The 70,722-nt window shown below is 47.8% G+C and overlaps 1 protein-coding gene and 1 non-coding gene across 3 annotated transcripts; both read right to left on the minus strand.

Moving 5' to 3' along the window:
• Window positions 1–966: 966 nt before the first annotated feature.
• On the minus strand, window positions 967–1,073 carry LOC114700434. The gene has a single exon (XR_003735678.1). It is a non-coding gene; the product is annotated as a U6 spliceosomal RNA (small nuclear RNA).
• Window positions 1,074–42,059: 40,986 nt separating this feature from the next.
• Pdlim4 (PDZ and LIM domain 4) lies at window positions 42,060–56,148 on the minus strand. Of its 2 annotated transcripts, XM_028879990.1 has the most exons (7): window positions 55,971–56,148; window positions 50,861–51,012; window positions 47,181–47,259; window positions 43,242–43,423; window positions 42,891–43,054; window positions 42,486–42,603; window positions 42,060–42,369 (listed from the first exon to the last, which is right to left on the minus strand). In XM_028879990.1, the coding sequence occupies exons 1-7, from the start codon at window positions 56,061–56,063 to the stop codon at window positions 42,165–42,167; spliced, it is 993 nt and encodes a 330-aa protein (XP_028735823.1). In that variant the 5' UTR covers window positions 56,064–56,148; the 3' UTR covers window positions 42,060–42,164. The 2 variants fall into 2 exon arrangements, with proteins under 2 accessions (XP_028735823.1, XP_028735824.1); XM_028879991.2 differs by lacking the exon at window positions 42,486–42,603 and having other exon boundaries at window positions 42,200–42,369; window positions 55,971–56,139.
• Between the last annotated feature and the right edge of the window lie 14,574 nt (window positions 56,149–70,722).

The raw sequence follows: 70,722 nt of genomic DNA on the forward strand, positions 1-70,722 counted from the left end.
GTGCTCTGTGTTCTTTGGGACACTTTATCCCAGGTGAAACCCTAAGACTGGCGGGCAGGGAAAGCGGCCTGTTTCTCTCAGAGTGGCACCTCTTCATGAGGAACTTGCCGAGTGTGGGCAGGCCTTTGTGTGGTTTTGGCCTCTCTCTGTCTCTGTCTGTCTGTCTCTGTCTGTCTGTCTCTCTCTCTGTCTCTCCCTCTCTATCTGTGCGTGTGTCTCTGTGTCTCTGTCTCTCCCTCCCTCTCTCTCTGTGTCTCTGTTTCTGTGTGTCTCTGTCTCTGTCTGTCTCTCTCTGTATCTCCCTCCCTCTCTGTCTCTGTATTTCTGTCTCTCCCTGTCTCTCCCTCTCTCTCTTTCTGTGTCTCTGTCCCTCTCTCTTTGCTTGGCTTGCTTTCCAGCTTGGCTTCCTCTTCTTGCATAGAACCTGTGGCCCAGAAATAAGCAGGGCAAACAGCAATCAAAGCCCTGGGATTCTGGACCTAATGGCTGGTGGACAGAGCTGGCCCTGTTTGCAGAGGGGCTGGGTGGAGAAAGGATGGCAGCCTCTGACTTCCTGGCTGCATTCACTGGGATTTTAGCCTCTGCGACCCAGAGCTCAGGGGATGCAGGGATGAGGTGGGGCAGGCGTTGGTGGCCTTTCTTGACGGAACACTATGAGTCACAGGGAGTAAGAACCCTGTTTTCTTGGCTGTATCATCTCTGTGTCAGGGTGTGGGGGAGAAGATGGCTGTGACTTAGCTTTTCTTTTTTGTTTTGAGAGAGTTAGTTAGTTAGTTAGTTAGTTAGTTAGTTTGCAACAGTTTCATCAGGAAGCAGACCTGTGGTATATATCACACTGCTGTTGGAAAGTCTGAGAATCTTTTCATTTCCTTACTGATTTGTAAATTTTCTTTGGAATGGAGAAATACCTCTTTTCCAAAATGACCAAATGATTTTTTTCCTTTATGAAAGTTGGTTTGTCTTTTTTAAAATATGGAACACTTCATGAATTTGCATGTCATCCTTGTTCAGGGGCCACACTAATCTTCTCCGTATCATTCCAAATTTAGTAAGTGTGCTGCCAAAGTGAGCGTGTCTTTGTCTTCTTAAATTGTAAGAGTTCTTTTCACATTCTGAATACAAGTCCTTTGTCACATATGTTTTTACATAAATGTTTATTTTAAAGAGAGAGAGTGAGGTGTGTGTGTGTGTGTGTGTGTGTGTGTGTGTGTGTGTGTGTGTGCCTGGAAGAGGGCATCAGATCTCCAGGAGCTGGAGTTACAGATGGTTGTGAGCTGCCTGACATGGGTTCTGGGAAGCAAACTCAGGTCCTCTGTAAGAGCAGTATTTGCTTTTAATAAATCAGCCGTGTTCCCGCCCTCCTCTGTCACATACTTGATTTGCAAACACTTTGCTTCAGGTTTTTTTGGTTTTTGTTTTTTGCCTTCTTGTCTATTTACTTATTCTACTCATATTTTTTCTTTCCTCCTCCCCCTCCTCCTCCTCTTCCCTGGTTTTTAGGGACAGGGCTTCTCTGTGTAGTTCTGGCCATCCTGGAACTCACTTCATAGACCAGACTAGTCTTGAACTCAGAGATCGCCTGCCTGTGCCTCCCAAGAGCTGGGATTGAAGGCGTGTGCCACCACCCCATTCCTATGTTTCTTTATAAACAACTGAGACAAGAGACTGCTGGAACGAATAATGTTCTCAGAGTCTTCCTTCCTTAAATTGGGTTACAGGAAAAGCTGCCATAGGTGGAGAGGAGCCAGCGGGGAGTTCTGCGGTTCCCGAGGCTGGGTCACAACTAAAAGCATGTTTGGGGCTGGAGCTCTAACTCAGTGTGAGAGCACTCACTTAGTATGCAAGAGGCCTGGGGTTCCACCACCACCACCACCACCACCACCACCCAAAACTGCCCGTGTAACAGTGTAACGCAATCTATGAGATTAACTTGTATCCAGGCTCTTCTATGCCACAGTGAAGAGCAGACTGGAAAGCCCTGGCCCGGAGAGGAGCTGTCTTAGAGGAAAAGATTAATTTCACAGTTCTGGTTAACTTATCTCACCATCACATCTGCCTGTGCAGACGAATAACTCATACTCGAGCTTTTGTTTTCTCCTCTGAGGCAAGCGCTCATGTATCCCAGGCTCGCCTCCAACTAGCCATGCCGCAGAACTCCTTGAACTCCTCACCGTCCTGCCTCTCCCGCCAAATGCTGGGGTTACAGGTCTGACCCACAGACCCAGTTCAGGCAATGTCAGGGATCAAACCCAGAGTAAGCCCTCTAACGTGCCAGCTACACCCCAGCCTCCTGGGCAGGCTTTTGCTTAATCCTTTCTGTAAATTACAATATTGCTACAGACGAGGTGGGCATAAGCTGAGACTTTTCCCCTGTTGGGTCCAAAACTGTAAAGAAAAACCATTCTTTTCCTGATTCAGGTCTTCCATTTGGGGTTAGAGCAATGGGCACGGGGAATGGGGTACGGGTAACAGCTGTGAGCTGAAAGTCTGAGAAGCAAGGTGGGGTTGGGAGAGGGAGCTGTGGAGAGGAGAAGAGGCCCTAGGGGACCTGACTCCATCCCTCTATTTGGGGACAGGGTCTACCATGGCCCATCCAGGCCCTACTCTGGGGCTATGAACAAATAGACTGGATCCGTACCAGCGGCTGCTCAGAGGAAAACCCCTCAAAGGTGTCAGTATGAGGCTGGCCCCAGGCACAGTGATTTATTTAGTTATTTATTCTGAGAAAAGATCTCTTTGTGTAGCCCAGGCTGGCCTCAAATTTGGGACCCTCTTGCTTCTGCTTCCTGAGTTCCGGGATTGCGGGCATGGGCTGCGACATCTGCCCGCGCTCTTATCTTGCAAGCATTGAGCAGGAATCGCCAGCCTGGGCTACCCATACTTCCTGTGAGAGTGAAGTGGGTTGGGAATCTGTGGTATAATAGGAGTAAACCCATCCTTTCTTCACATGCCTCCTCGTCCCCCCAATTCCCTCTACACTGACTAAGTCACAAATAGAGACAGATTCTTGTCTTTTTTGGAGCTCTGGAGACATGCATCAGGTACCAACACAGCCCTTACATGTAGGAAAACAGCCAGCCACAGGAAGGACGGCCGTGCTGCCCGAGACCCGTGGCACTTGCCAGGGCCTCTCGCCCAGCTTGCCTGATTTCTGTCGCCATGCCACCTTAGGCTCTGTCTATATGGGTTCTGCTACCCACGGGGAGGGTGAACAAAGTCTGTTTATCCGGAGGCTTGGCAGCAGGGGCAGGTGAAAGAGCCTGAGAACAAAGGTGCATTCTGACATCCCAGAGCCAGTTGTCAGAGGAACACAGCCACAAGGCGACCAAGTAGCTGGTAAACAGGGAAGCACACACAAGCCAGAGCCAGGGGCAGTCTCCAGTCTTCCTCCATCTGTTTCCCGGCATGCTTTCTGAAGGCAGATTGAAAATCAAGTTTGCCTGGGGTGGAGTGGGGGTGCTGGCTGGCACGCTGTCTTTGGAACTATGAGGATACATCTGAGTGCCGAGGGGTTTAGTTAATATTCAAGCCATCTTGACAGCCAAGCTGCCAACCCGATGCCATGGGGCCCACTTTTTTAGTCTAATTACTCAAGAGAGGGCACAGTGTTTCACCCTGGCCACAAGCAGTATCCCAGGGTGAGCCATCCTGGCAGGAATGAAGATAATCTAAAGGGACGCCTGTTCCCTCCTCTTTGTCCAGCAGACTACTGAAACAGTGGACTTGAAGAAACTGTAATTTTCCTAGGAGTTCCTGGGAGAAGGAAAAGGCTGGGATGCTGGTGCCAGCCAGAGGGCCTATTTGTCTTCTGGAAATAAATAAATTTCACTTTGCAGGAGGGACTGGAGTCCAGACAGTGAAGATGGGCAGGACCACACCTCGACCAGGACTCCTTAGCTGAGCAGAGCTCTTGCCCTCCATTTAAACCTGAGCCTCATGTCAGGACCCCGGTGGTGGACTTTTGAGCTGTCACAGGACTTCTGGTTCCTCTTTCTAATGTGGCTTCACTGAATAATCCCTTTTCCTGCTTTTCATCAGTACTGGTTTGTATACTTGTTTATTGGGATGAGCGGCTGAGCACAGCTTGTTAGGACTGCTGGGGCCCAGGCTGACTGTACAACTCCAGTAACCAGGGTAGAGTGAAGCAAACTGTCCGTTCCTCCAGGTCTGTCCCTTGGCCAGGCCCACATAGATCCCAGTGGAAATAGTCTGTATTTAGTTCTGCTGTTGGAGTGGCCCTTAGTCAGTGTCCCTATTCCCTTCCCACCCTCAGAACCTCTCTGTGAGTTTGGAATGGGGCCCCACGTTCCTCTGAGAACTCGGCCCACCTTGGGGCTATGAGTGAGACCAGTGTCTGGATCCCAGGAAGGGTGACACAAAGCTGGTACCTCTCGGGGCACACGCCGTTTGCAGCAGGTTCTATCTGAGGGAATGGTCACACCCTCAGTTATCTCATCCCCAGACTCCCAGGGCTATAGCCAGCTGCAGAAGAGGACAGATGCGGCTAGGGTGGGACAGCAGCCCCTTCTTGGGCTACTGAAGGGCCTTTTGAGCAGGCTGGCCCTCAGGACCCAGGCCTCCTTCGAGGCCTCTGAAGCACAAAGCCTAGGAGAATCCGGGTCTGGTTCACATGAAGCTTTCTAGGTGTTTCCAGTTTGTGGACTAAGGTCAAGGATACCTAATGGTGTTCTGTGAAGAAAGAAGCCATGCAAGAGCCAGCTCATGCCCAGGCCCTGTCCTTGCCTGCCCTCCTTGCTCCTTCAGCCTCAGGGCAGGAGGCATCTGAGTTTACTCAGGCATAGGCACTGAAGGACTAAATCATGACCCTAGAGATAAAGGTATGACCACCATGGTAGGTCTCAGTGAAAATCACCCATCATCACACGATTGTTTAGGGTGCTCAGGGCCCCTCCTTCCCCAACAGAAGCCCCTTATCCCAAGTCCCACACATTCCTGCGCCTCTCTGTTCCTGCACTAATACCACCCTGTGGGTAACTTATCTACTAGATAGGATAGACACCCCTTTTCCAGGGTGATCAGAGACCCTTCTAGCCCAGAGTCCAGAGACAGAAAACCCTCACTTTGTATTTTTACAGTCTTTTCCTTAAAGTGAAAAATATTTAAATAATTAAGGTGAAAAGCTGGAGCTACAGAATATTAAGGACACTATTAGACATAACTGATTGAATGAAATAAAAAAGTATGAGCCCATGCATACATGAATAAACACACACAGAAATAAATGGCTATGGAGGGGAACCTTTATTTCTAGAATCACCTCAAATCACCACTAGGCAAAGACTACAGTATTAGTCATCTCAGTCAAGGTCTGGAAATCTGTGCTAAACTCAGTGGGTAAAAATTTGTATTATCTTCAAGCATCTCCCTTCAAATGTATATTAACTCTGAAAGAGAAAAATACTAAAATAATAGTGGAAAAATCCAGCAGACACCAACTTAACCAAATGATTGGTGTTCATATCACTGGTAATTCAGACAGCGTCAGCATGTGCCTGGTCATATACCTGGTTTGAGGCTGGGAAAATATATCACTTCTGTTGTATTCTTACCCCAAACTGCATAGTGCAATCTGATCGTGAGAAAAATTACACAAACCCAAGTTGAGGGGCATTCATTAAAACAACACCCAAAACACATCATGGTCACAAAAGATCAGGAAAAGTAGAAAAATTGTCTCACACTGGAGACTGAGACATGGCAGCTAAATGTAATGGAATGGTGGACTGGATCAGAACACAGTACACTAGTGGCACTTTGACCAGTGTTAATTTCCTGATTTTGATAAATGCATTATGGGTAATTTAAATGGATAACAGAAGGTCTGGGTGTGGTGGCATATGTCTGCAATCCCAGCATGGAGGGCCAGAGTCAAGAAGAGCCCAACCTGGATGATGCAGTGAGTTCCAGGCCAGGCTGAGCTATAGAGTGATACCTTGTCTGAGAAAAACAATAAATACATTGCTAAGGCCAGAGGAAGCGAGCTGAAGGGTCTATGTAAATGTTCTATACTATTTTAATAACTTTTCTTTGAATCAGAAGTTATTTCAAAATGAGGGTAAGAAATCTGATTCTTAGTAACTCCACAGGCTGAATGGCTGGTACCTCACACACAGCCCCTAAGGGAGGAAATCATCTTATCTGTGGATGCACCCCGAGATAGGCATATACATGGGAGTCACAGTCCAGACATGAGAGTCCTATCTCCTGGCGTCTATGGAAGGCATTTCTCTGGACTCTTGGCTGACCCTGTCCTTCTGTGGAGGGGTCCAGGGACAGTTTGGATGGCCCTTTCTCTTGTGGAGGATATCAGGGTGCTAGAGTACAAGGCTGAGGCACATTCCGAGGACAGTCCTTCTACCCTTGCCAGCTAGGATGTAGGGACCTGTCAGAGGTCCTGGCTCAGCCTGTAAGGATGAGGTCATTTTGTTCCACTGTCACTAAGTCTGCATGGGCTCTGGCACATGGCTTGTTCTCAGAGGCCTGGCCCTGCATCTTTGGCGACCGGGGTACGGCCGTCACCTTTTCTATCTGCCACAACCCAAGCCTTGGAGAAAGCTCCCCAAATGCCCACAATGCCCAGCCAGAGGTGCAGGCAAGAGGGTGGCCGGGGTCTGTCTTAGTGCTATTCACTACTCACCTATGATGCCATTTTGCTGGTATCACAAGTGATAGAGTCCATCTACAGGGGGCCACCTCTCTGTAGGTGGACACCGTTCATCTACTCTTTAAGAAATTGTATAAAGAAGGCCGGAGAGACAGCTTAGTGTGAAAGAACACTGGCTGTGTAAGCATGAGGATCTGATTGAAGACCCCAGCACCCATGTTTTAAAAAATGCTGGGAACGGCTGTGTGTGCCCGGAACCCATTAAGCAACAATAACCCACAATCATCTCGTATCCCACCCCCCTCTTTCTTTCTGCCTCCTCCCATCTCTGTCTCTCTCAGGTTTTGAGACAGAGTCTTTGCATTCCAGGCTGACCTCGATCCTCCTGCCTCAGCCCCCCTCAGTGCTATTCCAGGCCTGTGTGATCACGTCCGCCTGTGCTTTACCTTAAGTCTTGTAAGTGAAGTGATGCGTTTGTGTGACCAGCCCGTTTCATTAAGCATGGTGTTGTCCCCAGTCATTCATAGAGCCTGTGCCCACAACTTGCTTTCTCTTCCAGTGAGATCAAACTCTGATGTTCATATATACAACACTTTATGTATCCATTCAAGCCGTTGATGGAAATCAGGGTGCATTCATCTTTTGGCTTCTTGAGAACAATGTTGCTATGAACATGGATGTGTAGGTAATTTGTAATATTTATCCATTGTGAATGTGCACACGGGAGAGCGCAGGTGTCTGAGCTGGAGTTACAGGCAGTTGTAAGCCTCCTGACTTGGATGCTGGCATCTGAACAGTGGTCCTCTGCAAGGGCAGTATGTGTTCTTACACTGAGCCATCTCCCAGCCTAACAAGTAACTCTTTGAGACCCTGTTTCAATTCTGTTGGTGTTTATTGTTTGGGTGGGAGCTCCACCTCAACCCCTGGCACCCTGGCATCCATATACCCAAAGAGTCTGGAATGTTCTGGTGGAATATCCACCTCAACTCCCCTCCCCTATCTCTTTCCCCAAACCTGCCAAACACAGCTCCTTCCCCCAGAGAGGTTCAAGACCACTTCCACAGGGTATTTAAGCTGCATTCCAGAAAACAGATATGTGGTTTTCCGGTCTCTCGTCCCCGTCTCCTCTCTGAAGGGCCGGAGAATCACCCGGGAACACTTTACCCATTAAACCTGGGCTTTTTCTAATTCAGTCTGATTCGGTCTGATTTGGATTGCTCAGTCGGCGGAGAGGCCTATTGGTGTGCAAAAACTTATCATTTACCTAGAAGTGCAAAGGGTTGATTGTATGGGAATTCTATTCTCCTTCTTCTTCTTCCTCTTCTTCTTCTTCTTCTTCTTCTTCTTCTTCTTCTTATTATTATTATTATTATTATTATTATTAGTATTAGTATTATTAGTATTATTATTATTATTATTTGACACAGGGTCTCAGGTATCACAGGCTGCTCTGAGACTCATTATGTAACCAAGGAGGACTTTGGGTTTCGTTTCCATTTCCTACGTGCTGGGATTACAGGCATGCACCACACCCAGTTTATTCTATTTTTGTTTTTTTTGAAGGACACTAACACTCTTCTCACAGCAACCGTGTCATTGTACCTTCTGCCACGGTTCGGGTTTGGTTTTGTTTGGGGACAGGGTTTCGTGCTGTGTCCCACATCGGCTTGGAACTCATAGCAATCCTTCTGCCTCGGCTGCTTGGGTGCTGGGATAGAGGCTGGATCTTAAATGTTTCTCTAAAGATATTTGTTGAAGGCTTGGCCCCCAGCCTGAAGCTGCTGTGGGTTGGTGGGGCTCTTGAAGGGGTGAGGCCCACTGGAAGGAAGCTAGGTCTTTGGAAGGGGACTTGGGGACCCTGGTGTCTTTTCCACGAGGAAAGTTGCTTCCCTCTGGCACACACTCTCCACCGGGATGCGCTGTCTCTCTACAGGCTCCAGGCTCCAAAAGTAACAGGGCCAATTGGACCTGGGCTTGAACTTTGTCTCTTTGCAAACTGCTTGTGTCGGGTATCTGTTGCAGAAACTGTAACTGAGTGACATTCTCCCCAGTAACACACGGGCATTCCATCCTCCCCACATTCTCCGCAATACTTTGTTTCTGTTGTGGTTAGCTGTCACCCAGACTCTGAGCTCCTGCGCCCTCTGGAGAGACAGACCCACCCCACACTACTCACCCTGCTTCTTGCCTCCTTTCCTTCTCTTTCCAGCCACCAGTGCCCTTTGCCTTTCGACCTCACCATCCAAAAAAAAAAAAAAAAAAAAAAAAAAAAAGCAAGCAAGAGAAAGAGGCTGCGAAGCAAAGCAAGTGTGTGCGACTTGTGCCCAGAGGCCCCTGGGGACAGCGTGGTGGGGCACCTATGGACTCAGGAGCTGGTAGTTCTCCACCCCCCACCACCATATCCTCAGGAGGACAGGAGCCGCGTTAGACCAGTTGTCTGTGAAGGTTGCAGCTAGTGGGTCCAACCTCTAACTTAGATGCAGGGAATAATCCCAGAACTGAAGGATGAGCTGGCTCTCAGTCTTAGATACCCCAGGGCCAGGCACAGCTGGAGAGGCATGGCAGGCCACACGAGGACCAAAGATAGGCAGGGTGCTAATGTGAGGGACCCAGAGGGGGGCCGCAGGCTCATCTACTCCCCATGAGCCCTGCATCCTCCCCAGCCGCCACTCTTGACTGAGCATTCTCTTGCAGAAGTGACTTCCACAGTTTTCTCCCAATCTTGCTTTCCATAGCAGCTAGATTAGACTCTAAGAACACAGACAGTGTTGGGAGAGTTGGTATATATCTATAAGTCTCTGTATCTAGGAGGCAGAGGCAAGAGGATCACTGTGAGTTCAAAGCCAGCTTGGGTTATGCAGTGAGTTACAGACTAGAGAAGCCCATATCCTGTGACATTGTCTTAAAAGAAGAAAATGAAAGCACAAATCTTAGGCTTGCTATTTTTACGGTCCTCAAAATATAGTCAGCTCTTCAGAATACCACAAGCTGGCCCTAGAGGCAGCTCTAGCCTCTTCTCCTCCTCTGAGCTCCATTTACCCAATCTACAGGGCTCCCATTCCCAGAACTGGCCACTTCTTTGCTGAACAGGACCATCCCTTATCTCCAGATTTGCCTCACGTTTACATCTCCTGCTTGCAGTATCTCCAGATCTATTCCACGAAGAGAAGGGAGTTTATTTACCCAACGTCACACATAAAACAAGCCATGATTTGAATTTTGGCTTCTGAAGTCCAACACTAAGTAGGGTTGAAGTGAACTTTCCCAACAACACAGCTGGTATGGCCCACAGGCATCTGAGCTCTGCAGGTGGGACCCACACCCAGACACAGTTTTTGATGACTGCTACATGGTGCTGAGGGAAAGAGATAAAGAAGCAGGCGAGGCTCCTGTCAGTTGTCCACCTCCCATCCCCTTGGGAGGAACATAGTTTTCTTGTTGTTGTTGTTGTTTTTAACCCCCCTGGGAGAAAGAGGGAACAGAGGCAGCATTGGAAGGTGGGAAAGCAGGACATCCTACCAGTCTGATCAATAGCAGGAAATTGGTTCTTAGGGATGCTCTTTTCAGAAAGACTGTGTGTCTTGACCTAATAATTTCGCCTGGCCCTTAGCAAATGTGCAGCAGCAAACACAGAGAGGGAGTAGGTCCACATCCAGATTCTGTGACTTAGGGAATCCCTTCCCAGACTACTTAGAGGTCCCCGCTGGAGCTCCTGCCCACCAGCTGACACTTCCCACAGGAGAACGGCTCCTCCACCAGTACCCAAATGCCAGGTTCTACTTTTGGCTACTTGCATCCAACCGATGCCAAGGGACAGCCGCCTCCTTTTGGAGAAATTGGGGCCTCCACACAGAGGCCCTTCTCTGTCTCAAGATCCTTCATGTGTCATAGTTGAACTCAACAGACCACCACATCCCTTTTCTCCTCGTGGCAAGGAAACATCTGACTGTATACCAAGACAGTACGGGGCTTGGCCTGCCCAGGGAAGCACTGAGGCTCTTGGGAAACTCTAAGCGTTGTGAAACACGGAAAGGAAAAGGCAGTTGATGACAACACTCTTTTCCATCCCCTCCATGGCACACAGAAATTCATCAGCTCTGAGCCTGTGCTGAGAACGCACTCAAAACCCCATTCTGTGCCTGGCACATTTGAGACGGAGTGTGACATTGACCCAGGCACAATTGTTGGGGGCACCGATGCGGTGGAGTCTCCATTCCCAGTGACTATCTTTAGCATGGCGCTGTCACCTACCTCGGTCACGATGGTGGCCAGGAAGACATCCTTGCTGTACTCCCAGCCATCCAGGCAGCTTTCCTGCTCCAGCTGCTCCAGGTCCACGTCCACTCCAGGCTCCAGCCCCAGCGCAGAGAAGTTGGCGATGGCGGCCAGTCGGTAGCGGCGGCATTTCTGGGGCACCTGTCGCCCGTCCTTCGTCTCCAACGGGATACTGTGGTTGCGCCACGCGCTGCTCAGGTTCACGGTGTCAGGCACAAGGCAACGGTGCTCCGGGGTCCCCGCCAGGAACACGACTGACATACCATTGAAGCCATTGGGGATGATGCTGGCGCTGAGGAGGAAGAAGATGAGGCGCTGGAAGGGTCCCCACTCGCCCAGGAAGGCGGTCACCTCATCGTAGTCCCGCATGCTTCCTGCCTCTCCTTTACAACTTGCACGAGGGGGTAATAGGAGAATCTGGCGATCGAGGAGCCCGGCGGGGGGCCTTCCCGGGGTGGCTGCGTGCAAATGCGCTGCGGGTGCCGCAAAGCTCCCAGGGGCTGGTGCTGAGCTCAGGGAAGCCCAGTCCTTGGAACCACACCCCCGGTGCGAGCGAGGCACCTGGAGGCTAGTGCGCTCCAGCGATCGGGGCGGTGCTCCCGGGTCGGCTCCGCCTCCTGCTCGGTTCCCGGCACCCAGCGGCCTTCCAAGCTGGGCCTCCCGCTTGGGATCCGCTGCTGTGTAACGCGCGTGCAGCGAGCCCGGAGCTCCAGATTTCTCAGCCACACGTGGGAGGGCGAGCGACAGGGAGGAGCTGCGTCCGGAGAGCAAGGTCTCTAGGGGGTTGACCCTGGCTTCAATGTCCGCGTCCTGCCAGGCCTAGCCCGGGGCAGGAGTCCGTTGTTCCACTCTCCCAGTCTGGAGTCTGAGCTCAGGCGGGCGGACCCGACAGTTAATTCAAGTCAGCGTTCGCAAGAGACCTCTGTGGGTGACCCACGACAGCGTGGGAGCTCACTTATGTGCCTTAGCATGGCTCTAGTCCGTCACCAGACAGCGGGGGGCGGAGAAGCGTCATTGGAACAGCAGGATCCTCACCTTGAAAAGCGGCAACAGTGGCTCGGGAGCCTGCGAGGGATGTGCGAGGTCATGCTGAGTCAGAGACGCGCCCTGAACTAAAAAGGCTGGGTCACAGGCATCTGAGTTGTCCCTGTGTCCTCTTGAAGATTCCCTGGGGCCTCTACAGGAGACACCAGAGAGACGAGACGCCGCTGGCCCACTGCGGGAGCATAGCAATGGAGTCACATTCTCACCACGTCTGGGCTCTGGTGTTTGTCCTTTTGCACCCTTCAGGCGCCCAGGGCTCTTTATTGGGGCAAGGCGCCAAAGCCTTTTTGGACAGAAAGGCCTTCTATTTGCAGAAAGGCCCATTCCCTGTCCAGGAACCGAGGGAGGGAGGAACAGAGAGAGGACAAACTAGTGAGATTTGGCTCTCAGATCTGGCAAAGGAGGGCCGAGACTGCCTTTTTCCCTCTCCGCTCAGTATCCGCAGCTAAGGCCCTGGGAACACCGTGTCCTAGCCTACGCTGGAGCCTGTGTCCTGGGATCCATGGGGCTGGTGATACTGACAGGCTGAGGAACCCATCTCTTCGCACAAACCGGCTTGTTTCTCCAGACCCTCTGCGAGAAACGCCGGGGGAATTCTGTTTGTTCCTCTTGTTTGGTTTTGGTAGCCTCCACCAGTCTGAGCCCTACGACTAGGCTGGCTTCCCACCCCTTACAACCTCAGTTTCCTTTCCTGTCCTTTAAGACCATGTGCCTAATGTGCCAGGACAACTCTGGTTTATGCCTTTTATTTTTATTTATTTGTTTGTTTGAGACAGGATCTCTGTATGTAGCCATGGCTGTCCTAGAACTCCCTATGTAGAACCCGACTGGCCTCAACTCACAGAGATCTGCCTGCCTCTGCTCCCAAGTGCTAGGATTAAAGGTGTGTGACTCTATGCCTGGCTTGGTTTGTGCTTTTTAACCCAGCGAAATTACTAAGAGGTTTTCTGTACTTTTGAAATATCTTTTGAGTGGAATGTTATTGTTAGAATCTTACTTAGATTCTTACTTCTTTTACCTCAAACTACTAAAAAACACAAGCAGAGACAAGCACTTACATGAAGCATTATTTTTGAGTAATGATCCCTAAGAACAAAAGCAAAGGACTGAGGAAAATAAGCAATGAAGAAAATGAAGTCCCCACAAGACCATGAAGTTGAGCTGATCCTTGACAGTGTGCAGGGTCAGTGCCCAGCTGTGGAGAGGAGCCCTCTTGAAGCCTGAGGTTGATGAATTAGCAGGCCCGTCCATCTCAAAATTTTGATACTATGGTCAAGCATGGTAGTATAGACCTATAGTCCTAGCACTGGGTAGGCTAGAGCAGGAAGATTGTGAGTTCCAGGCCAACCTGAGCTGTGGTAAGATGCCATGTCAAAAAGACATTTTGATATTATTTTTATTTTATAACATGAAATATATCATTAAAAATTAATACTAATATTAACCAGCTACATATTAAATATTAGTTGGTTGACATTAAAATAGTAATACTATTAAAACATTATTAACATGTACCCCCATGCCTGACTGATGCAATGCTAGGCACCAGACATTGGCTAGGGTTTTGTGGGTGCTGGGCAATCACTCCACTAACTGAGTAGACACAGATCTTGCTAAGATGCCCAGGCAGTTCTTAAACTCCTCTGGGCCTGAGGGATCTGCCCGCTCCAGCCTTGCACTGAGTCAACTCGTTGCTTACTGCATTTCTTAGTGTCCCTTATGTATTTCACCAGCAGGCAGCAAGTGCCTCGCCCTTTTAGTCGTCTCGGTTTCATATTTCATATCACCCTCCTTGCTATGGAGAATGGAGTTTGGTCCCTCTGAGGGAAGAAGCGGGCATTCTATTGTAGTTCCGCCTCCATCAGGCCACTCCTCCGCACTTCCAGACTGGATGCGAGAGCCCGAACAGGTGTCAATCAACTCAGCTGTTTGCCAGTTGTTGACAGGGTCTGTAAATCAGCCTGTTTTCCCTCTAATCAAAATGATCAAAACTGAGTATAGTTTAGCGTGTTAGAAGGATTCCCTTCACCATTCTTCAGGGTCCCCTGAAGAAGATGTGTGGCAGTGACTTTTGGCTAGTATCAACACAGGACGCTAACACGTGGGAGTCAGGGCTGAGGATTTTGCCCCCATCAGCTGGTTGCAGAGAGCTACCTCATGGGGCTACAGGTGTGAGCTGAGGGAGAAATGCTGGTATGGCTGAGGTAGTGTCTGCCGTGGCTGGCATACAAGCACATGCCCGTCTGACCTGCTGAGACGTGACCTGGAACCTACCACTTCTGATCTATGATGGACTGCTGATCAGCCTGCTAATACAACTTAGAATCTGACAATGTCCAGCTCCTGTCTGAACTACACACACCTTCGGGAGCACATTGCCTGGTTCCCAGTGCTCATTGGTGCATCAAGGTGGACTTGGATGGAATCATTTCTCTGGTCTGTTGGCAGTGCCCTCTCTGGTGAATAGATAATTTTTGATATTTTCCCAGGAAAACTGCATGATATCTTCTCACCAGGATGGACTGACCCTTCTGAAGCAGTGAGTCAAAAATAAATCCTCCCCCTCTTTATTATATCAGGTGTTCTGTTAGAGTGATGGGAATGCTAAAACAAAACTCTGTGACCTGTCGTTCCCTTAAAACTCTGCCTCCCATGATCGTCCTGATGCAATTGAATTCCAGCATGATTGTTCTTTTGGAGATCAGGTATTCAACCATAGCCATAGTTAATAAAGGACACTGAGTTCTTTCATGTTGGTATTAATTCTACCTAACATGGCTTCACTTCTGATTTAAAATAAATTGGCCAGAAATGCTGGAATAAGTTTTGGGGTTTCATTTGGTCCTCAAACTAATATTTTTGAGACCAAGGGATCTGTCATAGAAAAGGTTTCCTGAGCAATATATTATAGACCTTTTCTGCTTTCATATCTGTTGTTGTGCTACAATACTCCAACAAAAATCAACTTAGGAGAGAAAGGCATTTATTTCAGCTTACAGCTTCAGGTTAAAGTCTCTCATTGTGGAGAAGTCAAGGCAGAAACTTCAAACAACTAATCATAGCCACAGTCAAGACCAGAGAGAAATGAATGGATGCATACTCACTTGGGCTCAGCTCAATTTTCCCACTCTTCTGTTTGTGTACTGTGAAGGTGTGTCACTCAGATTGGTTTAATAAAAAGCTGAACAGCTGATAGCTAGGCAGGATTTGGGGGCAGAGAGGACACTGGGAAGAAGGGCAGAAATGCAGAGCAAGCAGAATGGACAGGATGGAGATAAAGTAATAAAGTCAAAAGAAGGCTTGGAGTGGACATAGTTAATAGCCCGGTGACCTTTGCACCAGATCTTCCCCAGACCCTTATCATGAGCTTATCAATCTATAAAACCTATCTTTATGGAAGATGTCACATGAACTTTTCAAAGAGTTTTGATATAGCCGTGTCTTAGGCTTTATTGTGCACATCGATTGAATTAATTACCACCAGGAAAATTTTCATCAAATTGTGCCATGCTTAAATACATCAGCACCAGCTACTTAGTCATGTTGAACTGGGCTACCGCCTTGCCTCCCGTGGATCATTACACTGCTGGCTGTGTAATGTGCTTGCTCTGCCACACACCCACGCAATGAGGTACTTCTTTGCTACAGGCCCAAAGCAGTAGGCCAATCAATACGGACTGGATCCTGCAAACTATGAGCAAATCATCTCAGATGTTTTGCTACAGTGATGGAAAGCTGTCTGTCACATCTCTCTATTCCCTAGACTTTGCAATCACATTTAGAATACCTTAGAAACTTTTTATTGGGAGTCATTGCACCTGTTTGTCTAAGAACTTCATTTATCACCTAGTTCTCCTGTTTAATTGGAGCTTATTAGTTACTTTATGCCACCGTGACCAAACGCCTCTCTGAAGTAGCTTAAGAGAGGTTTATTTTTGCCAAGCAGTGACGGTGCATGCCTTTAAGAGGCAGGCAGATCTCTGAGTTCAAGGGCACCCTGATTTGCAGAGTAAGTTCCAGGACAGCCAAGGCTAAATAGAGATACCTTGTCTTTAGAAACACACACACACACACACACACACAGAGAGAGAGAGAGAGAGAGAGAGAGAGAGAGAGAGAGAGAGAGAGAGAGAGAGAGAGAGAGAGGGAGGGAGAGAGAGAGAGATATTTATTTTCATTCAGAAGTCAGGGCATACAGTTGCTGTGGAATGATCATTTTGTATACTATGAAGATTTGTCATTCAGATTGGTTTAATAAAAAGATGACTGGCCAGTAGCTAGACAGCAGAAAGTATAGGCGGGACAGCCAGACACAGAGGAGGCTGGGAAGAAGGAGGACAGAGTTAGAGGAGCCTCAAGCAGACACAGGGAGAAGCAAGATGAGCATGCTGTACTGAGAAAAGGTACCAAGCCATGTGGCAGAGCATAGATAAGAAATATGGGTTAATTTAAATTAACCCTGAAGCCCAACATGACAGAGAACTAATGGGTCTTCATGAAAAAATCTACCCTTCAGATGCCAATGGAGATTGAGAGCCCAATATGGCCAGCTTTGGCAAGCATTAATGTAAGCCTAGGAACTGTAGCCATGAGATTGGATTCTCCAGAAGAGTTGCCAGCTAAAGTCATGCTAGGATGAAGAAAAATAGGCCTTGGCGATTTGTGTTACTAGAGTTGTATCCATGCCAGTAGATGTCCACACACTCCAGAAGAGAATTTGACATTGCTGCTGCCGCTGTTGCTGTTATAACAATGGCGCACACTGCTGCTACTGTTTCTGGGATTACCATTTCATAATTGCTTAATGCAGCTAGCACAGTGGAGACCCTGGCAACAAAAGTAGCTACCACAGTTAGTTAATCTTTCATTCTATTGGGCATGATAAATTTAATTCAGTAGTTATGTACATCTCGATTGGCTTTGAAAATTATAAATTTATAAACTCAAGTTCCAGCTGCTTTTGGGATACTATCTTACAAGGACTCCAATGTACGGTATGGCTCGTTAAGGAAGGAAATGGCTCAGTTACCTTTAGCCTACTGGCTGTGGGTGAGATAGGACCTCTGTTGGTCTTTTCTGTATCGAACACACAGATTGCAAGCCCAGTGCCACTTTGAGATCTTTGGCAGCAATTAACTATGCAGCTCACACACGATTGAGCCTGTATGATAATGAGTATTCAGAGACAGGTAATGCCTGGGGGGCGCTCACCAACCTAAGACAGAGCACCTGTGTGGCCTGGGCAGGCGTCTCCATGATGGGTAAGGTGACCTGCTGACGTCCCACACAACTCAAGTCAGAAGCTCATTTTTTAATAAAAGGGGGACCTGCAGGGCCCTGGCCCCGGTTTTGGGTAACTTGCTTGTGGACCTTGACCTTGATATCCTCCCTATGCTAGTTCCCTGCCAGATTCCACCCTCCTGAATGCTTAAGGGAAGTTCCTTGTCTGTGTATCCTGAATAATGGACGTTAACAGCTTAGATGCAAGATTGTAAAACATCAGTAGCGAACTTCTGCCCTCCAGGGTCCTCCCATTGTGCTGTAAGCCTGTATTTAAGACCTTCTAACCCCTTCAAGAAATGACATTCGACATTTAAAATTAAATATATATATATGAATGAATACTTCGAATGTAATCTATGAATACCACAAATGTGATTAATATCATGAGTGTAATTAAAAACAAAAACAAAAACAAAAACAAAAAAAAAAAGTGTGCACCACTACTGCCTGGCAAGATTTATTTATTTATTTAGATTTTTTGAGACAGGGTTTCTCTGTGTAGCTTTGGCGCTTGTCCTGGAACTCACTCTGTAGACCAGGCTGGCCTCAAATTCACAGAGATCCACCTGGCTCTGCCTCCTGAGTGCTGGGATGAAAGGTGTGTGCGCCGCCGCCTCCACCACCCAGCTAATATTTAGTTTTTAATAATAAAAAATGTAATAAAAAATGGAGCTGTAATACTTTACAGCTTTTGTGTTTGTTTTGGCTGTTGCTTGCCTTGTGGTTCTGAGGATTGAATCCAGGGCCACTCTGCCACTGAACTACACCCCAGTCCTGCACAAGAACTCTTACAGTATATACCTTGCAATTATGTGCCTTTGTTGTTTGGAAATATGAATGTGTTATATATCCTACTCTTAATCAGCAAAGTGCTGAGCACATTTTTTGTTAAGCATAATTACAGTTAGAAAAGGTATTCTGTGATGATATTTTAATTGTGCTGAAATGTGATTTGTATGTTAATAAATAAAGTTTGCCTGGAGATCAGAGGTCACATAGCCATAAAAAAAAAGAAATATGGGTTAATTTAAATCTAAGAGTTAGCTAGTAACAAGCCTGAGCTATTGCCAGAGCATTTATAAGTAATATTAAGACTCTGAGTGGTTATTTGAGAGTGGCTGTGGGCACAGGAAAATGCCACAAACAATCTATTGTGGCAGGAAGCCATGCTGTCAGGAGTGTGAGCAGTGGGAAGCCATGCTGTTAGGAGTGTGAGCAGTGGGGAGCCATGCTGACAGGAGTGTGAACAGTGGGATGCCATGCTGTCAGGAGTGTGAGGTAGTGGGATGCCATGCTGTCAGGAATGTGAGGTAGTGGGATGCCATGCTGTCAGGAGTGTGGGCAGTGGGATGCCATGCTGTCAGGAGTGTGAGCAGTGGGATGCCATGCTGTCAGGAGTGTGAGCAGTGGGAAGCCATGCTGTCAGGAGTGTGAGGCAGTGAGGAGCCATGCTGTCAGGAGTGTGAGCAGTGGGAAGCCATGCTGTCAGGAGTGTGAGCAGTGGGAAGCCATGCTGTCAGGAGTGTGGGCAGTGGGATGCCATGCTGTCAGGAGTGTGAGCAGTGGGGAGCCATGCTGTCAGGAGTGTGAGCAGTGGGATGCCATGCTGTCAGGAGTGTGAGCAGTGGGAAGCCATGCTGTCAGGAGTGTGAGCAGTGGGAAGCCATGCTGTCAGGAGTGTGGGCAGTGGGATGCCATGCTGTCAGGAGTGTGAGCAGTGGGGAGCCATGCTGTCAGGAGTGTGAGCAGTGGGGAGCCATGCTGTCAGGAGTGTGAGCAGTGGGAAGCCATGCTGTCAGGAGTGTGGGCAGTGGGATGCCATGCTGTCAGGAGTGTGAGGTAGTGGGAAGCCATGCTGTCAGGAGTGTGAGCAGTGGGGAGCCATGCTGTCAGGAGTGTGAGCAGTGGGAAGCCATCCTGTCAGGAGTGTGAGCTGTGGGATGCCATGCTGTCAGGAGTGTGAGCAGTGGGAAGCCATGCTGTCAGGAGTGTGAGCAGTGGGAAGCAGAAAGCCAGATGGAAATGAGATTAGGCTAGAGACCTCAGAGGAACTCTCCCAGGGACCCACCTCCACTATGACTCCTGCCTCAAGGTTTTCAAAACCTCCCCAGGCAGCACCACCAGGAGTCCATATGTTCAAGCATGTGAGCCTGTGAGGGGACAGTTCTCATGCAAATAATAACAGAGAACATGACATGTTTCCTGCTCTATTGTGGACACCGGCCCCTACTCCACTCCACATTACTCAAGAGGGCTAGTTCTCTCCCACTCCCTACCCCAACCCCCGTACCCACCCCCACCAAAGTTGCTGTGGTGAAAAGCCACAGATCCCTTATGGGAAGTGACTTGGAAAAATCACTGTTGTGTACACTCTTGGCTTCACTGACTAGTTCTTCCAGAAAGATGCTTGGCTTTGCCTTAAAGCAATAGGTTCTGGGTCAGGGAACTGGCCTAGATCTGGGAGACTGGCCAGTAACTGCCAGGTGCCACTTGGTCACCTGCTGGTTCACTGAACTCCTAGGCACACCATGGTCTAGAAGCTATAGCCACAGATGACTCTGTGGTCATATAACTGCTTCTGTCTACTGACCACACCCTCCAGAATCTCACAAAGGCTGCCTGCAGGTCGTATCTGCTTGGGTATGGTGGATCCTTTCCTTCCAGGCAGTTGTGTAGAGCAATGGTTCTCAACCTTCCTAATGCTGTGACCCTTTAATACAGTTCCTCATGTTGTGGTGAGCCCCAACCATAAAATTATTTTCATTGCTACCTCATCACTGTATTTTTGCTACTGTTATGAATCATAATGTAAATAGCTGTGTTTTCTGATGGTCTTAGGTGGACCCTGTGAAAAGATCATTCGACCCCAAGAGGGTCCAGACCCCACAGGTCAAGAACCTCTGTACTTGAGGCTCTTGTGATCCAGGTAGCAGAGTAGCAGGGCTGAGGGTCTTGGAAGTCGGATGGAAAGGGTGGTCTGTAACCTTCAGCTGCTTTGCCGTCAGAGATGGCCTTTTGTGTCTAGAACAACAGAGACCTGGCACCGCAGCTCAGTGCTCCGCAGTTTTCTGCCTCTTTAATGAAAAGGCAAGTCGTAGCAATTGTCCTCAAACAAGGTGGCCAACCCCACCACACAGGAACTAATGCTTTGGAGAAATAAGCCACTATCCTTTTCAGGGATCCAGCAACTGCACCAACACACCAGTTGCCTGCCCTCTCTTGTTCATGAACATATCCATCAAGTGGCTTATTTTTGTCTGGCAGACTGAATGCAGGGTCACTCAGTGGAGACCTCTTGAGTTTATTATCAACCTGTAAGCTCCTGCCCTTGGCTTCCATCAGTCTGTAAGCTGAAATAAACACTTTCCTCCCCAAGTTGTTTTTTGGGTCATGGTGCTTATCGCAGTGACAGAAGCCGGACTGGAACGGGTATTTCACCGATTCTTGAGATGCTTCTGCCTTCTCCTTGGAGGCCTTTGAGTCCTTTTCAGCCAACAAGTTTAAAACTGTGTCTATGTCTCTGTCCGAGGTCTCCTTAGACTGGCTTTCATTCTGTATTTTGTCTACATATGATAACAGGTCCATCTTTCAGACTGAATTGTCTTCAGTTCTTGCTCAAGATTTCTCTGAAATGTGTAGGGAGAATTCTTCTTGAAATGTATTTTTAATTTATTTTTTGAGAATTTTATACATGTATACAATGTATTTTAACCATATCCACTCCCCTACCCTCTTCCAATTCCTCCCAGACCCCTCACCATATTCCCCCCAACCTTACGTCTTCCTTTTATCTTTTTAACAACTCACTGAGTCCAGGTAGTGCTCTCTCTATGCTCCTGGACATAGAGCCATCCATTGGAAGCCTAGGTAACCTACCAGCAGTCACATCCCCGAAGAAAACTCACACACACACACCCCCCCTCAGGAGCCATCCAATGCCAGTAGCTCCCCACCTAGCGGGAGGGCTTTGTGAGCCCCGCCTCCATCTGTGCTGGACTGTCAACTGGCTTGATCTAGTATGGAGGCAACCACAGTGTGTGAGTGAGCAGCGATCTTTTCATTTCCAGAAGACACTGTTTGGCAACTGTCCTCCTTCAACATCTGGTTCTTACAACCTTTCTGCCCTCTTCTCCTCCGTGTTCCCTGAGCTCGATCGGAGAGAGTGTGATGTGTTCTTTATGGGGAGAATTTGAATCCTTCGGGAGTGCAGTCCTGTAGTGGCTCAGATCCTCCCACTTGAAGGCAAATAACTCAGAGTCCTGTGGGACACAGGAGCCCTTTAAATCCAGGACAGTGCTGTACTTAACCCCAGGAAGATTTGCCAATAAAGCATAGAGATTAGAAAAAATAGGATGAATATTTTATATAATTTCATTTATCACCCACAGACCCTATATCTTCCCATCCCTGGTTTCTTAACCAGTAAGATGGAACTAGTATTGGAAAACCTGATGAAGCATGTTGAGCCTTACTTTAAAGATTTATTTACTTCTATTTTTTGTGTGTGTGAATGTTTTGCTTGCATGCATGCCTGTGCACCATGTGCATGTCTGGTGCCCATGGTGACCTGAAGAAGGCATCAGACTCTCTAGAACTGGAGTTACAGATGTTCTGAGCTGCCATGTGGGTGCTGGGAACAGAACCTGGTCCTCTGCAAGAGCAGCCAGTTTTTTGTTTGTTTGTTTTGCTTTGCTTTTTGTTGAGACAGGGTTTCCCTGTGTAACATCCCTGGCTGTCCTGGAATTCACTCTGTAGACCAGGCTGGCCTCAAACACACAGAGAGCTCACAAAGAGCACACAAAGCTCACAGAGAGCTGCCTGCCTCTGCCTCCTGAGTGCTGGAATTAAAGTCGTGCACCACCACTGTCAGGTGTGGTTTCACGTTTTAAGAAGCGTTTAGCTGTTAGCTTGTTCCAAGGTAATTTCTATGCTGATAGTTTGTCCCGCTCACCCTTGTCCTCAGGCATCATGTAATTGAGTTAAGACATTTTCAGAGGTAAGCTTCAGGATCTGGTGGTGTTTCATGGAGCAACACCAGAAGCTCCATGGCATGACTCTGGGGGAGATGGTGAGTTGCCCCGGGTTTGGTTCATACCCCTCTTGTGTTGTTTGTTTGTTTGTTTTGTTTGTTTGTTTATTTATTTATTTATTTATTTATTTATTTATTTATTTATTTATTTATGTTGACTTGACACAAGCTAGAGTCATCAGGGAAGAGGGAGCTTCAGTTGAGAAAATGCCTCCATCAGATTGGTTTGCGTGTGTGTGTGTGTGTGTGTGTGTGTGTGCGCGCGCGCGCGCGCGCACATTAATGATTGATGTGTGAAGGTCCAGACTGCTGTGATCAGTGCCACCTCTGGGCAGGTGGTCCTGGGTCATATAAGAAAGCAGACTGAGCACACCATGGGGGGCAAGCCAGTAAGCAGCATTTCTCCATGGTCCTGCTTTATTTAGTTCCTGCCCTGCTTCAGTTATTGCCTTGGCTTCCCTAAATGATGGGCTGTGATCTGGATGGAACTTGGCGATGGGTAAATATTCCCTTTCTTGCCTTGGAATTGGTCCTGTAGTTAGTGATGTTGTCAGGAAGAGGGGTCCATAGGTTTAGGGGAGAATCTTAGTACAGCTTCTCTGGGAGATGCCTTTGGTAAAAGAGAGAAAAGAGCTTGGGGTGGCAGAGGCAGAGGCTGATCCTTTACTCAGCAGACACCCAAGGAACAGTGGAGGTCACATCTCTCCTGACCCATGGAGGTAGAGTGAGTCATACTCAATAGGGCCTTCAAACACTGGGAGGGTGTTTCTCTTTTTAATCAAAGGTTTGTCCTTCATTTTGCTTAATTTTCATTTCTGTTGAAGATATTTATTTTGATATGAGACCATAAATACACATAGGAAATTTCACCCCATTTTTCTTGAACAATAATTTTATTTGCAAGATAGTATTATCATTTGAAAACCTAGTTTCAAAACTTCAGTCCTGAACGTCTATTTTTAGTAGCCTAACCAACAATGGAACCCACCCTAGTGGACTCCCCTCTGGGTGGATACCTGCTGCCCATCTCAGCTACTTAATGGAAAAAAAGAGAAACTGATAGAAGAAATCACACACACACACACACACACACACACACACACACACACACACACACACACAGAGAGAGAGAGAGAGAGAGAGAGAGAGAGAGAGAACAAATGCCACAATTCTTTGCATAGCTACAACATTTTCATTAATATTTTAGAACTATGAAATTACATACTCATAATTGGGCTTTTCTTTAAAAAATATGTATAGTGGTTTGAATGAGAATGGTCCTAAAGGCTCATATGCTTGAACACTTGGTCCTCAGTTGGTGGAACTGTTTGGGAAGGATTAGGAGGTATGGCTTTTTTGGAAGATCTGTATCATGGAGTGGGTCTCTGAGGCTTCAAAAGCCACCCACCATCCCTAGCACACCCTCTGCCTCCTGCCTGAATTTTGAGATGGGAGCTCTCAGCTGTTCCTGCCACCATGCCTTTGCTTCACCGACATGGACTCTGACCCTCTGATACCATAAGCCCAATTAAACACTACCTTCTAAGTTGCTTTGGTCATAGTATTTTTTTTCATAGCAATAGAAAAGCAACTAATACAATACAGCTGTGTGTATTTTTCTTGAAAAATATAACCCATAAAACCAAGAAATAGAATCCACAAACCTCACACTTCCCGTGGATCCTCCTTTAACAGATAAAAATACTTCCTGAATAGTCCAACCTTGGCTCAGAAGGTTTGCTAGAACAAAGAAAAATCTTTCTTCATTGTGTCGACCTCTCCTGAGGCTTTCTTTATTCAGGGTTCCCTGATCGGCCTCTAATCAGGACTGGGACACCTTTTACTCTCCTGAACCATAGGCACGAGCCTGCAGGCAGTCCAGTGTCCCGGTGGAGAGGCAGGCTCAGAGTGCTGTTCTGACCACTCTGCCTCTTTTCTATCCCTCCATCAAGATGCTGCTATGTGACTCAGGTGTCACTTTCTGGCTTGAGGACACCTGAGTGAATACTCTGAGGAGCCACCAAATTCATGGAGGAACACCATGGCCATGCAGGAGCACTGAGTCGGGGCCTCATGTTGCCCTCCCTGGCTTGGGACTCATTTCCAGCAGTGTAGAAGGGCTCCTCTCGGAGATGCCCCCTTTGCTCATGACCTCTTTAGTTGGGAGCAGGAAAACGAGTCTATGAGCCTTGAAGAGGTAATGTCACATCTGGGTTGCCAATTTTGTTCACATTCTGTTGACTCTGAAGTAGAGTAAGCATGGTTAGGAGTCAACCATGGAAGGGTTCATCACCTGCAGCAGGCAGAAGTTAATTCCCCAGGAATGCCCTCCTGAGCTCTGGGAGTTGCCAGCATTTTATTCAGAGAGTCTGCTCATAGTCATGTAGGGAAGCACTGGGGGACAGGGTCATTTCCAAGCATGCTCAAAGAAGGGAAGATGGAAGAGCCTGGCATGGTGACACATTCCTATAATCCCAGGCTATATATATATAGTGAGTTCCAGGCCAGCCTGGGCTAAGTAATGAGATCCTTTTTTTTTTTCCCCAGAGATGAGGACTGAACCCAGGACCTTGCACTTGCTAGGCAAGCACTCTACCACTGAGCTAAATCTCCAACCCCAAGATCCTTTTAAAAAAAAAAATAAAAAATTATCATTTTATGTGTATGTGTGTTCTACCTGCATATATATGTCTGCTACTATGTGAGTGCTCACAAAGGCCAGAAGAAGGCACTGAATCCCCTGGAACTACAGACAATTGTGAACAGCTGTGTGGGTGCTGGGAATCAAACCTAGGTTCTCTGGAAGAGCAGCCAGTGCTCTTAACCACTGCTCTGAGCCATCTTTCCAGCCCAAGATTCTGTCTTAAAAAAAAAGAAGCAAGGCTGGTGAGATAGTTTGCTGTGGGATGATGCTTTTGTACACTGGTTTAGTAAAACACTGATTGGCCAGTAGCCAGGCAGGAAGTATAGGCGGGATAAGCAGACAAGGAGAATTCTGGGAAGAGGAAGGCTGAGTCAGGAGATGCCAGCCCGCCATCCAGGGAGCAGCATGTCAGGGCACACAGGTAAAGCCATGGAAAATGTGGTGACATATAGACATATAGACAGAAAACAGGCTGAGTTTAAATGTAAGAGCTAGTCAGTAGTTAGCCTGAGCTAATGGCCAAGCAATTTTAATTGATATAAGCCTCTGTGTGTTGACTTGTTGGACTGGCGGGTGAGAGAGACTTGTCCTGACCGTGGGCCAGGCAGGACACAGGAAAACTTTCAGCTACAATTGCTAAGTAGTTAAGAGCACTTGTTGCTTCTGCAGAGGACCCAGGTTTGGTTTCCAGCCTGGTTCATGGCCATCCAGAACTTCAGTTCCAGGGGATCTGACGCCCTCTTCTTATCTCCATGGGCACCAGGCACACACATACATGCAGTTACATAAAAATAATTAATAAATCTTTTTTTAAAAAAAAAAAAACTGGGTCTGAAGAGATGGCTCATAGGTTAAGAGCACTGGCTGCTCTTCTAGAGGACCTGGGTTCAATTCCTGGCACCCACATGGTAGCTCACAACTGTCTATAACTTCAGTTCCAGGGGATCCAATACTCTTATACAGACATACATGTAGTCAAAACATCAATTATATAAAATAAAAATAAGAAAAAAGTACTTAGTTTGCAACAAAAATGGTGGACAGGCAAAACTCACACAGCACATGATGTCAATAGCCAGTGGTTAGTGTACTCTTGTGAGACACCTTGACAGTTCTCTCTCTCTCTCTCTCTCTCTCTCTCTCTCTCTCTCTCTCTCTCTCTCTCTCTCTCTCTCTCTGAGACACGGTTCCTCTGTGCAGTTTTGGTGCTTGTCCTGGATCTTGCTCTGTAGACCAGGCTGGCCTCGAACTCACAGAGATCCGGCTGCCTCTGCCTCCCGAGTGCTGGGACTAAAGTTGTGCACCACCGCTGCCTGGCCTCGGTCATCTCTTCTAGCGTCATCTCAATACTACTTGTGTAACAATTCCCCTGCCTAGAGGAGGCCATCAGTGAAACACAAAACATATCCTCAGAGACTTCTTTCCAAAAAAGAGTTTAGCTGTAACTGAAGAAAAGAATGTTTTAAAAGAGCATTGGCACTGTGTGTGTGTGTGTGTGTGTGTGTGTGTGTGTGTGTGTGTGTGTGTATACCTGCCTCATTTAGCTACTGGCACTCCGCGTGTTGATTAACTGTGCCCATCCAGTCTCTGATATTGTATGAGAGCCAAGGCTAAGATCGTCCCTAAACAGAAATCTCTCCATGGAAGATGTAACAGGTTCTGGCAATCAGAACCTGTGAGCCTGGGAGTGGGCAAAGCCAAGTTGTCTCTCAGCAGCTCCAGGGACCACTGGGGAGCTAGGAGAGGCCATTTTAGTGGGTATCATGACCCGGCCCTGAGAGCCCAGCTCATCAAGTGGGCTCATTCATTTCAGAGATGCTGATCAGATGCTGTGGGCACCAGCCTTGTCCTCACTAATGGGGTGCTATAGCTTGGATCTTGACTATCCCCTGAAGATTTACATCTTAAAGTCTTGGTCTCCAGTCCTGGCTCTATTAGGAGATTGTAAAACCTTTAGGAGGTGGGCCTAGCAGAAGGAAGTTAAGTCACTGGGCACATACATTTGAAGGGGACCCCATTTCTCTGTTTTCTTTCTTTCTTTTTTTATTTTATTTTACAATACCATTCAGTTCTACATATCAGCCACAGGTTCCCCTATTCTCCCCCCTTCCACACCCTCCCCTTACCCCAGCCTACCCCATTCCCACCTCCTCCAGGGCAAATCCTCCCCCGAGGACTGTGATCAACCTGGTAGACTCAGTCCAGGCAGGTCCAGTCCCTTCCTCCCAGACTGAGCCAAGTGTCCCTGCATAAGCTCCAGGTTTCAAGCAGCCAACTCATGCAATGAGCACAGGACCCGGTACCACTGCCTAGTTGCCTCCCAAACTGATCAAGCCAATCAACTGTTTCACCTATTCAGAGGGCCTGATCCAGTTGGGGGCCCTCAGCCTTTGGTTCATAGTTCATGTGTTTCCATTCATTTGGCTATTTTTTTTCAATAATTGAGTAAAACCGAAATTTATTATAAGCCACAGTTGTTCTAGGGACCTCCATGCTATATATATATAGCCTCTATGGTTCTATGGGCTGTGGTCTGATTGTTCTTTATTTTATATCTAGGATCCACTTATGAGTGAGTACATACCATGACTGTCTTTCTGGGTTTGGGTTACCTCACTCAGAATGATTTTTTTCTAGTTCCATCCATTTGCCTGCAAATTTCATGCTTTCATTGTTTTTCTCTGCTGAGTAGTACTCCATTGTGTATATGTACCACATTTTCTCCATCCATTCTTCCGTTGATGGGCATCTAGGTTGTTTCCAGGCTCTGGCTATTACAAATAGAGCTGCTATGAACATAGCTGAGCATGTATCTTTATGGTATGAATCAGCATTCCTTGGGTATATGCCCAAGAGTGGGATGGCTGGGTCTTGAGGTAGTTCGATTCCTAATTTTCTGAGAAACCGCCATATTGATTTCCACAGTGGTTGTACAAGTTTACATTCCCACCAACAGTGGAGGAGTGATCCCTTTGCTCCACATCCTCTCCAACACTGGCTGTCATTGGTGATTTTGATTGTAGCCATTCTGACAGGTGTAAAGTGGTATCTCAGAGTCGTTTTGATTTGCATTTCTCTGATGATTAAGGATGTTGAGCATTTCTTTAAATGTCTTTCAGCCATTTGTAGTTCTTGTTTTGTGAATTCTCTGTTTAGCTCTTTAGCCCATTTTTTTTAATTGGATTGTTCAGTATTTTGATGTCTAGTTTCTTGAGTTCTTTATATACTATGGAGATCAATCCTCTGTCAGATGTGGGGTTGGTGAAGATCTTTTCCCATTCTGTTGGCTGTCTTTTTGTCTTATTGACTGTGTCTTTTGCCCTGCAAAAGCTTCTCAATTTCGAGAGGTCCCATTTATTAATTGTTGTGCTCAGGGTCTGTGCTGTTGGTGTTTTATTTAGGAAATGGTCTCCGGTGCCAATGCGTTCAAGAGTGCTTCCTACTTCCTTTTCTATTAAGTTTAGTGTAACTGGATTTATGTTCAGGTCTTTGATCCACTTGGACTTGAGTTTTGTGCATGGTGACAGATATGGATCTATTTGTAATCTTTTACATATTGACATCCAGTTATGCCAGCACCATTTGTTGAAGATACTTTCTTTTTTCCATTGTATAGTTTTGGCTCCTTTGTCAAAAACCAGGTGTTCATATGTGCATGGATTAATGTCAGGGTCTTCAATTCGATTCTATTGGTCCGTATGTTGGTTTTTATACCATACCAAGCTGTTTTTATTACTATAGCTCTATAGTAGAGTTTGAGGTCAGGGATGGTGATGCCTCCAAGGGTTGCTTTATCGTATAGGATTCTTTTAGCTATCCTGGGTCTTTTGTTTTTCCATATGAAGTTGAGTATTTTTCTTTCCAAGTCTGTGAAGAATTGCATTGGGATTTTGATGGGGATTGCATTGAATCTGTAGATTGCATTTGGTAAGATTGCCATTTTTACTATGTTAATCTTACCTATCCATGAGCATGGGAGATCCTTCCATTTTCTGATATCTTCTTCAATTTCTTTTTTTTTTTTTATGAAGGTTCACCAAAGTCATTTAATCTGTCAGTTTCTCATTCATTTTTATGTCTTAATAATATTCTATTGTATGAATAAGCCTCATTTTATTTCTCTCCAGTATTTGATAGCTATTTGAGTTGTTTTAACTTTTTTACTATTAGCAACACACTGCTGTAAACCTTCATGTACATGTTTCATAGGTGCACATTTTCAGTAGTTTGAGGTTATATTCCTAAGGGTAGAATTGTTGAGTAACAGAGTAACAATGTTTTGCATTTTGACCAACCACCAAACTGTTTTGCCAAAGTGGCACACCATTTTACAATCTCACCAAATCCTTGTTTTTAAGGCTCTGATTTTTGTACAAAAGCATTCAATCATTCTGTCAGACCAAACCAGGAAAAGTAAGCTATAGTTCAGAGCTGTTCTATTCCATTTACTATGCAAAGCCAATCTTGGCGTTTGCAACTCTCAGCCCTTTTGAGTATTCTTGCAGTGTTCACCTTTTCCTCCACCACTTTTTTTTTCTTCTTTTTTTCTGGTTTATTTCTATCTATTACAAATGTATAAAAAAATCCTCCATCAACGCTGCTGATAGCAGCAGAACCTTGAGAAATATACCTTTGGTTTGCCTCAGAAAAGGAACACATATTGTACTGTAAAGTTTATAAAATTGGCGCAAAACATTGTGATAATGTTACAATACCAGTTTTAAGAGTTCAGTGACTAATGGGGAGCCGATGGGATACATGCAGAACTGTGAAAGCGATCTCACTTAGCCAGCTGTACACGTAGACTGTAAATCTACATTCAGATCATTTCTGAACTAAGACTATCATCTCAGTTTATCTGTTGAGGTCAACCAGGAAACCCTAGAATATACCTTGATTTTTTCAAAAAAACAAAATAGGGGGAGGGGTTTCTTCAGCATTTCAGTCCACGAGTAACAGTATCCTAACAGGCAAAGTGTTCTCTCACTCTCAACATAGAATGAACTGCTACTGGAGGTCAACTTGGGCTTTAATTTGCATTAGCACTTACATGCATAGTAGTCCAAGTTGTTGACCTCATGACTTTAAACAGTAACTCTAAAAAAGTAAAATGGCCCTTCTTGGAAGACTAAAGAAAGACATCCAGTCACAGATGTAAAAAGTCTCATCAAAACAATATACCCTTTTATGAATTATGCCTCAATTAAAAAAAAAAGTAGCCCCAAATAAGAAGCAGCTCTGAAAAGAAAATATAACATAAGATATTTGAAAAAACAAGGTGAATACAGGCTCAAAAGTAATTAAGATACATTTTCTTAAGGCTATCTAGAATTAGGCTTTAAAGAATTCTACCATTTCAAATTTACCACTAGTTACTAGATACCTATTTACAAACAAGATGTTCACCTTTTTTGTTCCTTTATCAAGAGAAAAATCTACCTTAAGACTATGAGGGTGGTGATGGGGAGGGACTAGAAAACAAGATTCAAACAATCCCATGCAAATATCACATTTTTCAAATGGAAGAACTCCAAACTGCACTAGAAGTTCCAATCACTAAGACACTTTCCATTGAAATGATTTAAGTACAACTACATGGCACCAAGGTTTAGGCCTAATATAGGCCTGACAACCAAGTCCTTGTTTTCTGGAAGAAAGGCCTCAAAAGTCCCACTCAATTCCACATAACAATACTTCAAAGATCAATTAGGTTTTCCTTTCCTTAATATTTTTGTTTTTGACTTCTAATCTTAAAGACTAGATTAAAACTTAGCTCATTTCCCAGAAGGCATTGCTTCCCTTTGCTCTATGAAAGAGTCCACCAAGACCTCTTCCTCAAAACCATCTAGCCCCCAGCCTCCAGCCTGTGCTTGTGATGCATCTTTCTCAACATCCTGAAAAGGTAATGTAGGTAAAATATGCTCATAAACATTAAAACTAGTTGTTAGAAAGACGTAACTAGCTTTATAATTTAAGTTTTAAAGCATAAATACTTGCAGCTTAATCTGCACTGACAATGATTGTCGAAGCCTAGAATTCAACATTTACAAATTCTCATTCACACACACACAAAACACACTATTATCACACAACTTGTGTCTTGAGAGAAACTTCTGCTTTTTAAATCTTTGGCCTCCCAGTCAATCCCAAGTTCAACCAACTTTTCCGAGTTCTGGTAGTTACCTGGACCACTGAGGCATTCCCACAAGACTTCTTCTCTTTTTGAAACATCCTTTTTCTATAGATATTAGGATAGCTACACCAGCTTGTTTCTTCTGTGGTGTATGTTGGTGTGGGATTATCTATTGCTTGATTTTTCATGGATGTGTTTAGCTTCTTTGGGTTGTATTTTCCCTTCTAGTGCTTTCTGTAGGGCTGGGTTTGTAGACAGGTATTGATTAAATCTGGTTTTATCCTGGAATATTTTGTTTACTCCACCTATGGTGATTAAGAGTTTTGCTGGGTATAATAGTCTGGGTTGGCATCCGTGGTCTCTTAGTGTCTGCATGAGATTTGTCCATGATCTTCTAGCTTTCATAGTCTCTATTGAGTAGTCTGGTGTTATTCTGATGGGTTTACCTTTATATGTTACTTGGTCTTTTTCCTTTGCGGCTCTTAATATTTTTTCTTTGTTCTGTGTGTTTAGTGTTTTGATTATTATGTGGCGAGGGGACTTTTTTTTTTTGGATCCAGCCTATTCGGTGTTCTGTAAGCTTCTTGTATCTTCATAGGTATTTCTTTCTTTAGGTTAGGAAAGTTTTCTTCTATGATTTTGTTGAATATATTTTCTGTGCTTTTGAGTTGGTATTCTTCTCCTTCTTCTATCCCTATTATTCTTAGGTTTGGTCTTTTCATGGTGTCCCAAATTTCCTGGACATTTTGTGTTACAACTTTTTTGTCTTTAGTGTTTTCTTTGACTGATGAATCTATTTTCTCTATCGTGTCTTCAGTGTCAGAGATTCTCTGTTCCATCTCTTGCAATCGGTTGGTTATGCTTGTTTCTGTAGTTCCTGTTCGTTTAGTCAGGATTTCTATTTCCAGCATTCCCTCAGCATGTGTTTTCTTTATTGTCTCAAATTCATTTTTCAGATCTTGGAACGTTTCTTTCATCTGTTTAATTGCTTTTTCTTGGCTTTCTTTGATTTCTTCCCATTTTTTGTTTGTTTTTCCTTCCATTTCTTTAAGGGAGTTTTTTATTTCCTCTTTAATGGAGTTTTTCATTTCCTCTTTAAGGGAAGTTTTTATTTCCTCTTTAAGGTTTGAATTTCTTTCTTTAGAGATTTAAAGTTCTTATCAAAAAGGTCCTTCACTTGTTTAGTTAGTGTTATCCCAAGGTATTTTATATTATTTGTGGCTATTGTAAAGAGTGATGTTTCTCTGACTTCTTTCTCAGCCCTTTTATCATTTGTGTATAGGAGGGCTACTGATTTTTTTGAGTTGATCTTGTATCTTGCCACTTTACTGAAGGAGTTTATCAGCTGTAGGAGTTCCCTGGTAGAGTTTTTGGGGTCACTTATGTATACTATCATATCATCTGCAAATAGTGAAAGTTTGACTTCTTCCTTGCCAATTTGTATCCCTTTGATCTCCTTTTGTTGTCTTATTGCTCTAGCTAGAACTTCTAGTACTATACTGAATAAATATGGGGAGAGTGGACAGCCTTGTCTTGTTCCTGAATTTAGTGGTATCGCTTTGAGTTTCTCTCCATTTAATTTGATGTTTGCTGTTGGCTTGCTATAAATTGCTTTTATTATGTTTAGAAATGTTCCTTGTACTCCTGATCTTTCTAAGACCTTTATCATGAAGGGGTGTTGGATTTTGTCAAAGGCTTTTTCAGCATCTAAGGAGATGATCATGTGGTTTTTTTCTTTCAGTTTGTTTATATGGTGTATTACATTGACTGATTTTCATATGTTGAACCGTCCTTGCATCCCTGGGATGAATCCTACTTGGTCGTGATGGATGATTGTTTTGATGTATTCTTGGATTCGGTTTGCCAATATTTTGTTGAGTATTTTTGCATCAATGTTCATGAGGGAGACTGGTCTGTAGTTCTCTTTCTTTTTGCATCTTTGTGTGGTTTGGGTATCAGGATAATTGTAGCCTCATAAAAGTGTTTGGTAATGTTCCTTCTGTTTCTATTGTGTGGAACACTTTGAAGAGTATTGGTATTAGTTCTTCTTTGAAAGTCTGGTAGAATTCTGCACTGAAACCATCTGGTCCTGGGCTTTTTTTGGTTGGGAGACTTTTGATGACTGTTTCTATTTCTTTAGGGGTTATTGGTCTATTTAAATGGTTTATCTGGTCTTGATTTAATTTTGGTATGTGGTATTTATCCAGAAAATTGTCCATTTCTTCCTGGTTTTCCATTTTTGTGGAGTACAGGTTTTTGAAGTATGATCTGATGATTCTCTGGATTTCCTCGTTGTCTGTTGTTATGTCTCCCTTTTCATTTCTGATTTTGTTAATTTGTGTGCTCTCTCTTTGCCTTTTGATTAATTTGCCAGGGGGTTTGTCTATCTTGTTGATTTTTTCAAAGAACCAACTCTTTGTTTCATTGATTTTTTTTGTATTGTTCTCTTGTTTTCTATTTTGTTGATTTCAGCCCTCAATTTGATTATTTCCTGGCGTCTATTTCTCCTGGGTGAGTTTGTTTCTTTTTGTTCTAGAGCTTTCAGTTGTGCTGTTAATTCATTGGTATGGGATTGCTCCATCTTCTTTATGTGTGCATTTAGAGCTATGAATTTTCCTCTTAGCACTGCTTTCATAGTGTCCCATAAGTTTGGGTATGTTGTACTTTCATTATCATTGAATTCTAGGAAATCTTTCATTTCTTTCTTTATTTCTTCCTTGACCCATTGATGTTTCAGGTGGGCATGATTCAGTTTCCATGAGTTTGTAGGTTTTCTATAATTTTTGTTGTTGTTGAGGTCTAACTTTAAGGCATGGTGGTCTGATAAGATACAGGAGGTTATTTTAATTTTTTTGTATCTGTTGAGATTTGTTTTGTGGCCAAGCATGTGGTCAATTTTTGAGAAGGTTCCATGGGGTGCTGAGACGAAGGTATATTCTTTTGTGTTAGGATGGAATGTTCTGTAGATATCTATTAAGTCCATTTGAGTCATAACATCTGTTAGGTCCTTTATTTCTTTGTTAAGTTTCAGTCTGGTAGATCTGTCATTTTGTGAGAGTGGTGTGTTAAAATCTCCCACTACTAATGTGTGGGGTTTGATGTGCGTTTTAAACTTTAGTAGTGTTTCTTTTATGAATATGGGTGCTTTTGTATTTGGGGCATAAATGTTTAAAATGGAGACTTCATCTTGGTGGATTTTTCCTGTGATAAATATGTAATGTCCATCCTGATCTCTTTTGATTGATTTTAGTTTTAAGTCTATTTTATTAGATATTAGGATAGCTACACCAGCTTGTTTCTTAGGTCCATTTGCTTGGAAATCCTTTTCCCAGCCCTTTACTCGGAGGTAGTGTCTGTCTTTGAAGTTAAGGTGTGTTTCTTGTATGCAGCAGATGGATGGGTCCTGTTTTCTTATCCATTCTGTTAGCCTGTGTCTTTTTATAGGTGAGTTGAGACCATTGATATTGATGGATATTAATGACCAGTGATTGTTAATTCCTGTTATTTTTTGTGGTTGTGTTGTGTTGTCCTTCTTTGGTGTATGTTGGTGTGGGATTATCTACTGCTTGATTTTTCATGGATGTGTTTAGCTTCTCTGGGTTGGATTTTCCCTTCTAGTGCTTTCTGTAGGTTTGTGGACAGGTATTGATTAAATCTGGTTTTATCCTGGAATATTTTGTTTACTCCGCCTATGGTGATTGAGAATTTTGCTGGGTATAATAATCTGGGTTGGCATCCGTGGTCTCTTAGTGTCTGCATGAGATTTGTCCATGATCTTCTAGCTTTCATAGTCTCTATTGAGTAGTCTGGTGTTATTCTGATGGGTTTGCCTTTATATGTTACTTGGTCTTTTTCCTTTGCGGCTCTTAATATTTTTTCTTTGTTCTGTGTGTTTAGTGTTTTGATTATTATGTGGCGAGGGGACTTTTTTTTGGATCCAACCTATTCGGTGTTCTGTAAGCTTCTTGTATCTTCATAGGTTTTCTTTCTTTAGGTTAGGAAAGTTTTCTTCTATGATTTTGTTGAATATATTTTCTGTGCTTTTGAGTTGGTATTCTTCTCCTTCTTCTATCCCTATTATTCTTAGGTTTGGCCTTTTCATGGTGTCCCAAATTTCCTGGACGTTTTGTGTTATGACTTTTTTGTCTTTAGTGTTTTCTTTGACTGACGAATCTATTTTCTCTATCGTGTCTTCAGTGTCAGAGATTCTCTGTTCCATCTCTTGCAATCGGTTGGTTATGCTTGTTTCTGTAGTTCCTGTTCGTTTAGTCAGGATTTCTATTTCCAGCATTCCCTCAGCATGTGTTTTCTTTATTGTCTCAAATTCATTTTTCAGATCTTGGAACGTTTCTTTCATCTGTTTAATTGCTTTTTCTTGGCTTTCTTTGATTTCTTCCCATTTTTTGTTTGTTTTTCCTTCCATTTCTTTAAGGGAGTTTTTTATTTCCTCTTTAATGGAGTTTTTCATTTCCTCTTTAAGGGAAGTTTTTATTTCCTCTTTAAGGAAAGTTTTTATTTCCTCTTTAAGAGAAGTTTTTATTTCCTCTTTAATGGAGTTTTTCATTTCCTCTTTAAGGAAAGTTTTTATTTCCTCTTTGAGGAATGTTTTATTTCTTCTTTAAGGGCCTCTATCATCTTCTTAAAGTCATTTTTAGGGTTGATTTCTTCTGTTTCTTCTGTCTTGGTATGTTCAGGTCTTGCAGGTGTAGAATCACTACATTCTGATGTTGCCATATCGGTCTTTATGTTGTTGCCTGTAGTTTTGCACTGGTGTCTATTCATCTCTTCCTCTGTGCGGTGCAGGTGGTGTCTGTGTCTGAGAGTGCCTCTCTTGTTCTAATTTTTAGTCTTGGTTTAGTAGGAGTTCTTGGTTAAATTGGTGCTATTGGGCTATTTCTTCAGGGGCAGCTGATCTCAGTCGGTGAAGTATATATACTTATGATTCTGGTGATCTGGTTTGGTGGCTGGGCAGCGCCTTCTTCTGTGTTCCCAGGTCACGTTTTGTTCATTCATCAACTTCTCAGCTGATCTGTTTCTTCAGACTTCAAACTGTAGGCATCTGAATCCTTTCCCAGATGGGTTTTCAGCTGAGTTCACCTCCAAGTTGTTGGGTTTCGCAGGATCAGCAGCTGGGCCCTGGGTTGTCCTCAGACGGAGTGTTCAGATTCGTTCTGGTTCCATCCCACGGAGATAGCTTCTTCCCCGGGTGTTGGGGTTAGAGGCATCCCTGTTCCAAGCTGTGTCTGCTTGTCTCTGTGGCCAGGCCTGTCTGCCTCTGTGGGCCGCCGCTGGGCCTGTATGACTCTGCCGGCTACTGCTGGGCCTGAATGTCCCTGTTGGCAGCCGCCGCCACTGGGCCCGTCTACCTCTGCGGGCTGCCGCCACCCGCCTACCTGCGTCTGCTTGTCTCTGCCGCTCGTCCTGTCTCTCTGTTTTCTTTTTTGTCCTGGACATCATAAGGTGAACAGACATCCTGCATCATTTCCGTGATCTGTGATGCTGCCACAGGCCCAGCACAGTAGAGCCAACCAACCATGGATGGAAACGATGAACCAAAAGAAACCTTTTCTACTTTTATGTTCCTATCTCCAGTGTTTTGTCATGGCAACTGAATGCTGACTGCTACAAACGTTCACTTTGACTCAGGCCTAGCTTCCACTGGTGTATATTCCAGGTGGGTTGAGGGTCTAGGTGTGTTGAGTGAGCGAGCGAGGCTGTACTCTGGGCTGTTCTGGGGATCTTGCCAATCAGAGACCGATCATGAAGCAGCCTGGTCAGCCACTAGGCTGTTGGTGGAACAAGCAGCACTCTTTAGGGAGGAACCGTGCAACCACCCTGGTTTTCCTTGCTGCTGAGATTAGCTAGGGAGTGTGGGACCTGGCAAGTCCATCAGCCCTTCTGAGCTCATCCATAAGGCAGGGATCATCGCACTTCCTTTCAGGCTGATGCAGGGAATAAAGACAGATAAGAACATTTAAACAGAGCTAGCTGGCAGGAAGACCTGGACACATCAGCCTCATTATAGTTATCATTCAGTGTAATTCCTTCCTCTGGGTCTGTGGCTGGGTGCTGGCTTCCCATGTGCCTACAGGTGAGGCACACCCCAGAAAGCAGCAGTGTCTGCCCATCCACTGCTGCTTCTGTCCTAAAGAAGCTGGTGCTTGGACTGAGTCCCTCCGAGCCTCTGTCTCTGAGTGCCTGGGGTGACAGACATACGCAGACCTGGCTAGTGAGTGGGGTTTTTGAGTGTATGTGGCTGAGGACAATCCTGGTCCCTGTAGGAACCATAGAGGCCTCAGCCTTACAGCCCCAAATGGGTCCAGGCCAGACACCAGTGCGGATGGAGTCTAATTTTGTTGGAGATCCAGACACAGCTCTCCACAGTGGCAATAGGACATAGGACAGCCCTCACTTAATACAGATGCCTCTTGACTACCCTCCAACATGTTTACAGGCTCTGCTTCCATGAAGTAAGGAGTTGGAGGGAGCTGGGTGTGGTGGTACATGACTGTGACCCCAGCACTGGACTCGGGAGGATCAGAAGTTCAAGGTCAGCCTTGACTACACAGCAGGTCTTGTTGCAGGATGCTAGCACACAGAAGTATCTGGGCCCTTCCTGCCCTGGCCCTTTGGTTCTCAGGGAGTCAGGGGAGGGGTAAGAAAGCTTTTGTCATTCGGAGAAGCAGAAGGCAAGGTTGTGTTTCAAATTCCCAAGATCAAGGAAGCATGGGCGAGTCTGTAGTGGGGCTTGATGCTGAGCACAGATTGGCATCACTGGAGTTCTAAGGGCGTGAGCAGGGGGTAGGAGGGCTGACCTCACCCGGCTTTGTGAGCAGGGGTTGGGGTTTTAGGCTTTGTCTGTGAGCGGTGGGGACCCGTGAAAGATTTAACAGAGAAGTAACACAGCACTGTCACTTTCAAATGTCCCTTTCCTCTTACATGGGGAAATGACTGAGGACAGGCCTGCAGACAGGGAGGCCAGGCTGTCTCAAAGCCTGGGCAGGACATGGAGAGGACTTGGACAAGCACAGCTTCAGAGGTGGAGGGAGGCGGCCTAGTTAGGAATTCGCAGGGATGGAGGCCGTCATGCTTCCTGCTTCTACCTTTACCCCTTCCAGAAGAGTCTCCCCACTGCAGCCAGAGCCATCCTGGTTAAACCCAAGTCCAGATTATGCCAGCTCTTGGCTCCCTGTCTCAGGGTCCATGCCAAAATCCTTGCCAAGGTCTACGAGATCGACACAGGTATCCTATCCACCCCCACATCGCCCTGACTCACCTGCTAGTCACCCCCCCCCACACACACACCTGTCCAGACACCTCCCACTGTTCTTAGAAGGCTCCTTCTGCCTGTCCTGGGCTAGCCAGCAGGTGCTCATCACCCCCTCAGGTCCTTGCTCTGTGAGGGCTTCCCAGACCCCTCGTATAAAGCTAATTATATACATTTTCATTCAACATCCTCATTTCCTCCACACTGCTGTTTACAGTGTGTGCTCTTGTGTGTGTGAAAAGGATCTCACATAGCCCAGGTTGGCCTAGAACTTGTGACATAGTCAAGGGTGGCCTTGAACTTCTGAGTTTTTTTACCACTGCCTCCCCAGTCCTGGGATTACAGGTGTGCACCACCACCCCATTGTATGCAATGCTGGTAACCGAACCTGGGACTTGGTACATGCTAGGCAAGCACCCTACCAATGGAGCTGCATGTCCAGCCTCAGTTTCTGTCTGTGTTCTGTTGGTTCAAAATGTTTTCCTAATACGCCTGGCACACAGGAGGTTCTCGGTCACTATTTGATTGAATGTGTGACCTGAGGTTGGGGATGCAGGAGTTGGGCAGCTGTTCTCCAGGACCTGCTTCCCACTGAAAGCTTGTAGGAGTGGGAGTGAGGACGAAGGAAGCAGAGAGGAAAGGTGTGTGGTGGGGTTGTGGATGTGGGTGTATGTGTATGCATCTCTCTGTGTGTGTGTACCTGTGTGTGTGTGTGTGTGTGTGTGTGTGTGTGTGTGTGTGTATGAATGTAAAAGCACACATGTAAGTGCAAGAGTAGATGCTGACCCCAGAACTCCCACACCCTCTGGGGTCTGGGCAGGACAGAGGTAGCTCTAGGCTGGGCTCAAGGAGAAAACCGATAGTGCCAGAGGCACAAGAATAAAAGGAATGTGGTGTGGGCCATGGGGATAGAACTACTGACTATCTGGGTGCAGGGGGGGGGGAGTCTCTGGAGGAAATGCCTCTATGCCAGCTCTCTCTCTAGATCCAGGGAGCTCCCCAGTCATGGTTCAGAGATGTTTGGTTTTTCCCAGGGCACAACACACCTGGTCACTGACTACTGGACATGAACAAGAATACCTCTGACATGTTTGTACAGGAGGAATGAGGTGGAAAGATTAACTGTTAAACTCTTACACAGTCATAATTAAAGCCACATGATGTCACAGGAACAGCAAATAGATCAGAGGAATAAAATCTAGTTGCAAGGCTTCTTATGAGAGGACGGTAGGGGTTGGAGAGATGATAAATTTGGTGAAGGGGACCTGAACCCCAGCACCCATGTAAGATGCTCTGTGTGGTGGCACACACCTATAATCCCAATACTAGGGAAGCTCACCCAGGGTTCCAGTGCTGTGGAGGCTGAGGCAGGAGGATCCGGAGCTGACCTGAAGCTTGATCTCACTGAACCAGCTGGAGACCCTGTCTCAGAAATTAGATTGGAAAGCAATAGAGGAAGACACCCAACATCGACCTCTAGACTCCACCCACCTGTGACCACACAAGGAAAAAATGATATATTACACCCCACCACACACACACACAGTGGGGTATAGAAAATTCCTATCACTTATCGATAAGAAGTTAAATAAACCTGGAGTACATGGGCAAAAAGTTTAGGGTAATTTCTATGAGAACTACTCTTTGGGAGGGTGGGGAGGGACACTGTGTTCCCTGCTGTTACTTCAGCCCTGGACACGCACTTTATTTACCATACACAACGTGTGAAGACAGTGTTGGAGAGAGTGAGGAAGAGGGTCCTGTTGCTCGCAGATGGTTAAAATGCGAACTGACAACAGCCTCCTGTTGCCTGTGGTCGCACAGATTGCGCATCACAAATGGACATTAGCTGGGCTCATTAAACAGATGACCATGGAGCTCCTCACTCAAAGCAAGCAGAGAGATGCATGTACAGGTTTCGGACCCAGGACAGCTGTGGGCTCGGAACGCACAACAATCAGTAAATTGTGTGCAGTTGGAGTTCATTGAGAAGCCAACCCTGGAATCAGGGTCGCTCTCCTCTCCACCATTCCAGACCCAAGCATGTTTCTCTCCAAGTGCCTTCTTCTGTGCATTGGTGTTTGGGCTGCATGTGTGTCTGTGTGAGAGAGTCGGATCCACCGGAACTTGAGTTACAGACAGTTGTGGGCTGCCATGAGTTGAGCCCAGGTTCTCTGGAAGAGTAGCCAACGCTCTTAACTGCTGAGGCATTTCTCCAGCCCCCCTCAAAGTGCCTTCTAGGGCCCCCTTTCTGTGGATGGACTTTCCCTCTAGCTCTGACAGGGAGGTAAGACCAGCACAACCGCCCAGGAGTGAGAAGACAGCGCCTCCGAGAACAGGTGGAAGCGCGTCTCCACAGATGCAACTACCGTAACTACCATAACTACCCTAACTACCCTAACTACCGTAACTACCATCTACCCCACGATTGGAAAGCGCCTGCTGAAGCTCAGCTACAGAACGGGAATGTTCATTCACTCGGAAACTTCAGTTGCTGCCTCAGCTTCCCCAGTTTCTGCTGGATGCTGTGGTTGTCCCTTTGATGACGTCATCTCTACCTGCTGCTGTTTGTCCTGGCATTTGGAAGCCTCACCCAAGGGAACTCTATCAGAAACTCCGGCTGATAGGCTCAGTGAGCTGGGCTCTGCTGACTCCCCATGGGAGACCTCGATTTGGGGGATGTGGGGATGTGGGGTGGTTTGGGAAAGAGGGCTGGGGGTGGGAGGAGGGAGGAGGGGGTCTGTGGAAAGCATGAGGAGTGAGTAGAAAATTTCTTAATAAAGAAAAATAATAAAATAAAAAAATTTTGAAACTCCGGCTGACTGTCTTAAAGCCCCCCCCCCCATTCTTGCTGGGTGTTTTGAGTACTGTTGATTCTGTTTTGCTTCTAACCATCCTCCATCTACCATTTATTCTTTGACTTTACATTACTGTATGTTTAGATGGACTCACTCATTCAAAACCAAAAATATGGCTACGGTAAATCATTCTCCAGACTGTGCAAAACACAGCTATTGACAGCCACTCATCAACTCTGTGACTTCTTATTTTTAAAAGTGGGAGTCTGAATAGGCTTATGTAACCACAAGGTGCAAGGCAGACCACTTTGAGTGAACTGGGGGGGGGAGGCGGGTTCCGAGGAGTATAGAATTTCTATTGATGCTGGACCAAGCATCTTAGAGAAAGGATGCACTCTTCTTTGCCCGGACATGTGTTCTTTCTAAAACTCGGCCTTTTGTCTCACCATGGAAGAATCAAGCATGCCCCCTAGTGGGAGAATGAAGAAAGATACGGGGAAATGGTGGTGGATGAGTTTGTGTGGATCAGAAAGGATGGAAGCACCTGGGAAGAGAGAGAACCAGGAGGTGGGTACCACCCATGGAGGTTGCTAGGGGTCACCTCTGAGCACTCGTGCTGACAACAGGCATACCAAGGCCTGCATGGTCAATGCTTATCTTTGAATAGTTCCTGACTCTGTGGAGAACGCTTGCCTCCCTCATCTCTTGGTTCTCAGCGATCATCTTTCCTGACCTCACCCAGGCCAAACTCCTTGTTACACCGCAGCACCAGACCTCCGTATTAATGGAACTATCTCTTACGACTTAGTCTACCATCCAACCTAGGCGCCCAGAACAACATAAAACCCGTCTGGCTCACCACAGAACCTAGTGTGTAGGACAGGCCTGGCACCTGAACTGGTCTTACAGGACATTGGAGCCTTGGCCTGCACTGGAGGTTGGCAGGCCAGACACCAACTGGTTCCAGGGCAAGCAGAGGGACTTTATTAGAGAGGCCAGGAGGACATATATTTACACGGGCCAGGAGGGGACATTAAATGAAGCAGGCGAGGCAGGATTTCCCAGCTCAGACGAGTTCCACCTTGGCATTGGGGTACACGGCCACCACATCATATCCCTCTGGTGGCTTGACTCGTGCCTTAGCATGGTTCTCACAGTACAGCCGCTCATCTAGGAAGAAGTATCCACGCTGCTTGAGATTCAGGCCACAGTCGCTACACATGAAGCACTCGGGATGGTAGAGCTTGTCCCTTGCCTTGACGATGGTTCCCCTGATGTGGGGGAAAGAGGGACAGATGACTGACATATTCTAGGACAAACCTCCACCAGGACCCTGGAGAACAGAGGTGGCGTTGAGGCGGTGCTGGTGGGCAGGGTGGGTACTCACACAATCCCGTGGCCACAGCGCGTGCACTCTGGTAGCCCCTGCAGGCCGCTCAGCGGAGCACCCAGCTTGCTGGCTGCTGGCTTGAGGTTCCTGGGACCACCAGTCCCAGGCCGCTCCCCTGAAATCCAGAGTGCAGGTGGTATGAATGGGGCAGGTAAGATAAGAACCCCACTTCCGCAGGATGTTGCTTCTGGGCCCTGGGTCAGAAGCCTAGAGGGGAAGCACTTGGTATGAGGTAAGGGAGAGCCACATGGTGGTCCAGCGGGAATCAGAGGGTGAAGGCACAGACAGAAGAGGGGCAGATGGCTGGAAGGTGTGGATCAGTTGGGGTTGGAAGTGTGGAGGGTAAGCTGGGGTCCTGCAGGGAGAGGGGAGGCAGATGAGATAAGGTGTTGGGAGCCTTACCAACTTCGCCAGCCTCTAGCATGCCTTGCAAGTAGCGGAAGGATCCAGACTGCTTGGGTTCCGAGGCCGCTGGCTCTGCTGGTTCCCTCAGCATCTTGTAGACCTCTGAACCCAGGTCCACCCTGCAGTCTCGGTTCCGAGGGAGAACCCTGGCTGTGTCCGCACTGGGCAGGAGAGAGATGGAAGGCTGGAGTGGTAATTCCAGTCTTGGGTTCTGACAGCCTTTTAAGTCAGACTATAACTATGAGAGGCGCCAAGATCAAGCCTTAGGGCCCAGGATGAAAATGGCTGAGATCTGATGGATTAGGATGGGTCTGGGTGTGACTTCAAAGGCCTGGCCTCTGTCCTTACCTGGGAGGTGGAGACACATGCAGAGCGCTCATCTGGGCTGGCAGGGTGACCTCATTGCTGCTGCCATTGTGAGGGACCGGAAGGCGAGGTGACTGACCGTATGGCGATCCCAGGCCTGATCTGTTGTCTTCCAGCCCAATCCCAGAGACCGAGGACCGCCTGCTGGTGGCTGGACTGCCATCCTGTAAGAGTGAGGCCTGAGGCACTAGGGGGCCCTCTGACCTTTGACCACTCCCGGTGACTCCCCTCCTCCCCCCTGCTATGCCAGGCCTCTGTGTCCACTGTGGACCACTGCGTTGACCTCTCTAGGCTATGGTAATGGCACCAGGAGCCCTCTGACCTCTGGCTGTTGCTGTTGACGTGGACTTTCCTCCACCCTGCTGTGCCAGGCCTCTGTGTTGGTTAGCTACCTCTGTTCTGACATTTCTTTTCTACCCAAGCAGCAAAGGGGTCCGTGGCTGGAAACACAAAAAGGGACTCTTATCCTAAAGCCAGAAAGGGCCCCAAGAGCTTGCGCGAAGGCCCTTCAGAGGGAAGTCTGAGACGCAAGGGTGCTGCCCTGAGGTCAGCTTCTCTGGGCCTGCATCCCATTCCTGCTCGACACTCTTGTAGCTTTCCTGGGGAGCAGCAGACAAGCAGTAGATGCAGCCTAGTGTCTAGGGTTGAAAGAACTGGGGTGAAGAGTGGCCTGAGCTTGCCCCTCAGCCTGTAAGGACAGGGTAGGGGCCTTGGGGTGTGGGTCTGAACAGGGTCTGGGTACCTGTGTCCATGCAGAGTCCAAAGTGGTGCTGCTGACCTCAGCCCACAGGCACACAGCCTGCCCACAGCAATAGGAACCAGGGCACACACCCTCTCACAAGGGCATTTAAAGACACACACATGGTAAGGACAATACACACACAGCAGCCAATCTCCCGACATACACCTTTATTTGCGTATGCTTGTCATCCTGGGGAAGGCCGTGTGGCTAAGCCTGGGCTGGCAGGTGAAGTAGCCTCATTTAGGGCATAAAGCTCACGTTCAGGCCATGGGTGTGTCCCAGTGTGGGACATGGTGTGTGTCCCTTTCTGCTCTGCAGTGTGGACAGGGAGCCTGGGGGAAAAGGAAAGGGAAAGTTCCCTAACAGGAAAGAGACCAGCTGGAGCTCAGGCAGTTCCTAGCACTGGAACAGTCTAGCTTGCCAGGCTCTGCCTTGATTACCCCTGATCAGCTGGGTAGGGCACCTCTTTCCCCCTCAAATCTCAACAAAGGCAAGAGGCCTGCTGGCCAGCTAGGGCCCTATCGATGCTGCTGTGGCGGTGGCAGCGGCAGTGGCAGCAGCAGCAGCAGGACCCCTGGTCCCCAGTGAAAGGTCCTAGAAACCTGAGCGCTCTCACACATGTGTCTGCCGGGTAGACAGGCAGGCAGGACGGACGGGGCCTCTAATGGGGACCAGATGGGTTGTGGTCGGTAGGGGTATAACTGAGGAGGGGGCGGGGCTGAGCGCTGCACGAGACTTCAGTGGAAAACGGGGGAATGGGAGTCAGGAAGCAGAGGCTGGGAGGATGGAGGTCCCTCACTCACCCCGCCCCCTCCCGACACCCAGCAGGGTGTGGGAGCTGACTGCAGGGTCATCAGTGAACTATGGCCCCTCCCATGGCCACCCATGCGGCAGTTTCTCTAGGTCTGGACTCAGCGGTGACCTCGTGTGTGTGTGTGTGTGTGTGTGTGTGTGTGTGTGTGTGTGTGTGTGCAGCTCTGTCACCCCCTGGTGTACGTTAGTCGCCTCTCTGATCCTGCTTCTTCCCCTAACCAGGACAATGTGATGGTCTCGGTATCATGGCTGCTCGGGATGCAGTACTCGGGATGCAGTACTCGGGATGCAGTACTCGGGATGCAGTACTCAGGATGCAGTGGGGTGATGGATTACACCAAGTGCCGAGCAGGTGTCGGGCTGGGTGGCTGTCGTGGGAGTTCCTGCACGCCCTCGGCCGGCAGTGTCCCTCCCGCACACCTGACGCTCCCCGCTCTGAGCTACAGCCTGGTACTGGTGTGCTTGGTGAAGTCTCAGAAGAATGTCAGCGAGAGGGTGGCTAGACACAGGACACCCACCATGAACGGAGGTCAGCACTGCAGCCACAGGGGCAGGTGGCTCTCTTCAGGGCCCAGTCTCAGCTCCCAGGGTTCAAGGCCCCACCTCCCATCGCCCAAGCTCTGCTTCCTCCACCCTGGGTGGCCCACGTGGGCCTTGAGAAAAGAGGGTCTCCCGTGGCCTTGCAGAGAATGTGGTCCTAAGGCTGCAGTTACCTGCCCCCTTCCACTAGGGGATGCATGCCAGGGGTGCCCTGTGTTGGCCTAGGGCTAAGTGTGGTTCCCTCCCTCTCTGCCGGTTCTAGCCGGCCCCACCCCCACACTCAGAGGGTGGGAGCAGAGTGGGGACAATGAGCCTTGTGTCTGTGCTCCTGGGGACACAGCCCTGCCGGGGGTGGGTAGGGTGTTTTTGTCACCACCCCCACGGAGCCCACGACCTTTTAAGTACAAAAGTGGGGCAGCAGCTGGGGGAGCACTCTGTTGTGTGTGGAAAATCACTCTCCTTACAGTAAGGGCCACGCTGCAAGGCACAGTGAGTGGCCTTTGCAGGAAACCCTGAGGAAAAGAATGGGGGGCAGGAGATGCTGCTCTGCAGCCCTGGCCACCGGACCCTACAGGGAGGCCACTCTGTAGCCCCAAGCCTCCCAAGCCTATAGGGGAGCCATTCTGCACCCAGCCTTCCAGCCCCAAAGAGGAGCAGCCCCTGGCCCCGGTCTTGGTCTCTGGCGATTCCCTCAGCTCCCAACCACGTCTGTGCTGTCCGCTCAGCACGGGTGCCCTGAGAAGAGCGGGGCTTCTCACAGCAACTGCCCACCTCTGTTCCTTGTTGCCTGGCTGTTTTCTGCCAAATCTGTCCTCTCCTCCCTGCCTGCAGGACCTCAGATAGAGCAAAGAACGCTTCTAAGATCCAGATGTTTTCCAGGAGGAGCTGAAGTCCGGGACAAAGGACCTAAGAGCCTCTGGGTAGCTGTGTCTCCTCCATCCCTACCCTCCTCTTTCTGCTCTGCTCTCTGACCCACGGCCTGGGCTTGCAAGTGCTTGCTGGGTAATTTCCTCTTCCCACACCCTTCTGTCTAGGTCCTAAGGTCTGGGCTTGGATATCCTTCCTCTGGGGAGCCCTGTCTGGCTTCTGGCTGAAACCTCTTCTCTCTGCCCCGGTCCTTTTCCTTCCGCATGAAGAACACAGACAAAAGCAGGCTTCTCATGTTGAGTGTTCTCCATTCAAGCTACACCACAGATTAGCCCAGGATCCACCTTGTCCAGCCATGGAGCAAGCTCTAGGTGTCTGAGTCTGGTGCACTTGGCTACTACCCCTCTCATGAGATACTAGCATCCGGGGTCCCTCACTCTCCTGAGCACAGGGCAACAGCTGCCACTTCCAGGTGACACAAAACGAGAACTCTCCAGCCTCAGACAGAGTACATAAGGCTGGCACAAGTCAGGAGTGGCCATGGCCTAAGCTCACCCACTGCTCTAGGCTGCCACCTCCCCACCCCCCGTCTCTCCCCAAGCCTGTTGACTTCTTTTTGATCTGGCATCTCTGGGTATGGGAGTAAACCTTAGCTCAGTGTGTGGAAACCCTGAGCCAAGGCCTAGCCCAGACCCAGTCCGTCACAGGCACCCTTGCCAAGAACGCAGGATTACTCGGAGTCAGGACAAGCCCCCTGCAGGTGCTCACCACCTCAAGAGCATGCGCCAGAGGCAGGCATGGCCCAGGGCAGCCTTCTGCTTCAGTATATGTCCCTGGTCTCTCTCTGAGCATCAGTGTGAGAAGTTCACTAGTACGGGTGAAATCTGGATCATGCCTAGTTCCTCCGCCCTGGTCTCACTCTGAGCCAGCTGGGCCAGGCCAGCAGTGTCTGTACGTACCTGGGACTCAGGGTCAACGTGGATCCTATGTGCTTGAGCCTTGTCGTCAAGGGCACTGGGCCAGTTCTTGCTCTCAGGCCTGCAGCAGGAATTGGGGTGGTGAGATATGTCTGCCTATGGTCGGTCCCCCCCATGCCTGGGAGTCAGGGACAGGAGGGCTTAGGCTTGGGGCTCAAAGCAGGGAGAAGGGTGACGGCTCAGCATTTCCCTGTTTAGCACAGTGGTGTCTCCTGACGCAAGGAGCCACCAGCTCAGGTCTGCCACCCTCCTGAGGCAGGGCTGTGTGTTCCCTTCCCGGCCAGCGGCCTCACGCCTTCCCGATCTCATTCCTGAAGAGCTTGCCGCTCAGACACTTCTCTCCCTCTCTGTGGCCTCAGATCGCAGCAAGGCAAAGCCAGGCCTCACACATGGATTCGCCGGGAGCCAGTCCATTCATCCTCTGACCTCCATAGCCTCTGGCCGGGGCCTGGGTGGCTCTCAGGGAGGTGAAATGGAGGCTGTGGGGGAGCACCTCCCTCCCGCTGCCTGCCTCCACCCACTCAGGCAGAGTCATCACTGATGTCTGCCCAGCCCAGATGGGAAACAGGCCATTAGGAAATTCCTGCTTCGCCATAGAAACCAAAAGCCAAACAGCACTCAGGAGGGAGAAAAACATCGTAAAGCTGCCATAAGCAGGACAGGCGGGCCTAAAGGCTACGGGCCCAGCCCTGCCACTCAGTAGCTCTATGAGAGGCAAGCCAGGAGGGGGTGTGGACCGTGGGTTGGCAGGCAATGTATAGCAAGCCTGGTTAGACTGAGGAAATAATGTCCCTCAACTAAGAGGCCTCCTGGGGCTCCTCAGAGCTCAGTCCTGTCTCCTTTCTCTTGTTGGCTCAGGGATTTTTTTTTTTAAGTCTCTCTACGGAGCCCTGAGTGTCCTGGTATATAGACCAGGTTAGCCTTGAGTTTACAGATATCCACCTGCCTCTGTCTCCCCAGTGCTGGGATTAAAAGTGTGCGCCACCACACCCAGCTCAGTGATTTAATACTGTGTCCACACTGACTCTGCTCCCCATCTTCTGGAGGTCAAGCCTTGGCTCACAGCCTTTGTCTCTAGCCACTCAGCTGGGTTCCTAGTGACGCCTTTAAAATGGGTCTAACTACATCTTCTACCTACTCTGATATGGCACACCAGGGAAGCCTTGTTTGGCTGTTTATATTTTTCTAAACATCTGCCCAGAATAGCCATGCCTGGGGCCTGAGGGTCAGAGCACAAAGTCCCCAGTGCTGTGTGAATGACCCAAGGTGTCAGATAAGAACGGAGGGCTTAGTCATGTATCGACCTCTACTTCAGGCTATGCAGGTGACGCCAGCTGTCCATCGATCAACAAAACGAGAAGCAAAGGTTGGGCTATGCAGAGGTACCAAGGGATGGCAACAGAGACTACCTGTGGCAGAGTGTAGTTGGCATGAGGAAGGTCCTGATCTACAGAACAGGCCCAAGAGATGTGACGTGACGTGGATTATTGGATGCCTGCCTTTGGCTCCATGTAAGATAAGTCCAGAGGGAAACAAGGGCTTTCCTGCACCTCTCAGTTTGGGGGGTGGGGGGAGCTGGCAGAGCCCCAGAGGCAGGGAAGCTGCTCTAAGCAGAACGCCAAGTCCCTCACGTAGCCAGGTCATTAGGCTAACCCTCTGCAGAGCCTACAAAGTGGGTCGGAAGATGTGTGTTGTGCCCTGGCATAAGTCCTGAGGAGTGAGCTGGACGGGGAGCAGGGACAGAGGCCTTGCAGGCAGGCCCAATAGAAAGAGGGTTAGGCTAGGTAGCCATGTTGCCAAATCCCCCCAAGTCTAGTGTGTGCAGAGAGGGAAAGCCTTGGGTTTTCACTCTGACTGAGTGAGCCTGGCACTTCCTCACCACTCAGTGTCAAGATCACAAGGCAGCCCCTGATGTGGGACTGGAGAAGTTTAGGATCGGGGGTTGGGGGTAGGTAAAGCACTTGCTGGAAGGCAGATGGCCCTGTCACATGGGCCACGTGCTCTCATCAGCTCCATGGCCACATGGCGTTCTGAGACTGTAATTCCCAAAATGCAACAGGGAAGTGGCCTCCTGGCTCCCTCCATGCCTAGATTGGAACAAATGACCAGGGAAGGAAAGATGGGGGACCTTCACCCCGCTACCATCCCTGACATCATTCTCTCTGGGAATCTCCTGACTCAGGACCCTTTGAGCCTCCCCACAGCTCTGCCATCACTAGGGCTGCCCTCATTCAGCGAGAGAACAAAAGCCAGAGGTGAGTCAGGGCCCAGGAACCCAGCCAAGCAGGGAGGCCTCAGAGGCTACTTGCGGGCAAAGCTTCCCCTAACCAGCCATGCCTCAGTCTGGCAGAGAGTGAGGAACGGGATGTATGGGAAAGGAAACACAGGCTCATGGAACTCGTGTGGATACCTTAGATAGAAGGGTCTAGATGAGGCTGGGGAGTGCTCTGTCTGCCAAATGGAGCATAGACTTGCAGCTGGGCTGCTCAGAGTTCAGGGAATGTCCGAGATTCCTGACCTCAACAGGGACCTGGTCACAGGCCAGGCGCAAACAAGGGCAACCTTATAACCCTCCTCATCGTGTTAAAGGCTCTGAACCGACGGATCAATCTGGCATGGGTTAACTGTTTTGTGGTTTGGGGATGGTTTTCGCCCACACAGATCCACAGGGGGTCCTGGAAAGTCCCTGTTAGCAGTGAATGTGGCAAAACTGAGCTGTGTCTCTGGGCTCGGGCAGGGAAGGTGGATGGAGAGATCCTACTCAGCTAGAATTGAGCCAGCTGCTCATGGGAACTGGTTAAAGAGCCAGGGCCTGAGAAAGGCAGAGGCTTGAACCTTCATCCCAGCACCATCTTTGGGACACAGTTACCTGGCCCCCACCCCCATCCCTTCATGATGGGGCTGCACAGCGTTACATGGTCCACAGAAGGGAAGCTTGTTCCAAATCCAGATTTAACCAGAGCAGAGTCATAGGGCCTGGTAAAGACAGCTGTTGAGGCAGAACAGCTGTGGGATTGGTCAGAAAGGTTGGCAGACACTTGAGGAGAAGAGAGAGGGAGGGAGGAGAAGGAACAGGGGAGGAGAGGGAGAGAGAGAGGGAGGAGGGAGGGAGAGAGAGAGGAGAGAGAGAGAGAGAGAGAGAGAGAGAGAGAGAGAGCACTCTTACTCGCTATGGCCTGGTTATGTGACTTTAAATGTTCTCTACCTTGCTACTTTCATCTGTAAAGTGGGCCTACACTAGGTTTTACATTTTTAAGTTAATTTGAAGATGAGCTGGTCAACAAACTGTCCCCCTTGGAGGAGGAGAAAGGACTGATGTGGTTTTTGTTTTGAGATAAAAACAAAAAAACTCCGTGGCTCAGGTTAACTTTGAACGCCTGCTGCTCCTATCTCAACGTTCCAAGAACTGGGATTATAGGTGTGTGCCCCCCAGCTCAAGATCTTATTTCTGCTGCCACAAGGGCAACAAAGCACGCTGAGCTAACCTGTGCTAATCAAGCACCATGACAGCACCAACCCCTAGGTCTGGGCCCCGATGGGGTGCTTCGAGGTGAGGCAGAAAGGCTGTGTGGGCTCAGCTTCCCAGGCTGGCCAGCATCGCCCCCCCCCACACACACACACCATGTCCCCTCACCTTTCCAGCCCAGCCTGCCCACCTGTACCTGCTCACGGAGAGTGTGAGGTGGTCATGGCAGCCTTTAATGCGGTTCTGAGCTTCCAGGTGTGTCATGAGCTCTGTGCTCTCGCCGTTGATGGCTTGGATCAGGTCACCCGGGCACAGGGCAGCCAGGGCCGCTTTGCTTCCAGCATGAACCTGTGGTCAGACAAATCACGTGGTTGGCACAGTTATCACGTGGCCTCCTGCACTAGACTCCCTTCAACCTCAGAACCTGGCCGGTGTGGCCTCGTGCCAGCGTGACCTGTGGGTGGGCAAGCCAAGAGGCTGGCTGAGGTCCCCTTGTGGCCTCTGATTTCAAGGCCTGTCTGCAGCCCCTGCAGACCTGGTTACATGTAAGGATATATGAGGGGCTTCTTCTAGCCTGGGGCAAGTGGGATGCTACTTTATAGTCTGTGTAGGGACACTAAGACATGCAAGGGACACTCAGACACACAAGACATGTATGCCCAGGCATGCTCGGAGCATGGACATGTCCTAAGCATTTTACACTGACAATACCCTACTCAGGCAGCCCTTGACCCTACTTAATGATCTATTGATCTCACCCTCTCATGCCCACCAAACGTTCACCTGCTCCACCATGCTATGGTTACCCCATCTAAACACCTGCAGGCACCAGACAGCACTCCACATCTTAACTTCCCCAAATGCTGCTCCTTCCAACTGGCACTGGAATCTTCTGATTCTTTAACCCTGATTACTAACTAGCCCACTCCTCCGCTAGGCCTCAGTGCAGAGCCCAGTTCCTCTGAGAGTACCTCCTTGTGCCCTCATTACACCCCTGCATTGCCGATGCATCGTTACAGTTAAAAAGGGGAGGTGGGTACATCACCTCCTTAGACAAGTTCAAAGCCATCCAGTTCCAGCTACCAGCCTGGACTCTAGGGTTGTAACTCCATCTCGGCTTCCCCTGCAGGACCCCTCGTGTCCTCTATTGACTCAACAGACTCAAGCACTTTTGGTCATCTGATGAAGGTCATGTGATGAGGGTGGGGGAAGACTCACAGAGATGTCTAAATAAGAATCCTGGGGGACTGAGGTGGCAGGGCACCCTGGAAACAGACTGGGAACAGACAAGGGGGTCTTCACTCCAGCCTAGAGTGAACAGCCAGCACTTCCCTGTGGCTTGAGACTTGCCAATGACCTTGTTCCTATCAGTGAGCCTGGGGGTGGGAGCTCCTGGCAACCCGGGCAGGCTCAGCTCAGCCAGTTTCTAATAGAGAGTGGACAAAGCCAGGTGCTGGCAGTTCCTTGGCTAGAAGCTTGGTGTGGGCACTGCCCAAGCTGCCTTGCCCTGAAATAGACTGCCTCAAGAAATATTCTTTCTCCCCCTTCCTCCTCCCACCCCCCATGTGTATACGTGTGTGTGTGTGTGTGTGTGTGTGTGTGTGTGTGTGTGTGTGTGCTCGTGCGCACTCGCCTGGGTGTGCATGCGTAGAAGCCAGAGGCTGGCATCAGTGGCTTCCTCTGTTGCATGATGCCTTTGTTGTTTTGAAACATGGACTCTTACTGAACCTGGAGTTCACCATTTTTGGCTAGACTATCTGGCCAGTGAGCTTCTGGGATCTGCCTGTCACCACCTACCCCAGTGCTAAGGTTACAGGCATGCTTTTCCATATCTAGCTTTTTTTACATGAGTCCTGGGGATCCAAACCCAGATCCTTATGCAAGCATTTTACCTACTGAGTCATCTTCCCAGCCCTGCACCTGGCTTTTTTAGGTGGGGGCTGGAGATTAAACCCAGGTCTGTGTTTACACAGCAAGCACTTTACCAACTGCGTTATCTCCCCGTTTTGCTCAAGGAAATTTCTAAAGTATGCTACCCTAGCCAACGAGTCCACCATACATGTTCACTTGCTGGGCTTGGGCACCAGACGCTTGCACAAGCCTGTCCTCTTGGGGCAGGTGCCCACTTGGCACCATCCGGTCCCATTCTCCTGTCAAGATTCTGCCAGCGCTCCCCGCTCTTCATGGCTACCTGATCTGTGCCAGAACTTTGCCGTATCTGGCACAGGGGTGACCTCTCAGTCACCAGGTGAGGCCAAAGCTGTTCTCATGCTACCTACAGATGAACAGAGAGGGGGTTGGAGCAGGGGCACCTCGGTCCAGTCCCTCCACTGGACAGGAGTCTTCTTCTTCAGGGCTAGCTGGCTACAAGATGACTCAGGCAGCACAAGGGGTGCATTCAGGTCCCTGTAGGTGGAGGAAGTTCCTGGAAGCAGAGGTGGCTGGGATGTGGCCAGCTCCATTGAGCTTGGGGAGTTCTGGCCAAAGAGGGAGCAAAGCCAGGAAACCATGACTCCCAGCTGCCCTCTGCACGCATTGTCTCCCGAATTCTCACGGCAAGCCCATTTCCTAGACTAGGCAACCGAGGTCCAAAGAAGACAAAGAAATGTTTAATTAATAAATGGCCGAGTCCGAATTCTAACGCAGGCTAACTGGGTCCAAACCAGAGTTTACACTGTTAACCACTGTGCTTCTCTGCAGAAAGGAAGAGTGTGGAGATAACGCTCCAGGTGGAAACCCAGCATTATAATGGCTTATCTAAGAGAGAAGGAGGTGTGACTTGTAGCATCATTAGTGAAGGGAAAGTGATAGGGACCAAGTAAGAGAAGTGGCAGGGACCAGATATGGGTGGGGTCTATAGGCCCTGGGGTGAGACCCTGGCATTTCTCACGGGGTTGGGAACCATGGAACATTCTAAACAAGGAAATCACTGGATGTGGTGGAATTTGGTCAGTCGTCCAGCTGTGCCGCACAAGATAACCAGACAGACAGGGGAAAGATGGGAACAGTGAGGTCAGATGGAAATCTGGAGCATGAGTCAGCCCCTCACCTGCTGCATTCCAGACCCTGCTGTGCCCACTGCAGAAGCCTGTGGTGGGTGGGAGCCACAGAGGGTCACATCATCTCCCCAGACAGTCACAGCAAACTCCAAACAGGCCTGGATTCCAGCTCACAGTCCCCTTCTCTGTGTATTGTAATTTCTCCGTGCCTCAGTGTCCCAATCTACAACATGAGGCCGAGAGTCTAAGGATTGTAACAGGGACTTCCAGAGTCAATCATGGCAAAGAATATCTCTACAAGAGGCTGGGCAAAGAGCAATGCTCATTCCAAGGACTGGTTGCTGGGAAGGTGCTGGTACCAACACTCGATAGGGTGGGGCCTGGCAGACTGTGATGCTTGGAAAAGGCCAGTAGTCATTACAGTTTGCCTATAAGGAGGAAGCCCTGTACACTGTTCTTGGGGATCCTAGAGGCTACCTGGGCAAAGACTGTAAGCTCCTAGCCCAGCTTAATAATCAGCCCCCTACTGCCTATATGAGACTGTCCCCTTCTACTGGACTCTGGGTAAGGGGTGCTCTGGAAACAGAAGGGGCTCTGGGAGGACACAGGAAGCGATCTAGAAGCCCTTTAGTGAGGACACTCCCACACATCACCAGTCCCTGTACTGTTGCCCCTGAGGTACCTGCTAGGCAAGTTGTGGCCTGTGTCTCCCCAGCTCTGTAAGCCTCCCAAATCCCCCCCTAACCCAGGCTCAGTCATCCCGGCTCCTTAGGTCGGAGCTACTACCACATGGCTTTGGGGGATAAAGAGGATTCCTCTCTTCCAAACTGTCTGTCCACCAGGGGCCTGGACCCTCCTCCTACCAAGCCCCCATAGTGCCAAACAAGGCCGGGGCAGCCTCTGCTGACGTGTGGAGGCCTTTCCCTGTTGGACAGGCAGCCGCGTGGGCAACAGATGTCTTAGCTCTCAGCCGCCTGCAGCAGTCAGCCGTGGCCACTGAGCCTGTCAGCGGCCTCACACCCAGGGTGCCTGGCCCGCTGGCTGGTCTAACACCCGCACGGGTCCTCCTCTGCAGATACATAGCATGACCCACCAGACAGACGTAGATGCTACACACACACACACACACACACACACACACACACACACACACCCTCCGCCACACACACCCTCACTCAGAGTGGGGATCTCTAGGGGGAACAAGGAGATGCAAGTCTCCTGGATGTGCTGAAGGCAGACCTCACTTGGCCCCAGGGACCTGCTGGTGAAGACAGATGTGGGAGGCCTCCTAGGACAGCTGGTCCTGCCTGTCACCCAGGCTCCCAGATAGAGGATTCCACGATTCCACACCCACAGGGTGTCTATCCCTTCCCAAGAACTGAGAAGTCTCTAAAGCTTGGCCCAGCCTTCAGGGCCAGGGGAAGCAGCAGAGAGGGAGAAGGGGGTCCCCCAGAACTCAAGGAGCCTCTGTGGGGAGAAGGGATGTCCATATCTGTCCTCCCTCTGGACTGGGAGCCACCAAGGGCAGAGCCTGGGTTCTCTTCTCTTTTGGCTCCAAATCTGGGGAATCCCTGCCTGAGGGCCTGGGCTCCTCCCCTGCTCTACCTTCAGACCAACTATCTCTCCAGGGCTGTGCCCCTTTCTCTTCCTCTTCTGCCCCAGGTCTAGGAGCAGAGCATGGTCCTGGGACCCTTGGGGACCTGGACTAGGGCTGTACTGGTCCCTGGTTTGGTGTTGACTTGTAAGGAGGGGGAGCCACACCTCATCATCTCCCCTTTGCCTGGAAGCCAACAGTCCCTCTTGGTCACTTCCCCTAGAGTGACTGAGGTCACGGAAGAGAAACTGAAGTTCAGAGTGGGGAAGTGGGTGGACTTCTCAGGACAGCAGACCCTCTAGGGTCACCCAGACCTTTGGTAGAGGAAGACGGCGGCTTTCAGTTACTTTGCCCCAAAACTTTAGGCAGGATTGGGTCTGAGGAGTTTCTGGGCCTCTGTAGAGCTCTCCAGACTCCCGGCCCAAGTCTGAGGGTTCTTCCCCAGCCCACAGAGACTTCCCCTAAAGAAAGTCAGCGGGAAGCTGGTGTGTGAACTCTTGGGGAGTCTCACCACCAAATGGGGCAGACTGTGCGGGGAAGCGGGGTGGGGCTGCTCTGCTCTTCTGGAACTCCCTTCCACGGCACGCAGGTCACCCAGACCAACCCTCTGCTTTCAAGCTTCAGACACGTCGAGGATCTGGGTCCTGGGTCTACCACAAGGACAAGGTCTCAGTCCCGGGACCACCCTGCTGCCCCGCGGGGGTCGTACTCACCCGCGAGATGGTGAGGGGCGCGCTGAAGTCCCGGCCGCCCACCAGGCGGAAGCCCCAGGGTGAAGGGCCGCGCAGGGTCACCGAATGGGGCATCGCGGGCCGGAGCTACAGCCGGAGCTGGAGTCGGACACGGAGGAGTCGCCGCCGCCACTGCCGCCGCCTGGCCGCCGCGCCCCGCCCCCGGCCTGCCCGCCCCCGAACCCCCCTCCGTGTCCGCGCCCTGCGCACACCGATTGGCCCCGCGGACTCCCGACCCTCCCACTTTGGGGGCTCCGAGGACCGCCCCTCACTTTCTCAGGCTGCACCCCCCGCCCGCTTACTGAAACCCCCCACAGAATAGGGTCCGCTCCGATGTCTGGGTCCCGCCTGGCCGCGGAGCCGAGCCGGCTGTGGAAGCTCAGACACCCGGCACCGGCCCTTTGAAGTCGCTTTTACGGGCCGGTGCTCTAGCCCGGGGAGGGATGCAGGGCTGCGGTGGCTCTGATGGGGGATGGGGCCGCGCCTTGTGCCCAAACCACTTCCAGGTTCTGGCGGGCCGACCTGCCTCCCTACCTCTGAGCATGTGGAGCCCTCTGAACAGCACCGCTGTTAGAACCTTGGGCCTGAGTAGCCCTGGACTAGGGACACAGACCCAGGACAGCAGCCAGCAGTGGGTCTATTACGGGGGTTGGGGCTGGGTGTGAGTGGAGTAGAAACGGAAAGGTGACCAAACGAGTTTGCAGAGGCCAGGCTGATTTCCTAGAGGAGTTGGCCTCTTTCTGGCATCTATATGCCAGGTGCGTGATCTTTCCAGGTCTCCCGCTTCCTGGGCCTTCTCTCGCTGCCATCTCCCTTGGAGCGATCTTGTCTGCAAGGAGTGTTGTGTCTCTTGGCTTTCCGGAAAGGAGAGTGGCTGGAGCAGTATTTGGAAGCACTCCCCAGGGCCCTCCTCTCCCCACGGGGATGTCCTTTAACAGCTTCTGAAGGTGCCATAGTTTGTCCAGACCACTCTCTGGGTACCTCAGTCTCACCACATCAGACATCACCTGCTTCTCTAGATCCAGAGGAGGCTCCTAGCTTAGTTAATATTCTTGGCAACCCTTCGTGTGCCCTCTTGGCTGAAGATAAGAGTCAGGATGCTCACAGGGTGTGAGGTGTGAGGGACTACTAGATCTTCAACATCTGGCATAGAGAAGCACCTATGGCTTGAGAGGTACAAAGTATGGATGTCCCATCCAGGGACATCTTCCTGGTGGGGAGGGTACTGCCATCTCCTCAGCTGGGAGAAGTGAGGTGCGTGGTGTGTGTGTCACTGATGTATGTTGGAGTGGGGGTGGGGCAGGGAGGAGGGTACATTGAGAATAGACATTGGGCCCACCCTACTGTGTGCCAGAGGAGTTTTGTGCTTGGTCCCAGGCAAACATGGGCCCCACTGGGACAGACATGGGTGAGAGGTCGTTTTTCTGCACTGTCTCTCAAGGCTGTAGACCAGAAGCTCCCAGCAATTAGATCCCACTAAATGCAGTGGGATGAGTTCAGCCACAATTTATCACTGGTGGTCCTGAGGGTTGAGCCAAGGTCAGAGACCCCTCACCTGGATTCTCCAGAGCCGTAGCAAATGTGACAGTGATGAACCTCGCTGGGGGCTGAGGGAGAAGAGCAGCAGGTAGTTCTTCAGGAATCTGTGGAGGTTCCCAACCAATGCGCTCCATAGTGGATTCTGGAAACTTTCCTCAGACATTCCTGCTTCTCTCTATTGATTCATACATCTGCAAGACCTGCCATCTTCCTGTCCTGAAATCCCTCATTACTGTGTGAGTGTGTGTGGTGGTGTGGGGGGGAGAGGTTCAGTCTTCCTGGCCATGACCTTGCTGGCATTACAGTCTTTCTTCAGAAGCTTCTCTCACAGGACTGGAGATGAGGAGGAAGGGAGAAGAAGGGTGGTTCTAGAATCTGTTCTATAAAGTTCCCCATGCCATTGTGCAGGGCCTGGGCAGCTTAGAAGGATGCGGGTCCATGGCTGCCATCATCTACATGGGCTCTTGGTGACTCCTCACCTAAGAGCATCGGAGGCCCACCTCTAAAAAGCATTCTCCCATAGGAGAGAGGCCTGAGTAAGCTGTGCTCCTGGGGGGTGTGTGTGTGTGTGTAGTCCTTAGCAATGGTCATACTGTGTGGCTATTCCTGAGGTAGCTTGAGGTTGGAACAGCAGGTCAACTATGCATCAGGTCCTATGGCCTCTCCATCACTCCTAAGACCCCCTTCATGAAGGTCTCAGAGTTCCCTTCCAGCCTTAATGGTCCTGGAAGATTGCTGTGTTGCTGAATCCCTATGGTGGTGGTGTAACAAGTCACAAGGTAGCCATGAAAGCTAGAGGCTTTCTCAAGGTGAGGACGGGTGGTGGCTGGTCACAGCTCACCTCTGTTCTAGTGACTTCGTGAGTCTTCGGGCATACGGACTACCGAGTGTGACCAGACTGTTCATTTCATGCATTCCTCATTCATCCAGCAAAACTGTGTTAAGTGGCTTCCGTGGGCCAAGGCCTGGGGCTGCCAAGGGTTGGGGTTGAGACACCCGATGAGGACAAGAACTGTGTCTATCTCACTTTTCTCCAATACCCAACAGAGAACCTGGCTGTTAACATTGTCTATGGTAATGCCATAACTGTTATGGGAATCATTATCTTAGCTTAGACCTTGGCCATGATTCAAAAAGAGACCAGGAGGGTATAAGGGGGCTTAGAAGAAGGAAGACTTCTGCTTCTGCTTCCTTAGAGACCTTAGCGGCCTTGTCCTCCAAGGGAGCCCCAAGTGGCTCAGGGCATGATGCCCAGGCCCTCGGTATAGCCAGGACTGTCCAAGGCCAGAGGAAACCACAGTGCTCTTTCCTTGATGGGTTGGCAGAGCTGGCAGGCTCCAGCAGGAGCAGACGCCCTTGGGAGCTACCCTTGGGCCTGAGCCGAGGGCGAAGCGGGAGGGCGGGACCGGAACAACTTCAGGCCTAGGGAATGCTCAGCTCAGACTGTCCAGGGGTGCATGCAGCCACGAGTAGGGTAGGGTAAAGTTGATGGGCCTGCTCACACTTGAAGTACCTTCGTGTGAGGCCACAGTGCTGGCCAGAGGACTAAGACACTGACCTGCTGTGGCCTAGTGGTCACTGATCTGTGGGTGGAGCTTGCTCTATTCAGGCTCAGCTCCCCAGAGCCGAGGTGTCCCTGCTTCAAGATGCAGCTCTCTTCCCCCAGCCACTAGCCTAGCTGGAGAGCTGCATCCTTGGAGGCAAGTCCTTTCCTTTTGTTGTGCCCAATCCACAGTTCTGACCATGGCAGGATTCCAGAGAGCCAGCAGAGGAGCGGACTGAAAGAGTCCTGCTTCTGTGTCCTGTCTGGCCCAGCTCCAAGCCATATTACCTCTGGCTCCCCAAGGTTATATCTCTCAGTAGCCTGTGATGGAGGTCAGGTGCTGGTGAGTCTGTAAGCGCATAGGACAACGGGTCATGGGAGGGCTGTTTGGGCCTCCTGAGGGATTAGAGCTTCGGCGTTGTGATAGGGAGTCAAGTCAGGCCCTAGGCAGGGTCTGGGGACTCTGCAAAGGGTAGACCTCCAGAGGCATGGAGCAGAAGGAAGGAGGGCTGGAGTGGAACAGCCTGTAAGGTGGCTTGGCAACTATACCCAGCATGCCCAGGGAGGACAAAACTCCATCAAGAGCGCCGCTCAGCTGGCCTTTAAGCTGTGTTTGGTTCCACAGAACACAGAGGAGGGCGTGGCTGTGGCTAAGGGACTTTCCCAGCTCCAGTTTTATGCCATTTAATCCCTCAACAACAACTTAGGAAATGCTGACTACGTGTCTAGCCTATCCTGGGTCAATGGGACTTGAGAGGCTGAGGTTTGGGGTGGCAGGTACCATCTTTAAGGGGGTCGAGATGCTGGGAGCTCTGGAGAGAGTCAGTCTCCCAGGGGCCAAACAGGAATGAGGCGGATTCTGCCAACAGGGGCCTAGTTGCTGGCCCCGAGCCAGATTCCAGGGCAGATACAAAGCTCTTCAGAAAACAGATTTTGGGGGAGGTGTGAGGGGCCACCCCAAGCTCACACAGTTTCAAGTGGTTGACCTGGAGCATAGATGCTGGTGGGCGCCTCCCTGCTGTAGTCTTTCTTCTGCAGGTGAAGAGCTGTGTCTCAGCCGTCCCTGGAGTTACCGCCTGCGCCTCCGTCACCCCGTCAGACCTGCTCAGACTCAGAGGAAACCAGCTTGCTCTGGGTGGCAGGGTGGGGACTGGTGTACCCAGCTGAGCCCATGAGGCCCTAGCCCTGAGGCCTGGGAGAAGAAGGGTGTTGGGTGGATAGCGTCTCACACAGGGGTGGCAGAAGGCAGGTGGGAGAGACAGAGGTGGCCCAGCCCTGACAGGGAGGTGACAGGACGGCCTGTCCGTCGTGGTGGTGAAACCCACGTGACTGGGAGTTGAGCAACTGAGACCTTGAGGTAGCAGTCCTAAAAGACAGCACAGCCTCACCCTTGCCTTGGGGTGACCCTCATCTTTTTACTCACCCCGTTGTCGCTCAGGACAAAGGATGCAGGCAGCCTGCCCAGGATTACCCAGCCTCTCCCAGCTCCCAATGTTGTAATTCTCCCTGTAGCCTCCGCATTAGCTGCTTTTTGTTTTTGTTGCTATGATAAAATACCTGACCAGAAAAAAACAAAAAAACCACAAACGAACAAGCAACAAACAAAACTTGAAGAAGAAAGGGTTATTTTCACTCACAGACTGTGACTACAGACCACCATGGTGTGGAAGACAGAGTGTGAGGCCAACGACCATGTTACGTCATCAGTCAAGAAGCAGAGAGAGATGAACGCATGTGCTCACCTCACACTCTTGCCTTTTCCTTTCTGTTCGGTTTGAGACCTTACCCAGAAGGTGGGATGATGCAACTCACATGCGAGTTTTCCCTCCCGTAGTCACACCTCTCTGGAAATGTCCTCACAGACATACCAGAGGTGTGTCTCCCAGGTGATTCCAAACCCAGTCAAGCTGACAATGCAAATATGAAAATTAATCACCATACTTTAAAACAGAGCCCCACATGAGGAGCTCTTGGGCGTTTGGCTTCCCTGGCAGCTGAAGGTCTCTGTTAGTCCAGGTGCACCAGCTGTCACAAGGGAATCAGCTCCTGGGATGAACAACTGGGACATGTGTTCATTCTACGTCCTCAACACTTTTGGCCATGGCCTGCTCGTCACCACTCCCGGATGAAAGCAAGGATTCATGATCCTTCCTTTCCCAGCCCAGTAAAGAGAGACACTGCTGTGTGGTACAGGGAAGTCAACACCAAAAGAGCAGAGATGACAGAGAACAGGGACTGCCGCTACAGCAAGGCAGTTACCGTGGCTCCCGCTGACACGTTGCCATTCATGGCCGTACTGGGCTTTGGACCCCTAGCGCCGCTGTACGACTTTAGTCTTGTTCTAGAGACTGCATCCACAGACACACTTAACAGTGGCCTGACCAGGACCATTTTTTCTCAAGCTTGAGGACCCTCTGCCCCTTGCCAACCTCTGGAGCTGACATCCAGGGCGCCTGGGCTGGCTGGAGAGTTCCAGGCCATGTCTCTATTTCTACACTTCCAGTAAAATAGACATGAGAGATGTAAAAATGGTGTTTCCGGTATTATGGCACATGCTATTTAGGATTTGTCCATTTCGTCAATGGTTATTTTTGAGCCTTCCTGTGTCAGGCACTGTTCTAGGGCCGAGGGTTGAACAATTAAGCCTTTGTAACACACACAACTGTATTGCCTCACTTGGAAAAAACTGCAAAGATGAAAATTCCTGGCTCTTCTCAGGATGGAACCTCACACCCCCATTGCCCTTGAATTTCTCACTAGCATAGTTGAGGCCTCTGTTTCCTGCTTCTAAGGGGTCATGAGGCCATGATGCTAAAGGGGCAAAGGCTCCAATAGGCATTGGCCTAGCTCCAGTCTACCTTCTCAGCCCCATCCTTTCTTCTTTATACTTCTTAAGCTTTTTGAGACAGGGTTTCTCATTGACCAGGCTGGCCTCAGCTAAATATGTAGCCTAGGATGACCTTCCGGTCTTGATTGTCCTGCTTCCACCCCTGCCAAGGTCTGGAATCACAGACATGCTTCCATGACAGTTTTATGTGGTGCTGGAGCTCAAACCCAGGGCTTTAAGCATGCTAGGCGAGTACTCTACCAACTGAGTTGTATCCCCAGCCACTCACCCTATCCTTTCTGTCCCTGAGGGTGATGGTCCCCATCACAGGGGTGGTTCCTTTACTCTGATCGGTCTTGGTGAAGTACTCTGCCTAATGGGACCCAGCAGCCAGTGGTGACTGAGTCACGGGCTGGTGAGGACTATTCAAGGCTGACCTCACCTCCAGGTCTGGCTACTGGACACCCCAACTGTGACCATCTGGTGGGAGCCCGACCTCCCATGTTGCCTAAAGAATGGGGCAGAGGCATGCTGCTAGAGGCTAGCAGCTGCCAGCTGGCCCAGAGGTCTGGGAATCCAGGTGCAAGGAGCTATGGGGATTAGAGCAGGAAAGGCCGGATCCAGGCCTGTGAGGGTGAAGCTGGACTGGGGCCGCTGGAGGTGACTGGGGGAGTGGAGGAGAGCAGGGCCTGTGAGTCAGCCTCATATCTTGAGTGGCTATTTTCTTGGCTCCTAAGAAAGCTTCACAATCCTTCCTCGTTTTCTTTGTTTTCCAAAGTGAAGTCTGTTGCTGGACATATCCGGGCTCAGCAGTGAGGTGTGGAAGGCCGCTCTCACGCTCACCGACAAGGGCAGTGGAGTGTTCATGCATCTTGAACCTCAACCTACAGGGTGCCTAGACAGATTAGGTGCTTTCTGAGAAGTCACTGTGTTAATGGGAAGGTAGACTTCGTAAGGGATAGAGGGGCCATGCCCACCTCTCCCACATGGGAAGTCAGATTATGCCAAGAGAGTTCCAGAGTGCAAAGGAGGAACTCTTGTGGAGGGCTAAAGAAGAAAGTGTTCCACCTCAGGGAAAAGGGAGAGAAAGGGCCGGGCCTGGGCTTGACGAGCCTTGTGGAAAGTGTGGCAAGCACTCTGGGACTCACAAAGCTCTGAGAGGTGGCTGTGTTCAGGACTGAGACAAGCTGACTTCAAAAAGCTGTGACATCAGCTTTGGAGCGTGAAGTATTGCTGGCCCAGGGAGGGAGAACAAGTGATCTCTTTCAGAGAAGCGTGGTGTTCTAGAGTCAGAGAGAGGTGGACTGCTTCCACAGTGCCTCAGGGGGATCTGTTGCCCTAAGGCCAGTCGGCCCCTGTAGGAAATGGTGGGCTGAGTGTAGCCAATAGGGAAACACGGTTATCATCTCAGGAATTGTTTTTCTGGAATTAAGAAAATTGACTGGACCTCATTAAATCTGATTATTAATTTATCAGACTAAAAGAAAAAAATAAGTTTTGTGATTATCTCAAAAGATGTTTGGTAAAAATTTACCAGTTATCCACAAATCATAAAGAATAGGAAAAATTCTCATTAGGAGAAAGAGAGAGAGAGAGAGAGAGAGAGAGAGAGAGAGAGAGAGAGAGAGAATATCAGTACCTAAAATCCAGTGTTGGGCTTAACCATCTAGAAAGTTCCATTAATACAGATTCCAAGCAATGTTCTTTCCACCAATATTGCTCAGTATTTCTCTAGAGGAAATAAGCTAGGAAAATAAGATAAAAAGAAATAAGAGATACATACTGCCAGGTGGTAGTGGTGCACGCCTTTAATCTCAGCACTCGGGAGGCAGAGGCAGGTAGATCTCTGTGAGGCCAGCCTAGTCTACAGAGTGAGTTCCAGGACAGCCAGGGTTACACAAAGAAACCCTGCCAAAGAGGTGTGCGGGAGTGTAAAGGAAATGAGTAACAATCAGCAGACAGAGGCAAAGGGCCGTTCTTTCAGATGTTAATGTTAGTGCATCTAGAATGTCCAGTTGAAAATCTATGAAGTCTGGAGTGAAGTCTGTTGGTGAAGACTGGAGATTATGAAGAATGGAGAATCCATAAGGGTGACTAGAATGAAATAAATTTATATATATAGATATAGATAGATAAATAGATAGATAGATAGATAGATACCCATAGCTTTTTTGAAGTGCTAAGTCATAGATAATTTTAACATGTGATGGAAACAGGGGCTAGAGAGGTGGTTTGACAGTTAAAAGCACTTGCTATTTCTGCAGAGGACTTTGGTCTGGTTCCCAGCACCCACATGACAGCTCATAACCACCTGTAACTTCCATTCCAGGGGATCCAGAACACTCTTGTGACCTTCCAGGGGCTTCTGTACATGTCTGGTGCACAGACACACTCAGGAACACACGTAAAATAAATGCGTATTAAACTTCCTAAGGCAAGGTGGTGGTGGTGCACGCCTTTAATCCCAGCACTGGGGAGGCAGAGGCAGGCAGATCTCTGTCTTGAAAAACCAACAAAACAAAACAAACAAAACCCAACAACAACAAACAAACAAAAACAAACAAACAAATCCTCCCTCAAAAAATTATTTTGAGACAGGGTTTCCCTGTGTGACTCTGGCTATCCTGGAACTCACTCTGTAAATCAGGCTGTCCTCAGACAAACAGAGATCTACCTGCCTCTGCCTCCCGAGTTCTGGGATTAAAGGCATGAGCCACCATGCCTGACCATAAAAATAAAAAAAAAATAGTTTTAAATGTAATAAATAATTTACCATTTACAATAACAGTGGAACATAGAAATAGAAATGAATTAGAGTTCATTAAAGGCCTAGGAATGTTGATATGGGTAGATTTAAAAGAAAACAAAATGTATGGAGCATAGGCCATGTTACTTAAAAAAAATCAATATTTTCAATCTTATTAATGGATGAATTCAATGAAATTATAACAAAACTTATTTGAATGGGAAGGATTGACAAGATCCACTGAAAAGGTAAATATGGGGAAAAACAAATAAGAGGTGCTCTCAGACCTCAATGTATACATGCAATACATCTAAAATAATTAAGCATAAATGCATGAGTAGATCAGAAGAATCCACAGCATGTGATGAAGGATGAATCTAAATCAGAAGAAGAGTGAAGTTCATTCAATAAACTGTAGATGGAAGTTTCTGTTCCATCTGGTCCCACAGCCATTCAGTCCCAAATAAACACACAGAAGCTTATATTAATTATAAACTGTTTGGCCTATTGCTTAGGCTTATAACTAACTAGCTCTTATGCTTAAATTAACCCATAATTCATGTCTATGTTTAGCCACATGGCTTGGTACCTTTTCTCAGTACAGCATGCTCATCTTACTATGTCTGGCTGGTGACCTTTTCTCTTCCCAGAGTTCTCCTAGTCTGGTTGTTCCATCTACACTTCCTCCATGGATACTTGCCAATCAGTGTTTTATTAAACCAATACAAGTGACAAATCTTTACAGTGTATAAAGCATTATCCCACAACATTGCCTCCATTTTTCTTTTCAAAACAAAAATCCTGAATCTAATCTCCTTTGTTTAGCTTTTTTTTCTGACCATTATCCATAACAATTTGTAACCAACATTTTAAACAAAGACAAACATCCATAATTCATTTTTTTGGGAATACAGGCATAGTTTTCTAGGCTACTTCCTGCTGATTAATCTTATGGGAACCCAAAGAAAATTTAGGATTATGGTTAAGTCCTGACTGCAGTAGTCTATGAGGCTGGATCATCTCAGCAGCAGCCTTGAAGTCTTTCTGGATGCAGAACTCAGAGGAAACTACAACAGAGGTGCTCTGAAATGTTGGATCATCTGGGCCGTCTGTTCCCATTGGAGATTTTTCGTTGGGTCTTGCTTGATGGAACCATATTAGCCTGAAAGGAATCCACAGCTTCTCATCCTCTGTGGAAACAAAAGCAGAACCTCTTTTACAAAGTAACATATCCTTAGACCCAAATTTTAAAATACATATGTTGGTTTAATTTAGCAGCCTTTACAATCAAATGTCTTTCTGCACTTAGCTCAATAACAGTCATAAAATTCAAAGGAAACACAGTAATATACATAATCCAGACTCTCTGTGTATTTTCCATCTTTATGTGGCTTATTTTTTTGGAGGGTTTTTTTTTTTTTTTAAAATTACACTCATGATATTCATTACTTACACTCATGATATTAATCACATTTGTGGTATTCATAGATTACATCTGCAGTATTCATTCAATTATATATATATTTTAATTTTAAATGTTGAATGTCATTTCTTGAAGGGGGTAGGAGGTTAAATACAGGCTTACAGAACAATGGGAGGACCCCAGAGGGCAGAAGTTCGTTTTTCTTGATTCCAGCATGACTTTGGCTGGCAGCTCTTCTAGAGAATCCAATCTCATGTCTACAGTTCCTCGGCTTACATTAATGCTTGCCAACGTTGGCCATATTGGGCTCTCAATCTCCATTGGCATCAGAAGGGTAGATTTCTTCATGAAGACCCATTAGGTCTCTGTCATGTTGGGCTTCAGCAACAGTCACAGGGCGCGTTCAGTGCTCAGGTATCCAAAGAGAAACCTCATTGTCCTGAGGAAAGACATAAGCCAACCTCCAGGGCCACACCAACACTAGATCAGGTCTTCTCCATGTGCTAGTAGAAAGATCCTTCCTTCGCTCCAGAGGGTGATTTGCAACAGGAGCCCTCCAGTGCTTATCTGCATTGGATCCTCCAGCCGAATCCACCGATAAAAAAATTTAAAATATATAAAACAAGGAAAAGAATAGAATGTGGAGAGGAATGATGAGTCCTTAGTTCTCCATTTTTTTAACTTTAGTAAAATGTTTGTTTGTTTGTTTAATATTTCAAAATTTTCTATTTTTATTTATTTTTTATTGTTTAATTAATTAATTAATTAATTAATTTTTCTATTATGATTTTGATAGAGTATGTATTCTTATTTTAATAGTGAGATGTTTCATTGAGGTTTGCTCAGTAATTGAGTAAAACCAAAATTTATTATTAGCCACAGTCATCCTAGGGACCTCCATGCTATATATATAGCCTCCATGGTTCTGTGGGTTGTAGTCTGATTGCTCTTTATTTTATATCTAGAATTCACTTATGAGTGAGTACATACCATGACTGTTTTTCTGGGTTTGGGTTACCTCACTCTGGATGATTTTTTCTAGTTCCATCCATTTGCCTGCAAATTTCATGCTTTCATTGTTTTTCTCTGCTGAGTAGTACTCCATTGTGTATATGTACCACATTTTTTCCATCCATTCTTCAGTTGACAGGAATCTATGTTGTTTCCAGGTTCTGGCTATTACAAATAGTGCTGCTATGAACATAGCTGAGCATGTATCTTTATGGTATGAATCAGCATTCCTTGGGTATATGCCCAAGAGTGGGATGGCTGGGTCTTGAGGTAGTTTGATTCCTAATTTTCTGAGAAACTGCCATACTGATTTCCACAGTGGTTGAATAAGCTTGCATTCCCACCAGCAGTAGAGGAGTGTTCCCTTTGCTCCACATCCTCTCCAACATTGACTGTCATTGGTGTTTTTTATCGTAGCCATTCTGACAGGTGTAAGGTGGTATCTCAGAGTCGTTTTGATTTGCATTTCTCTGATGATTAAGACGTTGAGCATTTCTTTAAATGTCTTTCAGCCATTTGTGATTCTTGTTTTGTGAATTCTCTGTTTAGCTCTTTAGCCCATTTTTTTAATTGACTGTTTAGTATTTTGATGTCTAGTTTCTTGAGTTCTTTATATACTATGGATATCAATCCTCTGTCAGATGTGGGGTTGGTGAAGATCTTTTCCCATTCTGTTGGCTGTCTTTTTGTCTTATTGACTGTGTCTTTCACCCTGCAAAAGCTTCTCAATTTCGAGAGGTCCCATTTATTAATTGTTGTGCTCAGGGTCTGTGCTGTTGGTGTTATATTTAGGAAATGGTCTCTGGTGCCAATGCGTTCAAGAGTACTTCCTACTTTCTTTTCTATTAAGTTTAGTGTAACTGGATTTATGTTCAGATCTTTGATCCACTTGGACTTGAGTTTTGTGCATGGTGACAGATATGGATCTATTTGTAATCTTTTACATATTGAGATCCAGTTATGCCAGCACCATTTGTTGAAGATACTTTCTTTTTTCCATTGTATAGTTTTTGCTTCTTTGTCAAAAACCAGGTGTTCATATATGCATGGATTAATGTCAGGGTCTTCAATTTGATTCCATTGGTCCGTATGTTGGTTTTTATACCAGTATCAAGCTGTTTTTATTACTATAGCTCTATATTAGAGTTTGAAGTCAGGGATGGTGATGCCTCCAAAGGTTGCTTTATCATATAGGATTCTTTTAACTATCCTGGGTCTTTTGTTTTTCCATATGAAGTTGAGTATTTTTCTTTCCAAGTCTGTGAAGAATTGTGTTGGGATTTTGATGGGGATTGCATCTGTAGATTGCTTTTGGTAAGATTGACATTTTTTACTATGTTAATCTTACCTATCCATGAGCATGGGAGATCCTTCCATTTTCTGATATCTTCTTCAATTTCTTTCTTTAGAGATTTAAAGTTCTTATCAAAAAGGTCCTTCACTTGTTTAGTTAGTGTTATTCCAAGGTATTTTATATTATTGTGGCTATTGTAAAGGTGATTTTCTTTATTATCTTTTTAGCTATTTTTTTTGTTTGGTTATTTTTTTTTTAGTTGATCTTGTATCCTGCCACTTTACTGAAGGAGTTTATCAGCTGTAGGAGTTTCCTGGTAGAGTTTTTGGGGTCACTTATGTATACCATCATATATCTGCAAATAGTGAAAGTTTGACTTCTTCCTTGCCAATTTGTATCCCTTTGATCTCCTTTTGTTATCTTATTGCTCTAGCTAGAACTTCTAGTACTATATTGAATAAATATGGGGAGAGTGGACAGCCTTGTCTTGTTCCTGAATTTAGTGGTATGGCTTTGAGTTTCTCTCCGTTTAATTTGATGTTTGCTGCTGGCTTGCTATAAATTGCCTTTATTAGGTTTAGGAATGTTCCCTGTATTCCTTATCTTTCTAAGACCTTTATCATGAAGGGGTGTTGGATTTTGTCCAAGGCTTTTTCAGCATCTAGTGAGATGATCATGTGTTTTTTTTCTTTCAGTTTGTTTATATGGTGTATTACATTGACAGATTTTATATGTTGAACCATCCTTGCATCCCTGGGATGAATCCTACTTGGTCATGATGGATGATTGTTTTGATGTATTCTTGGATTCGGTTTGCCAATATTTTGTTGAGTATTTTTGCATCAATGTTCATGAGGGAGATTGGTCTGTAGTTCTCTTTCTTTGTTGCATCTTTGTGTGGTTTGGGTATCAGGGTGATTGTAGCCTCATAAAAAGAGTTTGGTAGTGTTCCTTCTGTTTCTATTGTGTGGAACACTTTGAAGAGTGATTGGTATTAGTTCTTCTTTGAAAGTCTGGTAGAATTCTGCACTGAAACCATCTGGTCCTGGGCATTTTTTTGGTTGGGAGACTTTTGATGACTGTTTCTATTTCTTTAGGGGTTATTGGTCTATTTAAATGGTTTATCTGGTCTTGATTTAATTTTGGTATGTGGTATTTATCCAGAAAATTGTCCATTTCTTCCTGGTTTTCCATTTTTGTGGAGTACAGGTTTTTGAAGTATGATCTGATGATTCTCTGGATTTCCTCATTGTCTGTTGTTATGTCTCCCTTTTCCTTTCTGATTTTGTGAATTTGGGTGCTCTCTCTTTGCCTTTTGGTTAATTTGGCTAGTGGTTTGTCTATCTTGTTGATTTTTTCAAAGAACCAACTCTTTGTTTCATTGATTTTTTGTATTGTTCTCTTGTTTTCTATTTTGTTGATTTCAGCCCTCAATTTGATTATTTCCTGGCGTCTATTTCTCCTGGGTGAGTTTGTTGTTCTAGAGCTTTCAGTTGTGCTGTTAATTCATTGGTATGGGATTGCTCCATCTTCTTTATGTGTGCATTTAGAGCTATGAATTTTCCTCTTAGCACTGCTTTCATAGTGTCCCATAAGTTTGGGTATGTTGTACTTTCATTTTCATTGAATTCTAGGAAATCTTTAATTTCTTTCTTTATTTCTTCCTTGACCCATTGATGTTTCAGGTGGGCATGATTCAGTTTCCATGAGTTTGTAGGTTTTCTATAATTTTTGTTGTTGTTGAGGTCTAACTTTAAGGCATGGTGGTCTGATAAGATACAGGAGGTTATTTTAATTTTTTTGTATCTGTTGAGATTTGTTTTGTGGCCAAGCATGTGGTCAATTTTTGAGAAGGTTCCATAGGGTGCTGAGAAGAAGGTATATTCTTTTGTGTTAGGATGGAATGTTCTGTAGATATCTATTAAGTCCATTTGAGTCATAACATCTGTTAGGTCCTTTATTTCTTTGTTAAGTTTCAGTCTGGTAGATCTGTCTTTTGGTGAGAGTGGTGTGTTAAAATCTCCACTACTAATGTGTGGGGTTTGATGTGCGTTTTAAACTTTAGTAGTGTTTCTTTTATGAATGTGGGTGCTTTTGTATTTGGGGCATAAATGTTTAAAATTGAGACTTCATCTTGGTGGATTTTTCCTGTGATAAATATGTAATGTCCATCCTGATCTCTTTTGATTGATTTTAGTTTGAAGTCTGTTTTATTAGATATTAGGATAGCTACACCAGCTTGTTTCTTAGGTCCATTTGCTTGGAAAGCCTTTTCCCAGCCCTTTACTCGGAGGTAGTGTCTGTCTTTGAAGTTAAGGTGTGTTTCTTGTATGCAGCAGATGGATGGGTCC

This window comes from Peromyscus leucopus, chromosome 8b (assembly GCF_004664715.2).
Source record: "Peromyscus leucopus breed LL Stock chromosome 8b, UCI_PerLeu_2.1, whole genome shotgun sequence".
Classification (NCBI taxonomy): domain Eukaryota; kingdom Metazoa; phylum Chordata; class Mammalia; order Rodentia; family Cricetidae; genus Peromyscus; species Peromyscus leucopus.

Bases quoted from the DNA above. Each gene is read 5' to 3' on its own strand.
- Pdlim4 (XM_028879990.1), bottom strand. From the start codon at position 56,063: ATGCCCCATTCGGTGACCCTGCGCGGCCCTTCACCCTGGGGCTTCCGC. The intron at 47,260-50,860 runs GTACAGGTGGGC...TTCCTGCTGCAG, and splicing joins CTCACACTCTCCGTGAGCAG to GCCTGAGAGCAAGAACTGGC. The intron at 42,604-42,890 runs GTAAGGCTCCCA...TCTGGATTTCAG, and splicing joins GCTAGAGGCTGGCGAAGTTG to GGGAGCGGCCTGGGACTGGT.